General features: G+C 42.1%; 2 protein-coding genes across 4 annotated transcripts in view; one reads left to right on the forward strand and one right to left on the reverse strand.

Annotated features, from left to right (window-relative positions):
- Positions 1–22,704: 22,704 nt before the first annotated feature.
- Positions 22,705–54,037, forward strand: notch3 (notch receptor 3; the record flags this gene model as incomplete). Its single annotated transcript, XM_083897011.1, has 33 exons — positions 22,705–22,765; positions 23,653–23,725; positions 34,878–35,020; positions 35,116–35,451; positions 36,017–36,139; positions 36,241–36,474; positions 36,557–36,712; positions 37,400–37,585; positions 39,599–39,712; positions 40,717–40,830; positions 42,348–42,581; positions 43,122–43,232; positions 43,331–43,523; positions 43,650–43,795; positions 44,440–44,673; positions 44,769–44,921; positions 45,321–45,549; positions 45,687–45,888; positions 45,982–46,138; positions 46,252–46,436; positions 46,558–46,690; positions 46,810–47,067; positions 47,168–47,280; positions 47,511–48,055; positions 48,143–48,469; positions 48,552–48,700; positions 48,787–49,006; positions 49,130–49,220; positions 49,570–49,738; positions 50,219–50,523; positions 50,624–50,771; positions 50,862–50,959; positions 51,912–54,037. 33 exons carry the CDS (start codon positions 22,705–22,707, stop codon positions 53,352–53,354), a joined length of 7,383 nt encoding a protein of 2,460 aa, XP_083753137.1. The 3' UTR covers positions 53,355–54,037.
- A 13,518-nt stretch (positions 54,038–67,555) lies between these two features.
- The window catches only part of LOC310932820 (NACHT, LRR and PYD domains-containing protein 3-like), a 34,149-nt gene continuing 29,615 nt past the window's right edge, over positions 67,556–72,089 (reverse strand). For 2 of the 3 annotated variants that reach the window (XM_083896189.1, XM_083896187.1), the window contains exons 10-12: positions 71,901–72,074; positions 70,589–70,762; positions 68,513–68,719 (exon numbers count right to left, since the gene is read on the reverse strand). In XM_083896189.1, the coding sequence (XP_083752315.1) occupies positions 68,710–68,719; positions 70,589–70,762; positions 71,901–72,074 (358 nt within the window). In that variant the 3' untranslated portion in view covers positions 68,513–68,709. Of the gene's footprint in view, positions 67,674–68,512; positions 68,720–70,588; positions 70,763–71,900; positions 72,075–72,089 lie in introns of those variants that run through there. The other variant, XM_083896188.1, reaches the window with a different exon arrangement.

A 72,089-nucleotide genomic window follows, 5' to 3' on the forward strand; every position in this document is an offset into this window, starting at 1 on the left:
TCATAGTGCTTTACTGGCAGGACATACATTTGAAATTAAAACACAATCAATTAAAAAATCAAGTTAAGAAATTAAAACCATTTAAAACATCAAACAATTTAAAATCAAGCAGAAATTATTGTAATTTAAAATCATTTGAAATTTAAACACAATAAATTCAAAAATTATGAAATTAAAACAATTTGAAACATTAAACAATTTCAGATCAACAATGTAAAACATTAAACAACTTAAAATCATGCACAAAATGTAATGCAATTTAAAATAATTATTTTAAAATTATTAAAATCATCAAAAAGGATAGTTAAAGTGGTTAAAATGTGTAACATTAGAAAGCTGCAGTAAACAATAATGTTTTTAACACGAAAAACGGGGTACATACTTTTCCGTACGTTTTCATACTTTATGAGAATATGTTGGTTTATGTACACATTGACCCAAATATATGGCACTTTGTCAGGTTTTGAAAAGCTCAGGATAGTGTGGTGATAACAGAATGTATGCATTTTTAAATGAAACCTTAGCAATAATAGTGTGGATCTATAGCCTTAGCTCATCATGCTGGAGGTTACATTCTTGCTATGGGCTGCTGCATTTCTCTCATCCTCTAATCGAGCCTGCATCCTACCAAGCTACAGGTGTTCAGTTGAGAGTCAGTGCCACTCCCCTGAAGAGTGAGCAATAGTGGGGCATTGGTCGGCTGCTCCAGCCTCTGCCTCCTCATCCAGCATTGGTAGTTGAGGTTGGGTTTGTGTGGCCTAACAGCTGCTCCTAAATTAGAGAGTAGGAGAGGACACAACAGAACCCAGGAATGTGTGGAGTGTCTGGATTGCCTTTCCCTTCCGCACAATCCTGGGAAGATAGCTGAAGCTGGGTTGGATTTTTTTTTTTTGTGAGGACGCTGTGTAATCCAGGACATCATATCTGTGCATAACGCATTCCTGACCTCATATTCCAAACATTCCAGCCGGATTAGATGCATGGGGGGGGGGACACATATGCCAGGAATGGGTATTGGAAGATTAATATAAGCAAACAGCAGGGATAGAGAAATTCAATGCGTTCAGGCTCACAGGTTCTGCCGTCAACAACACCAAAAGGTGCAACCTCTGGTGCTCTGCATTACCACACTCCCTTCATTAGTTGCTGGGGAGATGGTGACCAGGTCACGGGGGTCAGAGCTTTCAGAGGCACGGTTGTAAAATTGCCTAGACAATAAAGTCAGGCTCAGTAATGTTGTAGTGGCCTTTCAGGAGAGATTAGCAGGACACAGCACTGGGATCCACCCAGGAACACAACCTTTACCTAAAGCTGCAGGACACAGGGGGAACACTGGACAAAACAGGCAGGGAGGGAGGAGCAATGCAGAGTTTCCAGACAGCAAAACCAGTGTGGTCATGCAGCAGCGAGGAGCTTACATGAGGTAGATGTAGATACTGCAGATAGAGAGGCATGAGAGAGGAAGCAGAGGAGGCGAGGAAAAGGAGAGGAAAAGATTAAACATCTATGGCGGCTTATAGGTTCAAGCTTCCAGACCAGGAGAAGGAGTATCCACCCCCACCCCCTGTCCCCCGCCCCCGCCATACACCAGCATGACGTTTTTTTCCTTCAATATGTTTTAATAAATGTGGAATTACTGCAAGGCCTCCTCTCTCCTCTGCCCCTGGGTGATGTGGTGTGGAATGTCTGCTGCTGGCCACCTCCACCCTATCCACACAATAATCAAGCTTTTCACAAAAGCTTCACACTGAGATCTCTTTTGTTGTTTCTTTTTATGTTAAAATGCTAAAATAGTGACCATTAATTTCCACCCAAGAGACTTGTACTGTATGTGCAGCTGCTTAAGAGAACTGCTAATACAAAGGCCCTCTCTTGCTCTGAACTGCCCTGTGATTGGTTAAAGTCTCCAGACAGGGCTGGAAACAGAGGCTTCATCCACACTACTCCATTTTCATTTTTAAAATGCACATATTCTGCTATGTATAAACCTGTGTTAGTCTGGATGTGGAAAAATGGAAAACTTTGAGACAGTGACGCCGTTATCCAGTCTCACTTCCAGGACTTGACAAATCGATGTGAACGAAAAGCTCTGTAAACAACAAGTTTTAGTTTCTCCTCATCAGTCTGATAACAGAAATCTCTGCACTGACTAAGCAAACACAGGCAGAATAGAGAATCAGCTTCCTGCTTACACCAGTAAAACCAGATTTGGGGTGAATTCCAATTCCTTGCTTAACCCTTAATCTCAAAAATGAGCGCTCCCTCTAGTGCAAGTGCTGTCCCGATTCTCAGAAAAATTCAGTTGAGGGTTGTATCGCCCTCAATATTGAGATTTTCCAAGACCACACTTGGGAGCAAGGGCTACCCAGAATTCATTGCGTGTTTTGACATAACAAAGATGGCGCCGAAAGCAGCGAAACAAGTACGCTACAAATTAAGTATTTTCTTTGTTAATAGAGATATAAAAATGATGAAAACCATTGTATTATCTTAGTTTAGGCCCATATTATGGATTACTGACGTCATTGTTGCGTAACATTTATTTTACGATCTTTTGTCAATAGCCGACCAGTGCGGACAAGCGATCGTTTGCTATGGTTTACTTTTCAATAAGCCGTGGTGTGTGGTAACTGTCAGCTGAATATGTCCGTGGTTGTGGTATTTGTATGAGTATCATCTTATAACTAACTGACAACCTAATAACTTGACTGACAAACGGATCATAATAAATAATCGTGACCTAAATGTGTTCTTCTTCTTCTTTTTTGGAGTTGACAGACTGGACGCAGCTTTCACGTTATTCTGCCCCCTACAGTCTGAAGACGTATCTGCATTTAAGGGGTGTCCCATTTCTAAGTGACAAAATAACCCTCAACACTTGGCTTTGAGGCCAGTTAAGATAAGGGTTGAGCTTGAGGGTTAAGATAGGAATTGGAATTGGCCCTTAGTCTAGAGCGGGTGCAGAAGTCAAACTCAGTTTATTATGAAATTATTGATCAATAATGTCACAAAAGTATGATGCACATGTGACCTACAGTATATCGAAGGAGCAAAATAACACACAAAAAGACCTCAACTTTCTATGACTCATAGTTCAGCTCAGTATATTGTGTGATTATTTGCACAAAAACAATAATTTTGTGATCTTTCCAAATGATAGAGACTATATAGACCCTGTCAAAGAAGATAACATGCCATGGTTTGTGCCCTGATTATTTTCCATTAACTTCAAAAGGAGTGGTCAATAATTGTTTTCAGAGTTTCCTTGAGGTTCGATAGCCCTCAGGTGCAGAGCACTTAACCTATCTCTGGACCAACTCTATCTCAGGCCAACTTTATCACTAAAGTGTGCCTCTGGGCCAGGCCACTGGCTTCAGGAAAGGAATGTGGTATGCACTTTCAATCTGTGTCTCCTAAAACCTGCCATTTCCTAAATTCAGTCCCGTTTCTTACTCTCAAGTTAATCCTTTCACTGACCACAGAACATCGTCCAACAGCTGCTGTAGTGTGTCTGCACTCGATAACATCTCTGACTGAATCTAGTGTAATGAAGAGGGGGAAAAATGGCAGGGGTAGTAACCACTCATGTAATCTCACACCGCTTCAGCTGGCTGGGACAAAAGAAGCTGCAGGATTCCATGATAGACTTTGGAGATCAGAGGCTTCTTTGGCCGACAAAACCAACACCACTGTTGATTTTGGCCAGGAATCAGTCTCACATTGGACAGCAGCCTTACCCTGGATTTTAACTGGCCGCGGAGCGGCAGAGGCGCGGTCGCCGTTGCAAATCGCTTCCATTCTAATCAATGACAGCATTTCCACCAGAGGCGCTGCGGAGCGTCTCAGCAGCGTCCCAGAAGCGGATCGCCGCGCCACAGTGCTTTCGATAGCTAGCAGTTGTATTTTTGCCGTTGCAGCTGCTGAACCTCGTAAATTCCAACAGAGCAGATCGCACCAGACAGGAAAAGCGACACAGAATCAAAGTAAAACATTTCCGCCCCCCTATCAAAATAAAACACTATACGCAGGTCATATAGCCTGTCACAACTTCACATCAACATTACGTTGTGACCGGTGCTGCCAGGTCAACAGTCAATTAATCAGAGCGTCTCAGAGAGTCATAATGTAGGACGAGAGACTGATTGTTGAAGTGGAGAAACATGAAATTATTATTGACACTATTGAGATCAACAGTTCTTCCACGTCGGAGAATGAAAAGAAGCTGTTGTTGTTGTTGTTTCCTTTATACACACAGTCTATCGCTGGATCTCGCGAACTCGCGTTCGTTCAAGATTAGCGCGCGATCTTCCGTGAATACCGCTGGCTCCCAAGGCTCCGCACCGCTGCCGTAACGCGCCCGGTGGGGATTGACGCCGGGCAGAGGACGAAGCAGAACCGCGCCACTGCCGTTCTGCGTCCAGTGTAAATCCAGTGTTATAAAGAGTCATGGCAGACACAGTACGTTTTCATGTACAGTTAATGGTTGTAGCTCGATTCAATTAAACAACTGTCTTTGTTCATGTATACAAGCACTAGTCAGGAATCTTAAGGAAGATAAGATGGTGGCGTGCGCAAACGCAGCTCCCCCCACTTGGCTACCCCACTGTCCCAATAGTTCGTCTAATGTGTCTTCAGTGTACAACCAAGAAGTTCTATTGAACATCAGTAGAATGACCACACACAACAGTTTGGAAGCCCCGGTCACACAGCAACTCTGCGACCTAGGACTACTCTGCCGGGAAATCCTAATCCAAACCCCGTTTGGAGAGGAGTCCCCAAAAAAGGTGTGATAAGAAGCAGAAGAGGGGTAAGCGTGGCGGTGTCTGGGCAAGGCTAGCCGCAAGCCCATACAGACCGGCCATCCCGACTATTCTGATGGCCAATGTCCGTTCCCTGGACAACAAGATGGACCACATACGCCTTTATTTATGAGTCAAATAACGCAGCTATGACCTTGAAATGAAAAAGCCTTTCTGCTAATGCATTTTAATTTTGTAATTTGACATTTCAAATTTAATTTTGGTAACTATTTACTGGGGCATCTTTTGAAAATGAAATCCTAAACGGAATTGTTCATTTTAGTCAAGTCAAGTTCTATTAGCATAGTTTTGTTGGATGGGACCTTCCTGGCCGGCTACATCCTGGATGGATGGGAAAAGTGGAGAGTCGTGCAGTGTTTGGCTGATGTCTTTGAGCACCTCGTCAGCTACAGGTTGAAGCTCAAACCCAAGAAATGTCTTTGCCTCAGGCACTTGGTCAGTGGAGAGGGAATAAGCCCAAACCCAACACTGGTCAAGGGTGTGAAGAAGACAGCAGAGTTCCAGTGGGGCGAACTACAGCAGAACACCTTCCTGCAGCTCAAAGAAAAACTGACTGCTGCCCCAGTTCTGGCTTATCCAGCACCCACTGGTAATTACATCCTTGACACCGATGCCTATAACCACAGTATTGGTGCAGTGCTTTCACAGTTCAAGTGGGGAGAGGAGAGAGTCATCTCCTATGCTAGCAGTCACCTCACCCCTGCACAGCAGAGATACTGTGTGACCAGGCGGGAGCTGTTGGCCATTGTGAGATTTAAAAGGCCGTTATGCCACCTTCCCCCTGGCAGGAAGTTCCTCCTCTGAACCGACCACAACAGCCATACTTGGCTATTTCGTTTTAAGCCCCCGGAACGCCAGTTAGCTTGCCGGCTCGAGGAGCTCAGCCAATATGACTTTGAGATTGAACATCATGCTGGGTGACAACACACTAATGCAGACACGCTGTCTAGGTGCAACGCAGAGTCCAACAGACTGTGACTGCTATCAAGTGGGCAAGGTGGCAGCAGAGCTTCCCTGCCAAGGATGTTCCCACTGCCAAAGACTGCATGAGCAGTGGGAAAGATTTGAAGAGGATGTGGATGGTATCGTGTGTCTGGAAAGCTGAAGCTGAAGCTGACCACCATACCTCCACAGTAAATTGGCTGCAACCTCTGACCTGCCAGCAATTGGCGTCTGCACAAAAGGATGATCCAGTGCTTTCTATCCTACACAGCAGGAAGGAATAGGGAGTTCTCCCAACCAGAGAACAGGTAACAATGGAAAGTCCAGCAGTGAGGATACTAGCTCACTACTGTATCCTCCCTCTACATTACCGCTGGGAGAATGCTGATAGAGATAATACATCCTTGCTGTTACTGGTCCCCATGTCATTGCAAACTGATGTCATGCTGACTCGTCATAACCCTCCACAGTCTGGACATCTAGGAGAGGAAAAGACTCTGCAACATCTCCTGCAAAGTTATTGTACGTATGGCATGGGTGGTGATCTAAGCAAGTTCATTCAAAGGTACTTTAGGTAATTTAAGGGGTGTCCCATTTCTAAGTGACAAAATAACCCTCAACACTTGTTTTGAGGACCAGTTAAAATTAAGGGTTGAGCTTGAGGGTTAAGATAGGAATTGGAATTGGCTCTAAACCTAACCCTTTTAAAGTTGACAGGAAATTTGAAATTAAGACTATTATGTGTTATTGCAAGACATTTATTAACAATACCTAAACATCAAATATAGATTCTTACAAAAAGACACACGCTTGAAATTAAAATAAATAATATATTATATAATTAAAAAAAATTCACTTATGTTAAATTCTTAACTATGTAATTGGCCAGTGAAGCTTAAAACAAGCCATGCAACGGACACATTTAAAAGTGAAATAAATCAACATAAATGAAAAAGTGGTAGTGCCCCCTCATCTGCCTCATCTGGTGCAGCCAAACAGCCCTTTTTTTTCATTCGCAACTTCCCTGCGCTGTTCTCCTCTCCCTCTCCTGTGCCGTTCGCTGCTCCTGCCCTCTGCGCCTCTCCGTCTCAAGCGGTCTTTCCGTATACAAAGCATTTCTTTACGTGTTTTATCCCCGCAAACAAATAATGATCTTTATGACGAGGATCGAATACAGTCGCGATGAAGTGCAGGTGATCCGAGCAGATGTTAGTAAAACGTGGTGACAGACTCTTAAGAGCACAGCGCACTTTTCACTGTTTTCGCTCCGTGATCTCAATCTTTGTGTAGAAGACAATTTAACTTAAGCGACAGCCCAAAAAAGAAAGGTTTCAGCCCCAAGCTACAACCCCCCTGGAAAGGCCTGTATATAGTCACACACATACACTTACATCCCGTTAGCTGAAGCTAACAGTATAAACGTGTATGTAGATAGACTTTTTTTCACTCTACCTCTTGTTTGTATTGTAATTTGCTTAATATGTTATCTATATATTTTATTTTATACTTATATATATATATATAATTTAATGTTAAATGTTACTTTAGTTCTTACATTTTCTAAATTCCTTTAGCTTATATGTATACACCTTAGGGGCAGAGAGAAACACTATTTCAATTCAATGTATGTCCTGTACATCGTCATAAAATAGCTGCGATGAGGTGTCGATATCACATGATATGCTCATTTGATCGAACACTGTAGCCATGGTAAGTCCGTTTTTTCACGTGTTTGTCTGTAACTCACTACGTAGCCAAGTCCTTTTAACCCTAACTCCAACCTCACTTCTTCTGAGGGCTCGAACCCTACTGTCACTAACACTTGTACCAGTGTCGTATCTCTCCTACCACTGGTGGTAAGTTAGGAAACCTATTGAGAACAGGTTTGAAGTATTACAAAAACACCCTCAGCTAGTAGCAGCTAGTTACATAAATGTAATTCGGAATTTTTGTAGCCTTTATTAATTCCATAATAATTCTTGAAGCTGAAAGGGCATTTCATTTGTGTTTTGTAATTGTGTAAACAAAATTTGATTTGATTTGATTTGGTTACCTCATCAGTCCAAAACATGCACTGGTCTGGATTTCACCATGTTTTTGTGCTGTTGTCTTCTTCTCTTCTTTGCTCAGGGCCAAGAACTGTGGAACTTGCAAGTATTTTGACTCCCAGCCTCATTATCTATGTGTGTTAGTGCGACTTTGAGAAATTTGATTTAGTACAATTTCAGCCTGACACAGTAGTATTGTTGTTTAACGTACTTTAACGCCAATAACAAATCTATCCTCATTCGGTTGCAGACTTGTGTTAACTCTAACATACTTGGATTGTCATTGTGGTTTGTCATTGTGGGAAAGCACACATGTGCGAGTGCATAAGTGTAAATAAAACAAGAGATTGATTGGGGGTATAGACAGGTACAGGCCAATTATCCCATTCTTGGTTGCTTTAGCTGTAATTACACGTTAGTGAAGCACTACCGTTGTTACTCGCTGGCTGTTGTTTTGATTGCGCACTAGTCGGGATTAGTGTTTTCTCCCTGTTCTTTTTCTTGGTGAACATCCCGGCTCTGGAGGGCCGTGCTGGGACATGCAGAGGCACAGGTGGGGCTGTGGGTGCAGCCTCTCTCACCTCAGTGTGTAAGTGTGGGAACCACTCAGCCGCAAGTAGTGCATGAGCAACAAGGACCCTGCGGGAGTGTGTGGTGTAATCTCCTCTAACGCTCACACACACACACACACACACACACACACACACACACACACACACACACACACACACACACGTATGCATCCACTCAGAGTCCACTCTTGCTCGTTTCCAAACAGCAATCTTTCAAATGAAAGCCCAAACTGAAATCACATAGACACAGGCATGTTTGTGTTGTAAATACAGATAAGTAATAGTCTGCACTGATTCCACTGTTGGAGCAAAATCACTGAACGTCAATGAAGAAGTTTGCGACACAAATCACAGTGGGATTAAAGAAATCATTTGGACAAATATGTCACATGTGGTTTAGCTTTCGTGAAGTTATGGTTATCATCTCTGGAAAAAGCTTCAGACAAAACCTGTTCAACCTCGATGAATGCCTGAAATAAAAAAATGCAGAGTTTAATTACTCATGTTGAAATAAAGTAAATAAGCAACTGCCTGGGCCAATGGCTGCGTCAATAGTAAACATTTATGAAAACAAAGTTAAATTTGATGATTTGCTACTGTTGAGCTGATCTCAGAATGCATCTCAAAGAACTACACTTCCCAGAGTTCACCAGCAGCAGTAAAATGGCTACCGGTCACCTGTCAATGGCCGTTTCTCAATATCCATACTTGAGTACTTGTGTACTCCCGTACTTGTGAAAACGTCATCAGCCTCAGTCCAAGTTCGGTTCCATTTCTCAAGAACGCGAGCATCGAGTACGGTTCTCATACCCGGAAGAGTTGTCGCTCCGCCCATTTTACCAAGTATGCATCGGGTGGTGACAGTGTGAACTTTTGTATAATATTAATGTTTGATTTATTGTAAAGTTGAATGACAGTGCGAGTTTAATATAAATCTAAAATGTATTATTATAGTATTACATATTACATATACATATTACATATTATTATAGTATTATATGTAAATACATATTATGTATTTACATATAATGGACACTATTTTATAGTGTATAAAATATTTAAAATGTGAAAATAACAACAATATATGTTTTTATTAAAAATATTTTATATGTTAATTCATCAACACTGTAGGTGGCGGTAATGAGGCTTAAGTGCTTCGCGCCACCCGCCATTCAAACAGTAGAACAAGGAAGTAACCGCTGTTCCAATTGAAGAATCGTGCTCGTGTAGTCCCGTACTTGGCAAGTATGTACTTTCCAAGTAAGCAAGTACATACTGGCATACTTGGGTATTGAGAAACGGCCAGAGTCTCTGATTTGGAGCTCCAGTGAAGACATGGAGGAACTAAGTCATTCAGACAAGCAAACTTCAGAGAGAAGACACTCCAAGTTCACTCATAGGTTCAGTCCAAAGACGCCAATGGTCGGTGAAATGTTTTATTTACTTTCATGGTGTTTGAAATGCTGCTTAATAGGATCAAGTTTATGTTTAACTGCTGTGTAGATGGGTTAAAGGAACACATTGCAGCATTGACTTCATTGATTTTGTGTTAAATGTGTTTGTGCTAAACAATTGTTTGAGAAATAAAAAAATAAAAAAAAAGGAACATTTTAAATCCATTAAAAGTGTTTACATAGAATGTTTAAATTCATTTATAATGTTTTTTGATTTGCGTTTGTGATTTGCACCTCAGGGCCACCGTAAAAATGGCAAAGAAAGTGCAGCCAAAGTTACTCTACAGACAATGACATCCACTCATTTGGGGGCGGCGCTTTAGTAAGAGGGCCGACTGGAGTGGGGGTGGGATATACCAGTCGCATTTTTTTGTGCAAGTGTAGCCTGTCATTACTAGTTTTTAACAGTTACACACTGGGACAAAAAGCAATGTGTATAAACTAAACTATAAAAATAAACTAAATATGTGAAAATATGTCCAATTTGTGCCACATATCTGTGTCTTACTAGATTTAACAAGGATTTCTCTGTTTCCCTATGTGAGAAAGTATGATAGCAATAAAGATTATTGTAATTTATACTAACAACCAGGTCATTATGCCTTGTTTTCATCAGCACACTATCATCTTCAGCTCTGGGAAGAGCATGGCATCAAAACAACTTAACCACCCACTGAGAAAAAAATGACATAATTGCTAGTCATGTGCAGGCAAAAGTGGAAGACATTTACCCCAAATGAGTAACATTTGCAAACCCACAACCCCGCAGAAAACTACATACAGGGATTTCTACACAAATCCACCACTGAGAGAGATGGAATCGTGATGTTCAATGGTGCCGATCTTTGTGAAGGAATGCAGAGGGATGACAACAATTTGCAGCTCTAATACAGATTTTATAGAGCTGTGGTGGTGGTGGGGCAGTCGGGGGCAGTGGGCTGGCAGCTGTTGCTGCTGCTGTGCAGGGGCCCTCAGGTCTCGGCCTACTCCTAATGGGCAGACCAGCTGTCGGAGTTCTGTCTGTAGGGGCGCGGGGCTTCAGGAGGCGGGGAGGGCATGAGAACTTCCACCCCCCTGTCCTGGGGGGCGGGTCCCTGCCTTGTCTGCCCTCCTCTGAAAGCGGGTGATTGATGGCGCAGGGTTGACACCGTGCTTCTCCAACAATTGACTCAGGAGGGACAGAGGATGAACAGAGAGCCCGGGACCCCTCCACGTCTTTCTCCTCGTGTTTTTCAGAGGCAAATGTGGGATCAGTCGTAGTTATAATTCAGTCATTTTTCTCAATATGTCTTTTATTTGACATTTTTAGTGCAGCATATGCCACTCCAAACACTTTTCAAGGCTGTCGCTGCAATAATTCCGCAGGAAGGTGATGAGTTATCCTCTCGCTTTATTGGTCAGATTACATGGATCCGAACACATTTTCGTCAAAAAGCTTCAATGACCTCCTGCCTTTCACTAAGATAAGCTGTCCTGTTGCAGAAAGACTCTCGTGCCCTCTTCTTTACACCTCATCAATTAATTCTGCCAGCACAGTGAAGATCCACGGTGCTTCCTGTTTGGACAGCACCCTACCTTTGAGTGTTTGTGTCAGTCATGAGTGGGTATCAGGCCAGAGTCTCGGCACCGCGGCCTGCTAACACAGACCTGACCTTTAGCTCTAAACCCCCAGGATCTTTCCTGGATCCCTTTCAGCAAGTCGCCAGCACCTCCGTTCTCCTTCAAGATTTACAGCCCCATGGAGGCTAAGAGGAGGTGGAAGTGGGTGGGTGGCTGATGGTGGTGGTGGTGATAGTGGTATTGTGGGGGGGACACTGTCCGGCAGCTGTTCATAGTGGTCTTAAGTAGCTATTTCACACGGAAACAGTGTCATAGCTCTCTCAATTCCTCCAGCTGGCCAGTCTCCAGCTCTGTCTGAATTGCATTCCTGCACAGAGATGCACTCGCTGCCCTCCATTCTCACTGCCCTGTGAATGCAGATCGTCCAGGACCCTCCACCGAGTCTCTAGGTTCACAAGTCTGTACATTTATTTCTGAAAGGGAAGGGAGGGGACATAGAATGCTCCCATCGTTATAAGTGACACAAGATACTTAGAAAGAAGGATATTGCACCTAAGATGTAAGGATTTGCTTACTTTAGTTTGAATAAACTTAATTTAGTTAGAAGTTGAGGTTATATGTTTCAACTTTTTTAATTTAACCCTGCCCATTAAATAATTGACTGAAAATTCAAATTCTTTGAAACTGGAGCCTTTATTGGTCCTTCTCAACAAAAATAAAAAAATTCAAATATCAATTTCCATATAGGAGTTTTAATTTGTATCATATTTGATACAGCGGGTCACAATGCTCAATTTTTTTTTTTCTTGAACAAAAAATACACAAACAAATCCAACAAAAATAATGCAGCAATGGAACTGACAGGGTGGAAGTGTGGAGGACATAACATTTCAGTTATTTTTACAATTTTTTTTGCGACACAACCTTTTTATTTTGAGTGATGGTAGGCTTGAAAACAGTTGCTCTGTATTTCTCACAGTACACATGGGCAAAGTGGCCTCTGCAGTGCGTGCATCTCTGTCGGGCTTTCCATAATTTTATACATCAGATTTTTCAGGGAAAAACATTTCGCACTGCTCATGTGGAGGGATCTAAAACTCATGTATCACATATGATACGTTTGCCCTTATAGGGTTAATTACTGTCATGCTACTTATTTATTTTCTTGTTCATTTATTAGTATTTTTAGTCTGTGGTTTGCTCGCTTCCTCATTTCTATTTCTTTGCCACATTGTTTTATATTTTTAGTTTACGTGTTTGGGTGTAAAACAAGCCTTGATTGATCGAATGATATTTGTGGCGTTAGGAGGAGACACAGGACAGATAAGAAGAGGTATAGGAGGGGGTAAATTTCAGTTTCACACAACGCCTCCACTCTGTCCTTGTCCTCTGCAGAAACAGGACTCACACAGAATTTAATCACCGTTTAGAGAGCCTGTGTGAAAATCAAACACTTTTTCCCACAATCCAAAGAAAGATCCATCATTCAGATGTGTTTACTTTAGGCAAAAGCTCCAGTCTGCAAGCCATGCCATGCGTGTGTGTGTGCGTGCGTGCGTGCGTGCGTGCGTGCGTGCGTGCGTGCGTGCGTGCGTGCGTGTGTGTGTCAAAGTGGGTGGAAGGAGAAGAAGAAACTGTTCCTAATGAAAGAGGATATAGGGAGTGTGAGGGAGTGTGTACACACAACTACTGCAGATTCATCTGTTTTATGTGTGAACTATGATAAATGAAGGGGTTTTATTTTAAGATATAGAGAAGTGGTTAATTAAACATGTATTTTTAAATGTTTTGACTTTCTTGATGATACATTGACAAATAGGTTAAAGAAACATCAACATCACAGGAGTGCAGTTCCACAGTAATTTCTCACAGGAATGTCACCAAATGCTTTCTTGGTACGTTCAAGTATTTTCCAACTGGAAACTCAGATTTGTGTTGCCTTGTAAATCGCTGCACTACCACACCAAAGCCCATTGAGAAAATCAGTGGTTTTACATTGAGGCAAACAGGAGTTGTTCATCCACTGCTGCCTCCGTCAGTTAAGTTCAAATGAGTCCTTTTGTAACTTAAGTGTTTGAAATCATTTGTTTGAATTTACAAAATGTTCCACAAACTTAATAAGGTTTGCAGATGTTAACCAGCAGCTCCTGTGTCTCTGTGAGCTAAAAGCACTGATTTTGTCTATGGACTTTGGTGCAGAGGAGTGTGGAATTTTAAAAAGTAACACAAACTTTTCCACTCATAAAAGGCTGTCATACTTAAGATATTAATAGACCATTTATTATTTGTCAGGGTTGTCCCTGCAATCACTTACAACACACTTATTTAATGTCAGTATCTGACATTGACACTTCAGTAAAGCTGAAGTATTCCCTTTAAAGTGCAGAAAGATATAATATGTAATGGATATTACATGTTCACAGACTTTCTTGAAACACTAACAGTTTGGAAACTTTGCATCAAAAAAAGAAGCTGAATAAACAAAGGTGGAGTATCTCGGGAAGAGCTGGACATTCCAGAACAAAGCAAAAACAAAGATAAGTTATTTTATCAAGTTAACTTATCACTAATTTGTGTGTGTGTGCTGCCTTTGTCACTCTCTGAGACGACATCACACAGGAGTGTGCCCATACTTTCTCTTCAATGCTCTGAGGCCCACTTCACTTGAAGTGCTTCCACAAAAAACCCTGAATGAAAATCCAAAAAGATGATATAGTTTTTTTGAAGCAGCCAAATCATCATTGCTGCTCTGTAATTGGTCCCAATGCCTGTCTGTCCACAGGGGGTCTCTGCCACTGATTGGCCGTGACCAGTTTTGTAGAGGGGCTTCTAATCCTCTCAACACTCTCTGTGGGTGCTCATGGGCTTTTCCCACATAAATCAGTCTGGCCTGGGTGGTAAAGTCATCACGTCCACTGTGTCCACACATACTGCCTGTTAGCACCCGTATCACATGGAGCGTGCTTGCTCTGAAAGGCCAGCGAACATGAAAGGAGGGAGCTGGCTGACCACACTGCACTGTAGATATACTGGCAGATCCAGTTACTGGACCTATAACAGAAACAACACAATGCAAGATGTGACAAGACTCAATCAAAATAAGGATGCGTGATGAATAACTTTAAACTGTGATCAAGTGTTTTTTTGTTGTTGTTTGTTTTTTTAAAGTTGACGACTTGCTGCTGCTGCTCACAGTATCTTTTAATCCTAACTTTTAATCCTAACCCTATCTACACCCAACAAAAATATAAACGCACAAAGAAAAACTTGTAGTTGTTATGTGACAAAACAGAGTAACTATCCAAAAATAACAGTACAAGCATTAGGTGCGCGCATTAGGATCAATTTTAAAACAAAAGTCCTGGAGTAATGGCAGGAAGAACACAATGGGGGTCGATGATCCAAGTTCACAAACTTCAATAACGTGTGTGTCCACCATTAGCCTCACGCAGAGCGGTACACCGGCGACGCATGGACATCACCAGGTTGTCGATCGTGGCCTGGACTGATCGTGGAATGATGCACATTCAGTTGTGTTGCCACAGCTGTAAAGGCCACATTATACTTCTCCGACTGCGTATGCGTTATCCGACTGCGTCACCACGGAGACGCCTCGAGCCTTTATACTTCTGCGTCGTGGAGACAGACACGCGCTGCAATTTCCCGCCCGATCAGTAGAGGTCGCTGCGCAAGGTTGTTGTGCTTCAGGCTACAGTGAGCAATGGCGTCCGAGAAAGAAAGAGAGAGAAAGACTGTTGTTGTTGAAACAGTTGCCGTTTCTCACTTTTCTGTGTGACGGAACGCAGTTTTAAGACAATTTGAGGCGAGAAATTGGCCATTTAGAGTCTAAACATGTGCTGTGTGTGTTAAGATATGACGTATTTATAGTTTGGCAGCGGCGTTATCGGCGGGGATGAGCTCCGCGTCTGTGGACGCTCGGTGCGCACTGTGAGCCGGCACAGAGCAGCTTCACTCGGCCTGTCCTGAGGACCAATCGCAGCTCTTGCCGTCTCCGTTGTCCCTTGACGGACACTTAAAAAATATTTTGTGCAGTCAGAGATAACGCAGAGGCTCTTCGACAGGCTCTGCGTCGACGCAGAGTCTCTGCGTAACCTACGCAGAGCACTTTACGCAGAAGTATAAATTGGACTTTACGCTTAACCCAGCACTCAGCATGCCAATGGCAGGCTCCCTCATGATTTGTGACATCTGTGGCATATTGACAAGCGACAAAAGTCCACATTTTGGTGTGCCCTTTTATTGACCAGTATATAAGGAGTGTCTGTGTACTGGTCACGCATATTTACCACCACTCTGCCATGCTCCATGACTCTCGTGATTTGAAATACTCAATCTGAGATTGTAGTCAATTCCTCCTTAGTACCATGGGGAGCCGAACCTTCAGCCTCTCTGCTCCAAAATTCTGGAACTCTCTCCCACATGACACCCACAACATCACCAATCTCCCTCAGTTCAAAACATCACTTAAAGATGAAGTAAGTAGTTTATAGTGCCATCTAGAGGAGAGGCTGAAATTTGCAACAAAGAACTGCTCCTCTGCTCACCCCCTCCCTTCCCTGAGCGCTACGGTATCCTCAGCCGGTCAAATGTCGTCCTCATCGTCTTTCTCCGTGTCAGCAGATGAGGTTCGTGAGGTGAGGGAGAGGGCGAGCTACCGCGGCCGTAGCAGACGAAGCAGAGAGAGTGGAGGCGGGACTTCTGCTACAAGTAAAGAGACGCTTGATTTGCTCTCTCGCATTTCTCCTTACAGGCTCCGGTAGAAACATGGCGTCGTGGCAATGCAACCGCGGCCCGCAACCATGTTATTTTACATGATTTTTTGAAACACTACGAAAATGAAACAAAGAATACTATACAGCGACTAGACAATGCAGGAGCACATCATATGTATAAAAAAGTGGATTTTGGGTTATATAAACCCATAAATACTACACAGTGTCCCTTTAAAACCCACTGTTTTGGGTTTTAGTTTGTAATTGTACTGTCTATTTTTATAACTGAATATATCTTTTTAAAGCCATACTTACCTTTCTTGCATGTCTCACAGCACTATGACCATCAAAATGTGAATATGAACACCTCCGCCTCACTCAAAGTCCCACCCACGATTCATTAGCAGCCTGGAAAAAGAGTTGTGAGGTTCTCCTCTCTGCTCTGACTGTAGGCTGGGACTGCGGAGGTTACTGTGCTTTGGGAGGTGATCCCGGCAACACACGTTGCTTGTTGAGCACAGTAACTGCAGGGTGATGCGTGCTTCCACGTGAGAGTCTCCAAACACCACAAAAAGTGGGCAGATTTAGTCACAAAGTCGCCACGTTGTTAACACTGCTCTGTCAGAGATGTCCGCGACTCGCAAGCTGTGACAGTAAATTATTTTATTCAGTCCGAATATTTTATTTGGTCATACTTTAATCATAATAATATGAGAATTAAATAACGATGTGTTTCAAAACCTGGTGGTTTATCTTACGTTTTAGAGTGCCATATGCTTATTAAGAGCAATTTAAGATTACAAAAGAAAAGTGTAAAAATGCAAGAAAGTGTCCGTCTTAACTGCACTGACTGTGTCTGTTTTAACTCTATAAGTGTGTGTCTGTTTTTAACCATGTGTAATTTTACTGTAAAGTGACCTTGAGTGACAGAAATACAGAAAATAAAATGTATAATTATTATTATAAGAAATTTGTGATTACTGTGATTAAGAACTTCAGACTGTGATTGAGAACTTGTTAAAGGCCCAGTGTGTCACATTTGGAACTTGCACAAAAGCCACTGGAGACAAAGTGGACATCAAAGTGTAGCCTGCTATGGCTATCGTTTCCACACGTACTGACCTGAACTTTAGAGAAATGTTATATATATATCATATTGACCTGTGTGACCCCTGCCGTACATAAACACACGTGTGAGTGCAAAGTAAGCCTGGTTTACGAATGATAGAGAAAACATGATTGTACCATTTTTAGCTCTCATAAGCTCTAAGATGTTGTTGATATTGTTTTTACCCACAACAACTATGTTACTAAACTGACAGCAGTTCAAAGTGGAGTTGCAGTCACTTCCCGACAGAGAGCAGAGCTATAAATCCCCAACTGTCACATCTTTGTTTGTGTCATTGGAGATTCCCCCTGAGTCCTGTGTGAGAATTTTGTCGCCAGGGCTTCTACTCTCACACTTTCGCTCTAATACAAACAAAACCTATTTGTCCTGTGTGTGTGTGTGTGTGTGTGTGTGTGTGTGTGTGTGTGTGTGTGTGTGTGTGTGTGTGTGTGTGTGTGTGTGTGTGTGTGTGTGTGTGTGTGTGTGTGTGTGTGTGTGTGTGTGTGTGTGTGTGCTGCGGGACAAAAAAAATGGTCCTAAAAAGAAACCAGAGGCTTTCCCACTGCTGTCTGGACATACATTGGATTGCGCTGGCTGCTATCTTTTATTTCAGGAACAATCACAGCCAGGTCGTATTTCCACCAGGAAATGTCAGTGCAGCTACTTCCCCTAATGACATCAGACAAAACGAAGACAAGCCGTAATTTTCTTATTGGCTCTTTATTTTCTGGAGTCAAGCGGCAGAGATTGTAATCCTCTTAGACAAAGCATTTAGCTCAAGGTACAAAATGGAAGTCTTTTGGTCCAATGAGCAGCTCTTTTCTCACATTCTGATCACACAGTGGGCTTGGGGGTTCCTTTAAGGCAAGGCAAGTTTATTTGTATAGCATATTTCAACAACAAGGTCATTCAAAGTGCTTTACATAAAACATTTAAAAGCATAGAAAATTATAAAATAACATTCAGATAAAACAAGAGCCATCTGAGTGCTGTGGTGATGTCTAAATCCTGACTGGAAGACATCAAAACAGCTGTTTTGGGTATAGGTCCGGGTTTTGCTTAGGTGTGGTGGTAAAATATACCGATACAGTCAAGAGCTTGGTATAAGACAGACCCACCTACAAAAGAACAATGGCTGGGAGTAGTAGAAGAAGTGTTTAACATGGAAAGACTCACACACATATTGAGGCTCCAGGAGGGGAAATTTGAGTCAAGGTGGGAAAAGTGGGTTGAGTATAGAGGAAAAGTTAACGACACGACAAATTAGGAAGGCCAAAATCCGGCCATGATGTTGCATGATAATGAAAGAAGGAAACTCACATGTCAACTTGTTGATACTTATAAGTTGTTATTATTGTTTTATTTTTTACTGCTTTTTTAAGTTTTTTTCTTTATATATAATATGTAACATAAATGTTCTTTAATTCAATATGGACATAAATGCTGTAATTTGTATGACACATGTTTACAACATTTTCAATAAAATTTAAGTGATAAAAAAAATACATATATACCGATACAGTCACCTGTGGGAAACAGCATGGACAGGAAAACCCAATTTTAGCTACTTCACAATAAAATCAATGCATGCTTGTCTAAAATATATCTTAAACGCATGTTTGCCACTTTATATTGCAGTTAGATGGTCTTTCTGGACTGGAAAATGTCGTTTGTTTTCTGCTGTAACCCATTAACTCCCCACACCAAAGTCCATAGAGAAAATCAGCAATCATACATTTAGGCACACAGTAGATGTTGAACCATTGTTTCCGCCATAAGTAAGTTGAAATTGTTTGTTTTGTAACTTGGGTATTTTCAATAATGTGTTAGGATTCACATTAGTGACTCGATTAGAGACTTCAATGAGACCAGCAATAAACCAGCAACCTAAAAACACAGATTTTCTCAATGGAGTTTGGTGCGAGAGTGTGAGTGTTTAGAAACAACAGACCACGTCTTCAGTGAGTGTGACCCTCCATGTCTTAGGCTTATTCCTGAAAAACATGAACTATAAATTAAAAGAATTAAAGATGAATTTTTAAATTGATAACAGCTTGTACTCTAATATATTCCTGTTTAAATACTGTCAGACATGAAAATGTCTTTAACATACATGCACCAAACACTATCTTTTTTTTAGAGGAATGAGGTACGTTAGGCATTTGGAGATTTCGAGTGCTTGGATAGCAACACTCTGTAAATACAACCGTCTGTCCCTGAGCACACTCATGAGAAATCTCTCCCTGGGACGTCCTCCAACTGGAAGCAAGTCAAAATACTGCCAGCACCTGCCAGAGTGAGCTGGGAGTGCCTCTACTCCCCAGAGGGTGAAAGACGTGTCTCATGGATGGATGAAAGCCCCCAAGAAATATCTGATTATTACACCCATTTGTAACATAGATACTCTTGATTACACCTTCCTCTCTGTCTCTAAGTTATAAAGAGGATTTTAATCACTTAAATTAACACCGATAAAGAAAACAGGAGTAGCCTAAACATGTCCCGGAGCACAAACAAACTAAATCTGCCCCGACTTTCATCACATACTGGGTGCCAAATCAAGCAGGTGTCTGTGAGGCCTTTAGAGGCTCTTTTCACTGACCCCTATAGATGACGTCACACACACTAACGAACTTCACTCCAGAGCGGCCTGCTGCATTCATGGTCCTGCTGCATTCATGGTCCTGCCCCTTCAGAGCCATGAAGACAGGGAGAGAGACGGCGCAGTGTGCTAGAGTATTTGTGCACAGCTCCCTCCCCTGCGGAGAGAAACTGTGTCATAATGCCCGACTCCTTTTATAATTCAAATGAAGGCTATTGTCTCTGTAAGCAGGCAGCTCCGCTCTGTGCCGCAGAACAACTGAGGCACTATACAGAAAACGAGTCCACTGCCACTGTCGTACAGGCCGAAGAGATGCAGGAACTGCAGCTCAGTGCATGGGATAATGGAAATGCTGTCTGTCACACACTTCACTCTCTTATCTGCAATTCATCCACTGTAAACACAAATAAACAACATTGTCTGTGATTTTGCCGCACATCTGCACAGATTTCTGATACCACAGTCATTGTATTAGTGTTAAAGCAAACATCTCTTTAAGAGTTGTACTCGTTACTCAGCACATTTACTTCAATACATTTCCCCCTAACTATCTTTGTTACTCGTTACTTCAGCATCACAGAAGAATGAGAGCAAATTCCCTTTGAACACCAACTTCTTCTGAAAATGAACGGACACTTTTACAATTTCAGCTCATAAGTTAACCTCTTGTCATGTTTGTCTCCATGTAACAAGACACGGTCGACATCACTACGAGAAGGAGCTAGTGTAAATTGAATTAGGTTTTTAATGTTGAATAAGCTAAAGTATTCTTTCTCTTGTGACTGGATATTATGCTTCTACTGCAAATAAGCCACAATAAAGTTCATTATTTTATTCGAATTCAAACTCATTTTTTTAATACATTCACTGTTTTCTTTTAAAGAAAACTTCTACCAAAGTCATTTTCTGGTTAGATATGTGTACTTTTACTCCCTTTCAGGTACTTTATAGAACACTGGTGTCTAGTGACAAGACAGTCTTTGTCATTTTCTTTGATGAGACACAGGAATTTTAATTTCCCAGGCATCACAGAGTCATTTGCTGTCTCTTGATTAATGTTATCTGCTCATTGTTCTGCATGGAATCCTTTGTCCTGCGTAGGCCTAGTCTACGTACATCAAGCAATGCAGGACATGAAACAGCAGGTGATGTCGTAACAAACAAGGGAAACGTTTGCCTAAATATCAACTTTGCTTCTTTCTTGCACCAAATTCAAGTACTTTTCAATGACCCATATTGTGGCGACAGCTATAAGTAAATCAATGAATGGGCATTGATTGGTGTACAAATACAACAGAGGGTTAGGGGACTTCAGCTGAGGAGGTGGGCTCTAACGCGACATGAGGACAGATTGCACAGGGATGTTGACACGCGTGTCATCGAACCACGTCTGGATACTTTTTTTTAATCGGATCTGAGCACAAACTCAAGGAAGGACTGATTAGAACATGGTCACCTTCACAGATGTCATTGATCATGTTTGTCCTTGTTTAATGTACGTATGTTTATGTGTATGTGTATGTGTATGTGTATGTGTATGTGTATGTGTATGTGTATGTGTATGTGTATGTTTATGTGTATGTGTATGTGTATGTGTATGTTTATGTGGACGGAGCCTTTTGTCTTCTTCTGTTGTCATCTGTAGACCCTTGCCTACAATTTATTTATTTATACAACATTTTTTGTATATATATACACAAATTAAAGTGATCAAACACTTAAACAAACATACATATGGGTCGTAGTTTTGATTCCTGCCATTAAATGTCGCCTAAATGTTACACAGTGCAGTGTTTTTCAACCAGTGTGCCGTGGCACACTAGTGTGCCGTGAGAGATCGTCAGGTGTGCCGTGGGAAATTATACAATTTCACCTAATTGGTCTAAAAACATTTTTTGAAAACAAATAATTAATTATCTGCAAATAATATGGATATAAATATTCAAGACACTTTGATAAGGATGACTAAATTGTTAATATAGGCTATAGAGCAGGGGTCACCAACGTGGTGCCCGCGGGCACCTGGTAGCCCACAGGCAGCCAATACGGTGCCCGCGGGCTCACTTCACTTCACCTCACTTGCATGTATCCGTATGATCGCTCAGTAAAATATCTTTGATATTGTTTATAAAAACTGGTAATCGTTAGGAGTAAGCACGGGAATGAATGTGTATGCAGTTGAATGCATAATATTAATAATTTAAATGGTAAACAAACAAAAAAATATTATATGGTAGCCCGCCATATTATTTTTACCCTTAAGGTAGCTCTCTGTCTCAAAAAGGTTGGTGACCCCTGCTATAGAGTATCATTTTTGTGCCTCGTGATTTTTCCAATGTTGAAAAACACTGACATAGTGGACATTTAACTAGTCTTATCATGACACAGCAAAGTGTCAATTTGTGCTGGAGACTTGGAAAGGTGTCTAACTGTTCTATTTCCCTGTCTGCATTGTTTTAAAAGTCTAAGAAGTGTGATGCATCAAACTGTGTGTGTGTGGGGGGGGGTGTGGTGGAGGAGAGGGGTGAGAAATCTCTGCGCTGGGACTGTCCACAGTGGAGGGGGGAGTCAGAGGAGGCGGGGTCATGAGAGACTGCTGGGACACTCGGAGAAAGAGAAAAAGTTATTCAGAAGTTTTCTGGAGGCTCAGCGAGAATCACAGGCAGCAGCAGCAGCAGCAGCAACCGTGGCCGAGCTGCGGAGGATTAAAAACGGGACTGGGACCTAAACAGCTGCGCTCCTCCGTCTCCCTTCATGACAAGTTCCCCATCGACTCTGGAGCCTTAAACGTTTTTTGTGAACTTAACAAAAGGATGTATTTCTACTGAAAGAGCGACTTGAAACGCTGGAAACTTTTCCACCGAAATGGAAGGGAATATTCCATGGATTATTCTGCCATTTTTACTTTTTATGCACATATGTGAAGGTGAGTTTTTTTGAACTTTAAAGTGTCGCAGCGCACAAGTTGCCTGTTGAGGGGACATGTCCGGACAGCCCGTGAATTGGGGACATCTTTGATTGTCCATCAGCGCTGACATCGTTATTGTGCCAAAAATTGATGTTCTTATTGATTTATTGTTTGCTTTGTTGTGTACTAGTATTATATGATGTAATTACAGTTTTCCCAAACAAATTAAACAAAAACATACGTCTCCCAAAGCCATTCATATCATTTAAAACTTCAAATAGTAACAGATTGCTAAGACGTTTACGCACAACATGTGCCAAACGTTTACGCACACAGACTTGAGTGTGAGTGTATTTAAATTCCATGCTTATTCATGGAGTAAAACGAAACCACAGCAGATTTTTGTGCAGTGTTTGGTTTTATGAGAAATACTCAGTGCTGCACATGTTTATCTGGAGGATAAACCCTAGGAGGATTTAACCCTAACACTTTTAAAGAAAAGTATTTATTGTGGACCTAAAAATTGTAGTTGGAGGAGGGTGAGGTGACAATTGTTTTTTCTTTAAGCAGTGGGTGATGATGAGCTGCAGTTTCCCGGTTTCTTCTGAACAAAGGCCCCTTTAAAGCAGCTGAACGCTGTGTCAGAAATGTTAACAGGCAGAAACAATCCCAGCATGCAGCTGCAAACATCCCAGCATCCCCATCAGGATAAAGACAAATGTTTAATTTACCCCCCCCCCCCCCCCCCCATGATGTTTTACAAAAAGTAAAGGTCTCTATGCTTTAAATGATCCAATAGGATGTTATTTATAGTTTCCCCGTAAACAATGTGCTCCTTAAATTGTTTACGTGGAAATATTTCCTCAAGTATGTGGTTCCCTAACTGATTTCTCCAATCTCCTCAGGGTTCCGATGCGTGGATAAATACAGACCTTGTGAAAATGCAGGGACGTGCATAGATTCGCCCCCTCGATGCATGTAAGTGGATACCAGGATGACACCAGTGTTTGACCAAGTGTCAGTTCTGTGTGTTTATTCTCTTTTCACCTATTGTTTGTGTTGAAAAAGTTTTGATAATCTGTTTGAAAAAAAAAAAAAATCTGCTGGCTGTTAATTTACTTCATTCACGCTGAAGTGGTGACAGACAGATATAAATTGATTAGATCTTCAGCGAGATTCAACATGTTTCCCTGCCACAGTCATCTCCTGCACCTGTTGGGGAGCTTTGTCAGATGAGTAAAGCTTTCCTTCCTTTGCGTCTTAGTTTTATTTTTTTTGCCGTATGAGTTAATTTCAATGGTTTAAGCAACTTTTTTTTTCTGTTGTCTTTATTTCCCGCTTGCTTTTGGGCATTTTGTAGCTCTCACATCTTTTGGCTCTGACGGCTTTTGTTTTCCAAATTTGTCTGGGGGTTTGTGTGGGAACCCATCACAATGGTCAAGTCAAATAGCCTACAGTGTCTTGCCTGAGGGGGTCATTTACCCTTTAGTTTAGGAAACAGCCCTCAGTGTTTCACATGAGGTGATACAGTCATTTCTGGAACAAAACAAAAAATCCCTGGGTGCCAGCTGCTTCCCTCCAAAACTGCCAATTTATTATTTTATTGGAGTGGGATTGCAGGTTTACCCTCCTGCTGGGGTCAAAGTTGAGCCTGTGCCGTGAATTCACTTCTCACAAGCAAATAATAAGACATGCAAAGGCATTTAAGCCAATGTGTAACTTGTTTCTTCAATCATTAGCTGGAGGAAAGAGGGACAAGTGGCAAGAAGTAAATGCATAAGTCCTGAGGGTTTATCAGCAAAAATGAACACAATAATATCACTGTTTGTCCAAGTGTTGACATTACTCTCCAGATTTAAGATGCCATCATATCACAGCACAGGGAGTGTTCTTATTCATTTCTTGGCAGAGGCTGGTTGTTCATTCATCACTGTCTTGGTTCAGTGCCAAGGGGAAAAAAAGCACTTAAAGTGCAAAGGGGAAAGTTTTCCTAATGGAAGGGGACAAATGTCGCACCACAAACCGTAGAGAGAGTCCCATAGAGCAGCAGAGCGGAGCGTGGCCACATTAGAAGGGTCTGAGCAGTCTCGGCACTGAGGTTAACGGTGGAGGCAGCCCCACCTCTTCCACTGGGATCTGAACAGGAGATCCATAGCAGCAGAAAAGATCCTTTCTTTCACCAGATACCTGTCTGTAACCCGGCACCATCAGAACAGGGCGTACAGAGCGAGAGAATAAAGGCGGCAGCGAAATGAGGCCAGAGTGGAAGAGAAAGACAGAAATAAATGCAGCTATAGATGCATGCTTTGGCATTTGGATGGAATTTACAGAAGGAGTAGGAAATTATTTTTTTTTTAAAGTTCCGAAAACACACAACACACATTGCGCTGTGTCACAGACCTTCTTCAGCTTCTGCTTCTTATTTTTTTAGAAATAAGAATCAGAGAATCAGAAAGCAGATTCTCAAGTGACAGTAATGCTATGATGAGCGGCGCCATTGTTACTGTCCCAGATAATGAAGTATCTTCTGGCTTGTTGGCAAACACATCTAAAGAGAATCCAGACAATGTGAGAAATCTCAGTTTTCTCTCACTCGTCTTCATCACCAGTGAATCTGTGGTCAGTGCTCACTTCATCACTTCCTCCTCCGAGGCGCTCGGTTAAAGTTACAGAGCAGAGTTTCTAACAGAGGATTATAGTAGTAATCCTCTGGAAACTGTTCAACTTTCTGATAAGCATTTCATCTTTCTCAGTGACCCGGTAAAACCTGGTTAATGCGTTTTAATCTGAAAGGGTTGAGTAATCTGGCCTGTAGGTCCCAGTGCTGGTAGTAGACGTTGCTTGTCAGCTTTTGAGTCCTTTCTTTATCTTTGCAAGTGAACGGGTTAGAGGTTGCATTCACTCATCAGATTGAACGATCTGATGCTCCGGGAAGACAATCAACTGATTAGTTTCTTAATTTATGACTTCACAGTTCTGCGTTTTTGGCAAAAAAAAAAGACATTTTGAACATTTTATAGCCCAAGCAATAATTGGCTAATTGGAGAAAATACTCTACACATCAGTCGATAATGAAAACTCTCATTAGGGTTTCTGCAGAGATAATTGCATCTTTATAATCATCAACACCAATCGGCAATGATGTAACAGACTGTAGCAAGAACACATTTGTGTGCATTAGTGTTAGCCGACATGCCGGTTGTGTTGAAGTGCAACGTCCGGGTGAGATTTTGATGTTCTGTGAATCTTCAGCAATTCTTCAGTAACACCAGCTTTAAAAACCAGGGCTTTACACTTAATGCCAATGTTAAGTCGGTGGAAATACTAGTTTTTTGTCATGTGAGATCTTCAAAGTATTCTTTCGCTGGTCTCTCCTGAAGAGTTTTGAACTTGACAGTGAAGGACTAATAGTGTCACAAAGAGTGCGGCCTTGTAGGTGAAGCAGTCTGGAAGTCCTGGTGACGTGTCATTGCGGCGCCTCTGCTCTGCAGAAAGTGCAGTGTGTGGAGAGAGGGAGCGAGGATGATGGCGGCTGGGCCAGAGGAGAGATAATTAGGCAGATTGAGAGGGTGTCATTCAGAGAGGATCCAGCTGGAGGGGTCTGACTTCATGGGGGTAGGGAATGGGTAGAAGGGAGGAAGCAGGGGGGTGGTTGAGGGTGGAGGGGGGCTCTCTGTAGAGGACAGCTGGTGGATGTTGTGATGGTAATCCAGTGAAGTCAGTACTTGACAAAGGGGAAGCAGAGGGCCAGGTGCTGCCATTGAGCAGTCAGCTGCCACCATACTGTGAGAGACAAGCTTGTGGAGGAATGAAGCTGGTCACTCGCAGCGCCTCTAACACATGTTGCTTCTCTCACAGAGGGGTGGTGAACACGTTTAAACGCACTCAACGGGCTGTACCAGCTCTGGCGGCTCATCCTCGGTTTGGCAGATTAAGAGCACATCCTTTCCTCTCGCATCCTCTCAACTAAAAAGAGATAAATGTGAGGCTTCTCTATTTTGTGAGGCCTGTGGATGAAGCCACTACTACCATTTACAAGTGTGTTACCCTTTGCCTTGATCAGCAGATTTAGTTACTACTCTGCCATGACTCTGTCTCTTAGAGCATTATTAAAGGAGAACATGTTTTCCTTTGATTGGAAGCAGACTGTTCAGTCAAGTGTTTCACCCCAACCATTTTATAGCTATGAGCTGCTCAGTGTTGATACAATACAAATGCTCTGTATCTGTATCAATCTGATACTGGCCAAACTCACTGGATTGGGTATCAGAATAAAGAGATATCTGATACGATTTGTAAACCCCAAATATAAACTCAAGTCAGTTATTATCGTAGGCAACATGCTGTAATTAGAAGTAAAGCAAATTCATCAACACAAAGGTCTTACACTCAAGCCAAATTGTTGTGCTGTATTAGATTGATACTGGTATCAGTAGTAATTCAAGGTGGTGACATCAGTACTGGTATACAACACTTAAGAAAGTTATATTGAGCCATCCATATTCTTGTAATTCTACCAAACTTAGCGTAGATTCCAACCTTTCCAAACGAGATGTGCAGCATCAATGTGTCTGTTTGTTTTCTGGCTGTAAAATGCTTTTCTGAGAAACACAGCTCTCACTTAAAAAGTGGAAATACACACACACACATGTCGGAGCACTAAAACCCACATTACATTGTTAGCTTAGTGCACAGAACCTCAGGGCTGGTGTTTTCTTTGGCATCTTTATGGTGGATTAGAGAGGAATGCTCGGTAAGATTCCTCCTGTCCCTCTGGTGCTTTCAGGTTATTGTCTGTACCTCTCATCCATTCACCCCAGTAGCCCCTTCAGGAATGCCTCGTAACAATACTGTCAGCCTGCTCTTATTGGGGAAATGGCATGTTTAGAATGACTTGTTTGATTTGCAATTAGGTACTCATTTTTGGGGGGGTAGGCACCACATCAGGCATTATCCCTCATGCAAGAACTGACAGATGGAGCCATTGTCCTGACATTATTGAGGCAAAAGTAGACGAGGAAGAAGAAGTTTCAAGTGACTCCATTGGAGGAACGGTGGTCATATCATGTCAATGTTGAGATGACCCAGAGGTTTTAGCATCATTAGAAGGAAGATTTGGATTTGTTGTGCCTTCTTCTTTCTCCCTGGGTCATGACTGGGAGCTGTGGTTCCCAGGCTCCATCACAGGAAATGTGCCTTGTGACCTTGCTGCTACGCACATCTTGTCTTATCAAAAGCTTATGCAGCTTTCTCTATGAACCCGGGGTCTCCGGGCTCCTCAATTTTCTCATGTATTGCTTCATCCAGCTTCTCACTACATGGTCACAGTGTGCTGAAATTGCTTCATTCTTTATTAACATATACCCAAGTGTGCGGAAATGAAACTGGGACATCAGGAAACTCACTGTGTGTGACAAGTTTATGTCGGCAGAGGAACCTCCCGATGGGATTTGTGCATTATTATTCTTTCTGGAGTCAAATTTATGTCTGAACCAGTTTCTTTTGTCGGGATAATTTGGCCTTTGAAGTCTTATCCCCTGGCTGTTCATCCAGGAGATGGTGATTTATAAGATTGTGAAGCCCAACTGGAATAACTGAGGTCTGTCAGCAAAATTTCCCCAAGTCTCTCCCTCCCCTTTTAGAAGAGGAAGGGATGGGTCGATGATTAAATGATTCAGGAAACAGCTTTTACTTTTCCACTGAGCACACTTTCCACAGACATTATGATTTTAACCAGGCATACTTTTTTCTGTTTACCACATGAAAATAAAACAGAAATGCCACATGTTTGATTTGTCTTAAAAGTTGTATAGATAGGACCAGCCCACGCCTTTGTTTAACATCTCTAGTGCTTCCTTGACTGACAGGAGTTCAGATAATGAACATTCTCTGGTTATTTTCCTGGTGTTCTCTTCAGGCTTATCATGCAGAACCTTTGCCAATGCCCCATAAAGAAATCCCATTCTTTCTTAGCCTGTGAGCTTGTGAGAGTCTGCACTACTCTCAGTCAGTGGGCAGACTGTTTCTGTCAACATTATTAAACTGAAGTGTGCTTTATCATACTTTGCTGTAGTTGGATTAAACCTCATTCTGCAGCAAATGTTTGCTGTGACATGAATAGCGATAGCGGGCCATTAGAGATATTTCTGTCACATTGAAGGCGACTTGAGGAAAAACAGTGGGCATGGGGAATTCTATCCAATCTTTCATGCTTTGTTTGGGATGGGGTCTTTGAAAAAAATCAAAGTTTTGAAGAAATCTGGTTTAGTTTAGATGGCTGGGTGGGGTTTTATGTGGTTGAGTTCAGTGGAGAATGGATAGACCTCTACCCTGAGACTCATGCAATGTGGTTATGGGCAAATGCGTTACTGTTTGAAAAATGCCAGGGAGTATTCATCCAAAAAACAAATGTACTCAGATAGTTAATGAACTACAAGAGTTTGGAACAACAATGGCAATGCTTTTGTCCAGCTTTTTTTTGTTAAATCGGAACACTTGGCAGCATGTTTTCTTCTCTTCCGACTGGTGCAGTGCCCACTGCCAAGGAAATGCTCCACATTTCCATTGCTAATTTATACCCTTAAACCTGAGCATTGAGGGACTATCAGAGGTGAGAAGGATGCACTGACACCCCTCCTCTGCCTTTCAGTCTCAGATTCATGACCACTTTCTCTCGAGAGAAAGTTAAATGTCCTTGCATTCACATGTTTAATATTCATGCTCCGGGGGTGCTCTAGAAACCTCCCCACTGGAGATTTCAATACCTCCATTGTGCACCTTAAGCACAATTGTTGAAACAAACTTTTGCACTTTTCAACTGAGAAACACACACATCGTCACAGACATGATCATACTTAATTATCAGACTAAATTGGCCGTGCTCTTTGCCTGGTGCTACCTGCATATGCAGGGGATCAGGCCTTGAAAGTGTTCCATCTGTCCTCATGAAACCCTCTCTCTCATCAGCCCCTTTTCTCCCACTCTTGCTGTCCCTCACCATGGGTTACTGTTGCCAGGCTACAGCCCAGGCCTGTTGGTCCGTGTAAGAGCAGGACTGAAAGACTAGCTGTTTGGGTCACTGCCCCCCCTCCCTCCCCCCTCCCAACACTTTCATACAAAGGAGTTCTGACTACTTTAGCTCTTTTATTCGGGCCACACAAAAAAAACACTCCCCCAACCCCCAATCATGCTCTTTGCTGAGAAAGGGGAGAGCCAAGCCGAGGAGAGGAGAGCTGAGGAGGCTGGTGGTGGAGGAGGGAGTGAGGGTGTTGGGAGTATGGCGTCAGTATGGACTCTCATATAAAGCAGATTCCTGCTTATTTGCTTGTATACCATATTTCCACCAAAAAAACTGTTTATAACAACTTAAGCTCTGAGTGATTATTGGTAGGAACATTCATGTTTGGACAGTGATGCCAAAGTGATGCGTGTTAAGGTGTTAAGACACCCATTCATTTTCAGGGCATAAGCAGAGCCGTTAGCCATGGGTGTCTTTGTCAAATCGTACTTTTTACAACTTCAATATTTGTTATTTCATCGATAATTTAAATGACACTGGGTTGGTCATCCAGTAGCAATGGATATCACCAGGATTAAAAATCCCAGGTATAGTTGCTACTTGTGGTGTAAAGAGGCTTAATTGTGGAGGAGAAGGTTGATAAAAGAGCAAATACTTATTTACCTTTCAAGCAACTTTGATTAATCTTGTAAAACATTTTCTAAAACAAGAGTTGTGGAATAGATGGCGGCTCTTGTTGATCCTCCTCTCTTGTTTGTCTCAGGAAATGACCTCTGAGATCAGAAGACTCCTTTATAACTTTGTGCTTTGTGGAGCATGACTGTGTGTATGAACCATGTCAAAGATTACAGCCTCTTTGTTCACAGGTGAGTCACCCCTCTGACCTCAGGCAGAGTAGTGGCTATTGTTCGGGAGAGGATGAGCTCAGGTTACTGCTCTTCTTCGGTGAGTCGGTGACCCAGAAAGCAGGAAATCTAGTGTTCTGTTACACCAGTGCAGGTTTACAGACCCCACATCCATAAATCAAACAGGTTTCTGGTGAGAAGATCCTCAGCACACTGCTGGAATGTGATTTTTTAACATGATAAAGTACAGCAGGAGGAAGAGCCATGTCATAAAAACTTAAATGAAGATGATATTTTGATCTGGTCTTCCTCAGGTCATGTTATTTCAGGCAGACGTTGCCCTTGAGACTTGAGATCTACGCTGGATTATATTATTGTCCTCAATTACATTTTTGTGATGTGGAGTACGTGTGCAGGCTCCTCTTGCTTTTGCACCTTGAAAAAAAAGAGGTGAAGTGTGTATAATACGTATTTTGAATGATTAAAAATGTGTATTTAAAAGTTTATTAAGTCTTTTATGTTTAATTTCCTGAGTTGATCCTCTGCTTTATGACTTCACAGTATCCTCCTCCCTCAGACGCTGAGGCTGGTTGTAAGTTATTTCCTTTGTGTGCGTGTGCGTGTGCACTGATTGTTGCATGTGTTTGCTTTGTTGCAGTGCTGCCTTTTTTGCGTAACAGCCTTTAAAAGGAGCTGCTAATGCATGTGTTTGTGAAGAATGACCACATCTCTTGAGTGGTGTGAAATGGCCCTTGTGTGAGAGCGTTATCTGTTGCCAGTCGCTGCTGTATCGGTCCCACGGGTTAAAAACTACTGCCCAGTTGTTTCAGCTTCGTTTCTGGCAAGAGTGAGGTAAATACCCGACACCCAGAGGTGCAGTGACTGACAGATATGGACAGATGTGTGGTGCCGGCTGGGGCGGCAGCTGGCAGAAACCCTTGTGTGTGTTGATCCGCTGCTGCACCCTCCTCCTCCTCCTCCTCATCTGCTGCACTCTCTTCCTTAAAGGTCAGAAGTCAACACTCACTGAATATGACTCAGGGGCCCGTTGCACAACAGCAGCAGTCTGCACCTGCTTTGTACATCCGCCACATCTAAGACCAGGGCCGTGGCAATGGCACAGCTCCTGCCCTGCCGTTCCCAAGAGAGAGCAGAATCTACAAGGTTGTAAAGAGCCTGATAAGGAGAGTCTCATGTGCACCGGCACAAACTTGAGCGTCTCCCAGTCTCTGCTCGCTGATAGTGCTCTTGATTTGTGTGTTATGGGAGTAACATATTGGCAGTGAGTCAGGTCTAGACAAAAGAATGTGTGTTCTGGCTTCCCGGTTCACTGTGAATTTGTAAGGGTGGAAAAATGATTATGAACTACTCTTGTCCATCATACACGCCCACCCATGCACACACACAAATATTTACATGATACTCATAGTTGAGCTCACATTTATTCCAAATACCTATATTCTCTTGTGGGGCATCAGTGTGCACATGGACGCATGATACTCCCAGGAATTAGTTCTTAGGTATTCTTGGTCAGAGGAAATTCACAATGGGCTTCAGAAAACAACAGCCCCACTGTAGAAAAATGGCAGCTCCCTCCATAGCTTTCATCCTCAGTCAACTGCCCACAGTACAGAGCGGCTCCAGAGGTATTTTGCTGTCACTCTATGTTGTATTTTGTCTTCCTCGGTCCTTTCAAAGTCTCCCTTTGTGCCACGTTTGTGTTTCATTTTTTTAGTGATACCCTAGACATTCCAGACATAGTTAATTTGCCTCTAAATAAACCCAGCCAAGCCATGACAAATAGCCATGGAGACCAAAGGTAGGTGGTTGAGGGTTTTTGGAAGGGGGGGGGGGTGATTGGGTGTTGGGGCTTGCTTGTCCGTCTGTGGGGTTGTCCAGGCAACGAGGGATTGTGCATTTCGGAGCGAGCGCTGTGTTTTCAGAACACGGGACGAGGGATTACAGGAAATATGACATGACATTCCTGCTGGACCAGACCAGACCCCCCCCCCCTTCCCCCCAGTGCAGCAGCCCCACCCTACTCCCGTGACATTATCATCACAATCAGACGGGGACCTCTGACATTTGACCTCTCAGCGTGTGAGAGAGGGGGTTGTTGGGGAGGGGGGGGGGGGTACAAGCTGGTGTTCAGGGGGGTTTTAGAGGATGGACGAGTCACTGTAGTAACTGCAAACTCTCCCAACATGCCAGCATCCAAAACCAAGCCAAAGCCTCAGCACTTTAGTGCTGCCATGGGAAAATCTTCTTTCCCCATGTTGTTATGTTTGATTAATTTTTTTATCTACCGACAAACTGCCACTTTGGAGAGAACATTTTATTTCTTTGCACTGTTTCTGTCTATATGTGCACATTCTTGTGGATATGCCTTGTGTGCCCAGCTCCTTCATGCTTAGCCTTGTGGCTCCTTACTGTCTTTGTAAAGCTGGGGGGGGGACAAAAGCCAAACAAAACAGGGTAGAGTCTCCAGTTTTTCAGAACCGGAGCAGACTAGTATTCAGAAAGAACACAGGACTATTTCTGTGAAAAGCTTGATCTGGATCACTTCAGCCGACCTGAAGCGGCCTTGGGACGAGAACCAGGAAAGTGTCGTAGCCTTTGTTTTAGTATTTTCTGTTGTTGGTCGGGCATATCAAAAAAGTACAGATGAACTGACACCAGTGTAGTGGTAATGGTCCTGTAAAAGAGAACACATGCCCCGGGGTTCCTCTTTAAAAAAAGAGAGAGAAGACGGAGTCCGGGGCGGGTCCAAATCCAGCCGTCACTGCCCTGTCATCAGCATCAAACAGCCGGTTTAAAGAAAGGGCCCGTCCCCAGCCAGAGGCTCCACTGTGAGTGTAGGGTTACCAGCTCATTCTGACCTCCATTGCAAGTATAAACTCCCACGAGACCTCGGAAGAGAGTGATAGGAAGTCCTGTTTATATATTTATCTATACTTCTCAGTGGGGCAGGTTTAGGTCAGGTTTGCCTAAATGTAGCAAAAGCAGCATGTTGGTAAGGCAACTGCAGAAACTCCACTTCTCCACCTGTGTACACAGGACGCTTTCAGGGACATTACTGAGTGTAAATCAACCTGTTTAAGGCTAATTGACAACCAGTGTTATGATATGGAAGAAAATTTACTTAAAGTGTTAAACTAGACATTGAATCTAGTTATACTTCAAGAGAAACAAAGCAAGGTTTAGCATCTGGGTCACACATGCAGGAAGCGGGACACATGCTAGCTGTGAATTATCCGTTTGTTGTCACATGGACTCATTCAGACATTATCCCAAGAAACTACTGTAGCCACTGGAAAAATGACTGCCAGATGCCTTGTCACTGAGCAAACACTTATCATAAGTGATACCTGTCAGTACATATATATATATGTTGTGTATAAATGTACACTGTATCTTTAAGTATTTCACTGACTGTAGCTTTAATGTGATGTCCTATAGCAGTTGTCTATTTATGGGGGGTTGCCAAATATATTTGCAGGCTTTTACTTAAGGTTTATGTTTTTTTGTGGAGTTGTGATTGATTTGTCAAGCTTATCGCTTAGTAATGGCTGGTTTACTAATTCAAAATAATATAAGAAACTGAAATGGCAGTCTGAAGCATTATATTTGCACACATTTGATCATTTCACAATTTACAGTATATTGTGAAATTGGTTGGATCAAGTTTAACCCCCATATAAACCTTTTTGCCATGTTTTGTCTATATAGAGACGCTGTCTCTAGTTCAGTCTATGCACACACTCTGTATAGTCCTCATTTTTCTCATGTCCACGTTTGTTGGCAATTGTTATGTTTCCAGACTGCTGTTTCTGGGTGTGTTCTTATAAGAACAGAAACAAGAGCTGAGGTGCGGAAAATCAGTAATACCCATGGAATGTAAGTCCTAGACATGGTGAAAACCGAGGGCTTCCAGCTGGAAAATGTTAAAATACGACACAGAAAGATGGCCTCCCTCCATTCTTCTGTTTGTTTGTGAGAGTATTGTATGTGTGTCTCATGCATTGCATGGTTAGGGCTTATTTGGAAACCTTTGTTTAAACAAATTCATCCCAGGGCCCAGAGGCATCACTCATGCCAAGGCATGAGTCAGGTCACTGTTCTTGCCATGGTGACATTGGGCCTTGATTGCCAAACCTAGAAAATAATGGGAACTGGGTCACATTGTGTCATGGCTCTCTGTTTTAATACTTGTGTTTGTCATTTTGTGATCCATGGACTCAATAATTAAATGTGTGCATTTGTCCAGATGTCGACCAGGCTTCATTGGTCCCCTCTGTCAGCACCTGGATCCTTGTCATCGATCACCATGTCTGAATGGAGCCGCCTGCAAGAGCCAGGTGGTCAATGGCCTCCCACTATTCACCTGTGTGTGCCAGAGAGGGTTCAGAGGTACAGTGCGCCCATCAGAATTTGTTTTAATCATAAAGATCTGATCATGGAAGTTAATTATGAGAACTAAACATGACTCACTATTCAATCTCCAGGCCAAGACTGTGGTAACATCGATGCCTGTGCCACAAGCCCATGTGCCAATGGGGCCCGTTGTGCCAACTGGAATAACCACTACAACTGTTCCTGCCCACCTGGCTTCCAGGGAAAGAACTGCCGCAACGACATTGATGAGTGCCGCAAGCCAGGCGTGTGCCTCCATGGCGGCATCTGCCTCAACACCCTAGGGTCCTTCCGCTGTCAGTGCCAACCGGGATACAGCGGGCGCACTTGTGAGGTGTCCACTCTGCCCTGCGCACCATCCCAGTGCCTTAACGGCGGAACCTGTCGACAGACCAGCGACCATTCCTATGAGTGTGCTTGCTTACCAGGTAGAATATGACAAAAACACGCCCACACACAAAATAAAAGCCAGAGGGCCGTGAGCCCACTGTTTTCCCAGGCCCTCTACTCACTGTTAAAGGATTTTCTCAGCCTGATGACGTAGCTGTTAGTACAATTTATGCTTCTGCCCCACGTCAGTTTCCTGTCTGCTATTAATAGCCACTGATGGGAGTTTGTGATGGTGGGAGAGTTGAAGAGGCAGCCTGCCCACACTCCTCTCTACTTCATAACAGACGGAATTTACTTTATGGGCCTTCTGGTTTCCCACTGGGGAACTGGCAGGAAGTGTCTCTTGACAGAGAGGAAGTCATTGAAACTGAGAGATTATAAAACAAGCAAACACTGTGGGGAGTGTAGAGGTCCGAGGCTGGTGGGAGGCGCGGCTAGTGTGGTCATTGTATGGGAACCGTCATGTGAAGATGTAAACAATCAGACACCCTCTGAACCTTTTACTGCCCTAACATTCACGTTGTGTGGGAAACATCACTCAAGGTTATGAGTAGCGGTGTTTCACGTCTGGAGCACTGATTTTTAAACTCCTCTCTGTTTCAGGGTTTGAGGGACACAACTGTGAGAAAAATGTGGACGACTGTCCAGGTCACAAATGTATGAATGGAGGAATTTGTGTGGATGGAGTCAATACTTACAATTGCCAGTGTCCACCAGAATGGACAGGTACAGATCACTTTTTTTTTATCATATATTGCATTTAATATGTATTACGGACAGTTTGTGTGACTTGTCATGCTTCTTTTTTTTTTACATAACTACGCTAGGGCAATACTGTGCTGAGGACGTGAATGAGTGTCTCATGCAGCCAAATGCTTGTCATAATGGTGGTACTTGCTTCAACACCATCGGTGGCCACACCTGTGTCTGCGTCAACGGCTGGACTGGAGACGACTGTAGCGAGAACATTGACGACTGTGCCATTGCCGTTTGCTTCAATGGTGCCACTTGCCACGACCGCGTAGCGTCCTTCTTCTGCGAGTGCCCCGTTGGAACGACTGGCAAGTTTGTTTTTGGCAAATTTACCCTCTTTGCTCTGTCTGATGAACGTTTCCATAACTGACATGTCTGCTCCCTCAACAGGTTTGCTGTGTCATCTTGATGACGCGTGTGTGAGTAACCCATGCAATGAGGGAGCAGTGTGTGACACCAACCCGCTCAACGGTCGTGCCATTTGCACCTGTCCTGCTGGTTTTGTAGGAGGCGCTTGCAATCAGGACATGGATGAATGTTCCATTGGTAAGTCAATGCTGGGATTATATGCTAATTAGGGCCCAAGTATCGAGTGGTGTGCTTTCTTTAGGGCTTGAACATTAAATGTTATAGTCATTTACCATGGGCTTTGCAAACTGGTTCAAGAGCACCCATTAAATCAGTTCCTGAAACACGTTTGTCCTTGTTGGGAAGTTCTGTAGGGTTATGTATCAGGTTCATGCAACCAAAAAGCCATATTCTGAATCCAACAGGACGTCAGCCATTTTGATTTTGGTTGTCATTTTTGGCGATTATGATGCCAGAAATTCACTCTTCCAAAAGGACAACATTTTTGTGCACACTGTGTCTAGATGACACTGTGGTAGATGAAATTCCCTATCCAAGTAACCACAGTATCCCAGATCTGATGCAGACAAGGAGCAAATTATACCTTCCAATTAAAGTTATTTTGTCGATAATGGTCAAAATCACTGGATCTAATATTGGAAAAAGTCAGATGCTAAATGTAAATGCTAAATATCATGGAGATGCTTCATGACGGGAGGCTGTAAGGAGCTGCTTCCACCATCATATGACCAGGACCTGGCACGTAATAAAAGCAAAACAACTATTTTGTTCAGGAAACGTTTTGAAGGTTGTGGTATTGGACATAAAAAGTGGTAGTGAACCATCCCGAGTTTCACAAACTGATCACCAGTCTTCTCACCGCAGGTGCCAACCCGTGTGAGCACTTTGGGAAATGTGTGAACACCGAGGGCTCCTTCCAGTGTCAGTGTGGTCGGGGATACACTGGTCCACGCTGCGAGATCGACATCAATGAGTGCTTGTCCATGCCCTGTCAGAATGACGCCACTTGCTTGGACCGCATCGGAGAGTTCACCTGTATCTGCATGCCAGGTAAACAGAACTGTTCTGTTCTATTAAGCAGGGCCTCGGTTTCGGCCTAATGTCAAACACATGATGGGACAGAGTAACAGTAAAACAACTGTAAGGACACAGGCTACATCAGTGCTTCTAAACCATCTTTGAAAATGGCCTTTCAGGCATGAAAGCATTGAGGTAGTGAAAACAGCACACCTGAAGCAGAAATAATCCTTTTTTAAACAAAAGCAGAGTCATGCAGATGTAGCAACAGGTCTTTTTCATGCACCAGATTTGTTTTGTGTCATAGTCACAATAAGCACATAATACACTCACTACTTTTCTGCAGAAAACTACATCCTGGTGTAAAAGAGAATAACATAGTGAAAACATTTCTGTGGGACCAATATAATAGAATATGTTGTTAGACTGCGACTGTGTATTCTGTTTAAACACAATAATCAAGAGTTTAAACCTGACCTTGTAAAGGAGCTTTATCTGCAATGCTTTTTGTAGTGACTGCCAGTGTAGACTGTTATGTAATACATTCTCATCAACATTTGGGCTATGGAGGCTCTTCTCACTCAATTCACTGTACGTCCAGACAGACAGACGGGGTATTAGCATGGACTAAGTGATGGTTTGGACACTGGATAACAAAAACAGAGTGAAACTCTCACGCACAGTCCTACATGCATCCTGGGGTTTTGGGAACTATACAAATTAGAGCTGGGAGTTTGGGTCTATAGGACTGGATGTGAGAGAGGGCGAGCAGTTAGGGGGAGGAGTGTGCTGTGAATACTAATGAGCAGTAGAGTGGTGGGAATGGAGCAGAACAATAGGGCCCCTCTGTGCTCCACTTTGCACCCCTCATACACACAGAGAGGGAAAGAGGCCTTTTCCCAGAGCTTCTCCCTCTCCCCTCCCTCCCCCACCCCCCTTCATTTCCAGAGACAGACCCTTCCTCCTCACCCTCCTCATCCTCAGCCAGCCCGGCAAAATCTCACACGAAGTGGCTGATTATTTCTGAGTCCACGCTAGCCTCTCCCCAGGGGCAGCACTCTGATCCACACTCTACTTAACCTCAATGACGAAGCCCTCCATAGTTTGCTAACAAAGAATGTTTAACATGAATCTGGTGAATGGGAAACTGACCGAGGGAGGAGTGATGCTCTGTGGACAGTAGAGTGTGGTGACTTCTGGTCAGTGGAGTGGGGACACAGATTGAGGATGCTCTAAGCATCTTATCCATCTCATAATGTGTATTTACATTAGCGCACACACACCTTTCTGGTTTGATGGTATGAGATATTGTCAGGTATCCTGATTAAAAACAGTGAACTGAGATAATTGTTTCCTGAGAGGAACTTGTCTATCTCACTAACATACAATCCTAGTGATTTATTTTGATGTGACACACGTAGGGATGAGCCAATATGATACTTGTATATACAATACTAGTATAAGTACTGGTCAAAATCACTGGATTGGATTAGAAGTAGAACGATGAATTGGTTAATCTGGCATATGTTTGCAATTTTTTCATAATTGGCCAATTATTTTTTATTAATGGGCCATTTATTACAAATTGTTTTTGTTTGCGGAAACTTGACATTGTTGATGACCTGTTTCATATATTTAATATTTAGATTTAGATTATTTCTATTGAAAATGCTGTATATAATTACACTTTATATATATGCCAAACAATCTGCACCACTTATCAGCTCTCGGCACTGACCCTTATGGAAAAACCCTTGTATCGGTCCACCTCTGGATTGGATATCGGAAAAAGAAAAAACATAATATTGTTAAATCAGTTGCTTCACAGTTTAAAAGATGATAAACAAGTAAAAATACATACATATGCATATATACATAAACATATACAGTATATCTTGTGTAATGCAAGGTAAAGTTATTTAATTTAGATTTTGCTGTCGTAATATTGTGAACCACAAATATTTTGGAATTTATTTCATGAATTTAATTTCTTTAAGCTTTAATTTGACACAATACAAGTTACAAAATATAACTTCTGTCCTTCAGGCTACATGGGGACTTACTGTGAGATCGACATTGATGACTGCGAGAGCAACCCCTGTGTGAACGACGGCGTATGTCGGGACATGGTCAACGGCTTCACTTGCACCTGCCAGCCAGGTAAAACCTTTCTCATATTTACTGTATATCTGCAGCCCAAGTTTAAATGTCCCCAGAAAGAACTAGAGGAGGGCTGGTCACCCTTGCTACTTTTGCCGTCTGGTGTGGTAGAGCCCAAAAAAAAGAAGGCAGGCCTATCGTCTTTCCTGAACAAAGAAACTATTGTGACTCCCCCTCCCCTCCTCTGTGGAATGTGGAAGGGACAGCAGACTCCCTCATCCTTCCCTGGATCTGCTGGTGCTGGTGGAGGTGGAGGTGGTGGTGGGGGAACAGCAGTCCTGCTAATGAGATTCTTTTCCAGGTCCGCAATTTACATCTGGGACAGACGTCCTCCCCCCTCCACCCCCCATCTAGCTATTGAGCCAGTGGAGCTGATGCAGGAAGAAGGGAGGAGGGAGGAGAAGGTGGAGGGGGGGTTCCCCAAAAGAGAAAACAATCCCACTGTCTCCTCTAAACTCACCCCTCACCCTCTTTATACCCCAAGCACCAACACACACAGACGGTCCTGACACTGTTAATCAACTGAGCGGTGTGTGCGACCAAAGCACCGATTCAGTCGTGTCTGGGCACCATGCCCACCGATTCCCAACCAGTTTCTTAAGCTTTCTAAACTGGTGCATTTGACACAATAATAATAATTATTATTGCTGATGATGATTAAACAGAGAATGCAATCCTCCGCCCAGGCCACTACCAACATTCACTCAAGAATCTTCACTTTTCTGACATTTATTGCAATAATTATCAGTATTGACTCAATTTGAACAATTTTTTTGGCGTTGGAGTTGGGCGGGTGCTGTGGTCATCTCAGTTCTGGTCCAAGTGCACAGATGACACTTCCTTAACCAGTCCAGACGCCCGGCCCCAGCCTTAGCCAGACGTCACTAACCGAGCCAAAGACCTCTGCCCTTGTAAAACGAGGTAGAGCTGCCCTCTGACCTGAGCACGGACCCTTCCTCTGGACCGTCTATCTGACCCTTCACCTATGTGTTTGCATGTCCCAGGCTTTACTGGCACCATGTGTCAGATCGACATCGACGAGTGCGCCAGCACACCCTGCCAGAACGGAGCCAAATGCTACGACCGGCCCAATGGATTCGAGTGCCGCTGCGCTGAAGGTAAGCACCGCTGGACCTGATGGCCTAATGTTAGAGACAGTACATTGCTCAGCATGTCTTCACAGGCAGACGGGCCGATGCACCTTAACCACTTGTTGAGCTGTGTTTCGTCTTTGTTAAGTGTTGTGGGATGGAGGGGGGGGGGGGGGGGGTTGGTCTCTGGACGTCTGTTGGTGATGCAGACTGACTTGAGGCCCCTAATCCCCCACTTTCCATCAGAGGCTGTCAGGATCATGGGGTCACTGAGGACTAGCAATTGCCAAGAAAGGATCCTTGGTCATCACTTCGACATCTGTTCATAAGTTAAATCCCCTCGCAACACCTCATGCACCATCATAACTCCCATTCCTTTACATCCTCATTTGAAAACAAGCCCGGATCCACAGATTTTGTTGGAGCAGAGTTTGACAGAGAGTGGACGCCATGTTCTCACATGTAATATTTAACATGTTTGTTTGGACCTGTGCCTACGGAGGAGGCTGCTTCATTGTTTCAGTGGCCAGCTGCTTGGTATTCGCTGTGTTTGCGGGCCCCTTGTGTTGAGTGAAGTGGCCCTGTTTGACGTGGCGCAGTCCATTGTTGCCTCCAGCACAGAGAACAAAAGCAGGACTGGGAGCCCTGTGTGTAGGGCCCTTCTTTACTGCTTTGCCCAGCTCAGCATCGGACACACACACACACAAACACACCAGCACTCACTCACTCACTTGTCTGACGCACAGACACAGTCGACATGGAAACCAAAGTGATCAGACCCCCACACTGTGGAGGCTTTATTGAGAAAAAAACCTCAAACATGAAGTTAAGAAAAAGACAAAGAATCTTTATCATCACATGTTGTTTCTTTACTGGATTCACTTGAATACATTCTAAGACATGTATATTTACATTTTAAGATAAATGTCTATGATATAACATAATAACACAGTCTAAAGTTTACTTTCTGACCACAAACTGACCACAAACTTTTTGTCCAATTTTTCTCTTCATTGGTACTGGTTTTATTTTAACACGTAAAAAATAATTGTACTTTTAAAAAAGAAAATCACTTTCATTATTGATTAATATGTCAATTAATTTCCATCAACCAATTAGTTGATCCATAAATTGTCAGAAAAGGCTAAAAATGTTGGTTGTTGTTGTTAGAAGATTGTTTGTTGCTTGTATTTGTTTTGTTAGTTGCTGTTTTGGGGCATTATTGTCTTAAATATCGGTATCTTGTCAGAAAAATTTTGATTCATTTAAAAAAGGCTTTCCACGCCCATGATTTGAGTGCTTGGGAAGCTTTTTCCATCTCTGTATTCACGGTATACCAGCGAACTGGTATTCATAAAGAAGGCAATTGCGCCCTCTGCAGTACAAAGTATGGAACATGCAGGGAAATTGTGTTGATGTCTCGCTGGATGGTTATTTATGATCTGTTTTCCAGTGCAAAAACAACAAGACTACAAACACACCTTACATTTTCCCCATCAACGTCACCAACACCATTCTCCATCTGTGCTTGATTTCCCTCTCAGGTTATGAAGGAACTCTCTGCGAGAGCAACATCAATAACTGTCAGCCTGACCCGTGTCACCATGGCACGTGCGTCGACGGCATCGCCAGCTACACCTGTAACTGCGATGCTGGCTACACGGGTTACCGCTGTGAGAACCAGCTCAACGAGTGCCACAGCAACCCTTGTCAGAACGGTGGCAAGTGTGTTGACCTGGTCAACAAGTACATCTGCCAGTGCCAGCACGGAACCTCAGGTAACACCACCAACAGTGCTCATGTCATGTTGAGCGCTACATCATGGAAACACCAGATCAGTATCAACCCTGGTCTTATCTGCCTCCTTGTCTGAAACCTTTTTAGCCTAAGAACAAGCTTTGTTCGGAGGTAAATCCTGACAGTCACTTTTTGCTGGAACAACTTTCTGCCGCTTTTGCGTGGCTCATTATTTTGCTGTGCTCAAGTGGATTTTGGGAACTTGTAAGAACTTGCACGCCTGACATCATAAATGTGATGAAGGAGTGTGCTCACATGTGCTTGTCACATTGACACAGTAAACAACCCCCTTTGAACACAGCCCATGTCCTCAAATGCAACTTATTGGGCCTGCTGCCAAAACAGAGGCCCGAAAAACTGAAACAAAACACTAGCCCTCTATTATACTGCGTATTGTATGTTCATTGTTAAGATTTTTTTCCTGGCATTTTTTGATCAAAAAATGGGAAATATAATTTGATATGTTCCCATTCTCTGTGTTAAGTGCATTTCTAAAGTTGAAATTCCTCAATCTAACACAGGCCCAAACTGCGAGACAAACTTCGATGACTGCGGCAGTAACCCGTGTGACTATGGCATCTGCAAGGACGGCATCAACCGCTACGACTGCGTGTGCAAACCGGGCTTCACCGGTAAGGTCGTGTGGAAACGGAAAAGCACAAAAGAAAAAGAGAAAATTGTGGCATTGATGGGCACATTTTTAATAACATTTACCATCTTCCTCTGCCAGGTCCTAAGTGCAATGTGGAGATAGATGAGTGTGCGTCCAGTCCCTGTAGGAATGGAGGCACGTGTGTGGATGAAGAGAATGGATTTCACTGCATGTGTCCTGAGGGCTTTAAGCCGCCGTACTGTTACTCCCAGGTGGACGAGTGTGGCAGCAGCCCGTGTGTCCATGGTGCGTGCAGGGATGACATCAACGGGTAAGAAAAAGTATTTGTCTGCCTCTTTCTATTCCTGCGTGTTTCAGCTTGTACCTCGCTTAATTGTTATTGCACTGTTGGACTGTGTCATCTCATTTGGCTCATCGGCTTTTCCGGTGTTTCCAGTTACCGCTGTGACTGTGAGCCGGGATGGGTGGGAAAGAACTGTGACCTGGACAGAAACGACTGTTTGCCGAGCCCCTGCCAGAACGCTGGCACCTGCATCGACCAGCTCAACGGATTCACCTGCAAGTGTCGCCAGGGCTTCAGAGGTGAGATGAGTGAGATAAACACTGTTAGAAGCCGTCAGTAGAGTACATAAACAGAGTGGGTTTGGGAGAAACATATGGTAAACCAATCAGAAAATAACTTTCCATTCCCTTTAGAATACAGGTGTGTTGGAAATGGTGGTTTGGTGAGCCAACTTGGTTCTTAAAAAGATAAAGGGATGTTGTACCCATGTTGGCTCCATCCTGTTTAGTGTCACTCAATGTTTTTTTTGTGTTACATGGGTTAAGGTTGACTGACAATGGTCAAGGTTGGGTTTGAACAAAAAAAACTGTGCCGGTTGGGTTCAATATGGGTTTTTTTTTTTACTTTGTAACTGATCCCAGTTCTACATTACTATTATTGAGTTTCTGGTTATCATTAGACTACATGCTTCTCATGGTGTTACTACCTGTTCACCACATGAGCATGGAGCAAGGACAAAGGTTTCCTGCATGGAAAGGTAAAAACAAGTGTTATGGTTGCAACTGTTGTTGTTTTGTTGTTGACAACTAAAGCTGGACAAACCCCCCCCAGAAACTTCTCTTTTCTGAAACTAGCAAAGAGCCAATTTATATCAGATACAAGTCAGATCTATCATGTCTTGTACACGTCTTCATGTCTTCTTTCGTCTCATTTCTCCCAACAGGTAATCTGTGCCAGGTGAACATTAACGAATGTACCTCCAGTCCCTGTCTGAACAAGGGCACGTGTGTGGACGGAGTGGCGAGTTTCACTTGTCTGTGTGAGCTCCCTTATAGTGGACCCACCTGTGCTGAGGTCCTCATGCCATGCTCCCCTAACCCGTGTGCCAACCACGCTGTCTGCACCCACACACCAGACTACATGGGATACCAGTGTAACTGCCAGCCAGGGTGGCAAGGTTAGCAAAAAAATAATAATTTTGCTGCATGTTCGTCTGTTGTGAGGAAGTCTGTTTGGAGACTTATAAGCTAAACATTTCTTTTGCATTTGCAGGTCAGCTGTGTAACGTAGATGTGAATGAGTGCATCTCCAACCCGTGCAAGAACCGTGGGACCTGCACGAACACAGTCGGCGGCTTTGTGTGCTCCTGCAGAGCTGGATATACTGGGCTCACCTGTGAAACAGACATCAATGATTGTGCTCCGAGTGAGTGGACACAAGTTTCTGTAAAGTCTGATTCATACGCTGATAGAAATGACAATTTTTGCACGGATAAAAGTGTTGTAGAATTTCCGTAGAATTTTCGTGTTGGACCGTAAATTATTCTTCCAGTTTCAGTTTAAGTAAGCTTGAAATTTCCTCCTCTAGATCTAACTCAGCAATTTCCTCATATCTATCCATCCAACAATCCAAATGGAGAAGCTGTCATTAGGTAGTCAGGATGATATAATGTTAGTAAAAGAAATGGATGGATGTGTGAGGACTGGACCTTTAGCCAAAGCATAACTTGAAAGTGCGACTTTTGAAACTGTCAACTGTCACATAAAACTCCAAGTCCCTGCGTGTTTACTGTGCTTGACCTCTTTTTTGACTCTATTCCAACAGATCCATGCCTAAATGGAGGTTCCTGCACCGATGGTATGAACACCTTCCACTGTAGTTGTCTGTCTGGCTTCACTGGACAGCGCTGTGCTCGGGAGATCAACGAGTGCCAGAGTAATCCTTGCAAAAATGGAGGCGCATGCACAGACTATGTGAACTCCTACACCTGCACGTGTAGGCCGGGCTTTACTGGCATTTACTGCGAAACCAACATCCCTGATTGTACTGAGAGGTAAATGTGTGCTCGACATACCTCTTGCATTTCTTATCCAAACAACGTCAAAGTTATCCCATAAGAAGACAGACAGAAGCTACAAGTGAATATGATGAGATTCAAATGTATTTCAAATTTGTGCCTTGTCTTTACAGCTCTTGCTTCAATGGAGGAACATGCACAGATAAAATCAACGGCTACTCCTGTAGTTGCCGCTCAGGCTTCACTGGATCACACTGTCAGTATGAGGTCAATGAGTGCGACTCCCAGCCCTGCCTCAACGGAGGCATCTGTCAGGATGCCCTGGAGTCCTTCCGCTGCTCCTGTCCTAAGGGCTACACCGGCAACCGCTGCCAGGTATGCACAGACTCAATGGCAGTTGAATGTTCTTAAGGCCATGACTTTGTTTTTAGATCAGTTAATAATGATCATTTCTTTTTGTCTACTCAGACACCAGTCGACTGGTGCAAACGCTCTTCTCCTTGCCAAAATGGAGGACGCTGTCGACAAAAGGACTTTTCCTTCCTCTGTGAATGCAGTAATGGCTGGTCTGGACGTTACTGTGACATCCCAAGGGTTTCCTGTGAGACAGCTGCTCGCCAGAGAGGTATTTTACATGTTCTGTGTCCTTACACCCACACATGTTCCACACATAATCATATTCCTTCTGAGCTGTTTGTGTTTTGTAAAGTCAATCCCCCCCTGAATCTGTCTCATCAGGACTCCAGACTGATGATCTGTGCCACCACGCTGGTCACTGTGTCAACACTGGGAACAGCCACTATTGTAAATGCCCCGCGGATTACACTGGGAGCTACTGCGAAAGCCAAGTGGACCACTGTGAGGATAAACCCTGCCGCAATGGCGCCACCTGCAGGGGTTATGTTGGAGGATACCAGTGTGATGTAAGTCCACAGCTTTGTCCGTGTTTTGACGTGTCAGTGTTCGTCAGCTTCCAGCAGATTCATTACTCACACAAGGCTTTGTCGCAGTTGTGGAGGTGACACTGTTGTCTTGTCGTTGCAGTGTATGCCAGGATATACAGGACAGAACTGCGAGATTGAGATAAATGAATGTCAGTCTCATCCGTGTCAGAATGGTGGCACCTGCATTGACCTGGTGGGGCACTACATTTGCTCTTGCCCTCCTGGCACACTGGGTACGCATACCATTTCTTTCTATGTTCTGCGAATGTAAACTGCAATTTTTACTGAACTGAAAACAGCTTGAGTGATAAAGTATTTATAATGGTGCATATAAATCCTCCTTTTTTTAAAGGTGTCCTCTGTGAGATCAACGAAGACGACTGCGCTCCAACTCTGAGGCTGCGCAGTGCTCCTCCTAAGTGCCTGAACAACGGCACCTGTGTGGACAGAGTGGGTGGATATCGCTGCAATTGTCCCCCAGGATTCACCGGCGAAAGATGCGAGGGAGACATAAACGAGTGTCTGTCTAACCCCTGCAGTCCATCTAACAGTCTTGACTGCATCCAGCTGCCCAATGACTACCAGTGTGTCTGCAAACCTGGCTTCACAGGTAAGAGGACCTCTCTATCTGCCATCTCTTTATGTAAAACACTCTGTCTTCTGGCTGTAGCACTCAGACACCAACGATGTGTTCCCTTTTCTTTTTGTAGGTCGCAGGTGTCAGAACAGGTTCAGTGCATGTGAGTCTCACCCATGCCAGAATGGAGGAGCCTGTTCTTTATCTAGCAGTTCTGCACTGGGATACACCTGCACATGTCAGCTTGTGAGTATACATCCACTTTAAAGCTGCAGTGGTGATTTTTGTTGTTGATGTTATTATTCTGCCTCTGTTGTGACTTATTAACCAAAAGCAGTGTTATTTGTATGACAACAGGCTCTGACGTAGGGAGCGTTTGTTTGTATACAGTGGCAGTGCAGGGGACTCTTTCATTTGTTTATTTTATTGTATGTGACTTGAAAGCTTACACTGCAATACATTGTCTCTACCTTTAGGGTTACACTGGGCCCAACTGTGAAAGGAGCATGTCGTGTCGGGAGCTGTCCTGCTACAATGGAGGAAGCTGTGCACTTACCACCAGGGGGGCTCGCTGCTCCTGCCCTCCAGGTTATGGCGGACCCCAGTGTCAGCACCGCACCAAGGACGGCTGCTCCGCGCAGCCCTGTCGGAATGGAGGGTTGTGCACCGAAGAGACCAGCTTCCCCTATTTCCACTGTCAGTGTCCGAGTGGCTGGATGGGTAAACGATGCGAGCGCGAGCAGGTCCTCAGATCTCCTGAACTCACGGCGGTCTCGTGTCCACGAGCAGACTGTCACGAAAAAGCCAACGATGGTGTTTGTGACCAGGAGTGCAACCTTTTCCCCTGTCGTTGGGACGGAGGAGACTGCTCTCTTGCGGCAAACCCCTGGGCGAACTGTGAAGACCCTCGCTGCTGGCGTGCCTTCAATAACAGCCAGTGTGATGAATCCTGCAACAATGCAGAGTGTCTGTTTGACAACTTTGAGTGCAGGATCAAGGACAAGGGCGAGAAAGTCTGCAAGTAAGTTTACTGCTAACATGATTCCACGGGTGTTTTCTGCACTGTTGAGAGGAAAAACTTGAGCTGATCTTTCTGTTTGTCCTGCAGTCCCATATATGAAACCTACTGTATCGACCACTATGCCAATGGACGATGTGACCAGGGCTGTAACTCTGAGGAATGTGGCTGGGATGGCTTGGACTGTGCAGAGAGTCTTCCCGAGGATCTTGCTGAGGGTGTTTTGGTTTTGGTGGTCCTACTGCCTCCAGAGGAACTGCTCCGCACCGGCAGAGCATTTTTGCAGAAATTAAGTGTCATCCTACGCACATCACTGCGCTTTAGGCTGGACGAGAACGGGGAAGCCATGATACGCCCCTTCACACGCAAAGAAGCACGCCTAAAGAGGGAGCTACAGCCTCAACATGAAATCATCGGGTCAGTCAAAAAACATTATAACCCAACTCTTTCTCTTGAATTTGCATTTCACTAAACATATGCCTCACTGCTTTCCCTGTAGCTCTAAAGTGTATTTGGAAATGGACAACCGTCTGTGCTCTCGGGACTCTGGGAAGTGTTTCCGTAAGGCGGAGGGTGCTGCAGAGTACCTGGGTGCGCTGTCAGCCGTGGATATGCTCCGCTTCCCTTATCCCCTGAAACAAGCTTATGGTGAGAACTGAAGCTAAAACGCAACACATGGCGTGTGCCATGAATGAGACACTTATATGTGATCACATGTTTTCTTTTCACTATAGTTGAGAAACCACATGATCCTAAAGGCATACCTCTGTGGATGATGCTGGTGGGACTCGCGTCCCTTTTCCTTTTAGTCATCCTTGTCATCGGCATGTTGATTGCCCGTAGAAAGAGGGAGCATAGCACCCTTTGGTTCCCCGAGGGCTTCTTCCCCAAAAAGGAATCCAGCAGCAACAAGAACCGCAGAGAACCTGTTGGCCAGGATGCTTTGGGAATGAAGTGAGTTACTATGTGGTCACTACTCATTACAGATCATTTGGATTTAAATTGCTTTAGTAGTGCAAGGTTGCATGGAATTGAATTTGTATTTCCCTTGGGCTAACTTCATTCATCTGCAAACAGACACATGCCAAAAACTGTGGAGGAATCTCTCCTCGGAGATCACAGTGACCAGTGGATGGACTCGGACTGCCCAGAAGCAAAGAGGCTTAAGGTCAGTATCACAGTACAGTAGACAAGATCTTTATGGCATTATTGATCAATAAGTTAATTAAGTCAGCTGAGAGAAGGAATGAAACCTCAAGTTTCCGTTTATAGCCTTTGCAAAATCTTTTGACCAATTACAGTGCAGTTCTGAGAGAGAATTACTCTATTACTATCAGTTGTTCTAATACTACTGCTCTGCATAGATTTCCCATTGTTGCCTGTTTATTTCCAGCATTGGAAGAAAAAAAACACATTAAATCCATCAACTGTACATATGCAAGCACAATAATGTTCATGTGAATTTTACAATAACATACAGTAATGAAAGGGACTTTATTTTTTGTTTGTCCATGCAGGTTGAGGAGCCGAGTATGCTCTCAGACAGTGAGGACGCAGTGGACAGCAGACAGTGGACACAGCATCACCTTGCTGCTGCAGATATCCGTGTGCCTCCCACCATGGCCCTCACTCCACCTCAGGGAGAGTTTGAAAGCGGCTGTATGGACGTTAACGTCAGAGGCCCAGGTTGGTAACGTGATCGCGGTTTTATATTGACTGAACCTGACCCGATCATGAGAGACATTGTTTTTTGTTGGAGCCTGACACAGTTGTTTTTATGTCCAGGTGGAAGCAACTAGTCACACAACTTAGGAGTTATCACTTGCACTGAAGGAGTTCAATACAATTTCTCCATTAACGACCACCAGTTCCTCTTAATTTACTCTCATTGAACTGTAACCACTGAGAACATAAACCAACCATAACATTCCACCTTGGATGGCTTCAGTATCCTGTGTTGCATTCAATTCCCTGTCTTAAACAGTAAACCCCAGTTCTAAACAGAAACACTAGCTCAATTATTGATCAGATTCTGTTTATTATAACTCATTTTGCACAAAATAGTCTACGTCCCTATTTTAGTCTGTTTATATAAAAAAAACTTGAACTTACCATGTCAACCATGACCATGCTCTGACCCACGTCTGTTTTGCCGTCTCCTTCCAGATGGTTTCACGCCCCTGATGCTGGCGTCTTTCTGCGGCGGTGGATTAGAGGCTGAGATAGCAGAAGAGGAGGAGAGCGAGGAGTGCTCAGCCAACATAATTTCTGACCTGATCTACCAGGGCGCATCCCTCGCTGCCCAAACAGACCGCACTGGGGAGACGGCGCTCCACCTGGCTGCCCGTTATGCTCGCGCAGACGCCGCCAAGAGGTTGCTGGATGCCGGGGCGGACGCCAACGCTCAGGACAACACAGGACGTACCCCGCTCCATGCTGCAGTGGCTGCAGATGCTCAGGGTGTCTTCCAGGTAAATAAACCAACCATTTTGTTTAATCGTCACATCAGATAGATGGATTATATAACTTTAATTCGCAATGTTGACGCTGATTTTAAACCTTCCTCCTCAGATACTTATACGGAACCGAGCCACGGATCTCGACTCCCGTATGTACGACGGCTCCTCCGCACTGATCCTGGCTGCACGGCTGGCAGTAGAGGGCATGGTCGAGGAACTCATCACTTGTCATGCTGATGTCAACGCAGTTGATGAATTGGGTAAGTGTGAACCGAAGCAAATGTTCTGATGCAGGTTTTTCCTGCACGGTGAAAAGATTTGTTTACCCATTGTTGTGTTACCTGCTGTAGGTAAATCTGCTTTACATTGGGCTGCGGCGGTGAACAATGTGGATGCCACTGTTGCCCTGCTGAAGAATGGTGCAAACAAAGATATGCAAGATCTCAAGGTATGACGCCCACACACTGAAACCACACTTTAAGCTTTGCCTTAAAGACATAATATGTAATATTTTTGTATTAAAGTATCTAAAGACAACGAGAGTAATGTTCAATATTGTGAGTTGTGTGCTCACCACCCAACACTTACTGTTTCTATTCAAGGTTTTGGATTTATTTGCTTTTTATTAATGACGTCATCTGCTATAACGGGTCAAACTTATTATGAAATGTGGCCAAGCTCCTGCTGTAAAACACAAGTGAACCAAACTGAGTGGCACAATTGACCCCTAGTGGCAGAAATACAGAAAATATTTTCACTGAGGAGGCTGGATTGGATACAACATTTTCGCGACAGTTGCGCTCATTTGAATATTAAGCTAGAAGTTGATGAAGGATGCCAAGCAATAGGCAAAGTTTTTATAGCGAGACCTGAAACTTGTATTCAGTTCCTGTCGTGACAAAATGTTGGCAGAATTATTGCAAAAATCTACCAAAACCATGCTCTGATTTTGTGATTGGTCTGTCCTCAGCAGGATCTGACTAGAAAACACTCAATTAAAAGTCAGAAAATAAAAGGAGAGAATCTGCACGTTTGGTATGATGCGTTAACATAGATTGAAGTTGTATGTCTCAAGACCGGTCTTACGTGGTCTTAGTATTGTCTTGGTCTCGGTTTAGGAAGTCTAACTTCAAGGCAATAGTCACAGGAAGAGTTGATAATTTAAAAATACTTAACTATCCTAAAAACGTGGGATAATCTCCAACAATTACCATTGCAAAAATCTAAAATCTCAATATTTAACAAAGGAGTCTGGTGTATTTAGCGACAGCACTGTTGATCGCAAACGGCAACCCGCATCACAAACCCTGTGTCAGTTTCGCTAAAAATGCAGATTTAAGTTGAACATTTAGTCATTTGGACGTAGCCTAACACGTGGCCTCTGTTCTTCTTCTCCTCAGGAGGAGACCCCTCTGTTCCTCGCAGCTCGAGAAGGCAGCTGTGAGGCGGTGAAAGTTCTGCTCGTTCACTTTGCCAACCGCGAGATCACAGACCACATGGACAGGTTGCCGAGAGACATTGCTCAGGAGCGCATGCACCACGACATTGTGCAGCTTCTTGACGAGTACAACACAGTAAGGAGTCCCCAGAGCCACGGACACCATCTCACTGGAGGACACACCCTGTCTCCTTTGATGTGTCCTCCTAGTGCCTTCCTGCCCAGTCTGAAGAACACCCCACAGGGCAAGAAGAATCGTCGGCCTGGTGCCAAAAGTTCAGCCATGGGTGGTCAACATGCTGCCAGTCTGAAGGAGTCAGTCAAGGCCCGCAACAAAAAGCTGACCCTAGACATGCAGAGCGCCTTACTAGAGAGCTCAGTCACCCTGTCCCCAGTTGACTCACTGGACTCTCCCCACGGGGGAACTAGCAACGCTGGCTACATCACCAACCCCACTTCTCCTGTGGCCATGCAGTCGCCGGGGCTATACCACTCATCCATGTCTGTTCCAACCACCCCGATGGTCCACAGCAGCATGATGGAGGGAGGCAGACCATTCGCTGTGTCTCTGGCTCAGCTGAGCGACCTGGGAGCTGGAGGCATGTCCCTGCAGGGACGCGTCTCCATGGCATCTGACGTCAACCACGGCTATGTGTTGAGCTCAGGCCAGATGGGGCTGAACATGGGCTTGGTCAGTCCTGTCAGTGTCCCCTTCGACTGGCACAGCCGCTCCCAGTGTGGTCAGCAGGTGGTGAATCTGGTGCACAGTAGCCAGGCAGGCATGCACCCGCAGAGCCCGGCTATGCAGCAGCAGAACATGCTGATGCACCAACAGATCTTCCGTAATCAGATGCTGCAGCCGACGCCCGTTACCTCCACGCCCACCATCAGCCCGGTCAAGCTGCCCTCCATCGCTGAGCAGCAGCTCATCAACCATGCCATCACCAGCCAGCAGAGCATGAGCGCCTCCACTCCGCCGACGCCACAGACCTCACAACCTCCTCCATCTTTCTTCCAGCAGCAGCAGCAGCAAATGCCTCCTTCTCAGCCGCAGCCTCCTGCTCAGCCGCCACAGGCAGCCACACCAGCCACCCAGCATGCTCAGGCTCTGCCCCCGCAGGCCAGCAGCAGCACTGCAGGAACCGAGGATTACCCGACCCCTCCCTCTCAGCACAGCTACTCCTCATCCACGCTAGACGCCACGCCCAAGCGTTACCTCCGTTTGCCCAGCGAGCACCCCTATCTGACGCCCTCCCCAGAGTCTCCAGAGCCCTGGTCAAGCCCATCTCCTCACTGCGTCTCCGACTGGTCAGATTCTACTCCCAGCCCGGCAGTTGCTGGCCCTGCCCAGACCCAAATTACTCAAATCCCGGAGTCCAATGGAAAGATGCAGGTGTTTGCATGAAGGCCTCTGCTTGAAAAGGGACCTGAGGTGAAAAATTTAAGAAAAAAAATAGCGGACTGGCTCTCGGGCCTGTCTGTGTTTATATGCGTCAGCCTGTTTCCAAGATTTTCATTGGATTTGGACTGACTGTGTTCACTCTGAGGACTGTCTGCTTGTGATTTTTGCAGAGGAAAACGTAACAGTAAAGGGAAAATGTGTGTTGTCTGAGGAAAACAGCAGACAATTTAATGAAGTAATTCTGTCACAGATGGACTTGTTTTTTATTATTAAAAAAAAAAAAAGTATATGAAGAAAACCAAGTCTTTCATTTCAAAGACTTAGGGATGCTCTCCTGAAAACTAACATTTTTAAAAAAGTAGATAAGAGAAAAAAAAAGTAAAATGTTGAAGGGAATTCATTTATTTTTTTATTTATTGTTTTTATCTTTCTAAACAGATTTTCCTTTTTTTTTTTAGTTCTTTTTTTTGTCACCCTCTTTATGTCCCAGCTTCTCAAAAACCATCTTACATTTGTAAGGTTCATAATTTAGAGCAAAAAACGAACACTCACCTCTCGACTTATATTTATTCAGGCCTACAACAGCTGGTAAACTGGTTCTAGCAAACATATATTGAGAGTTGCTCAGCAGTAGTGATGTGTTTCAATAAATTGTGGTGTTTGATTATTTTTCCGTATGAGTATTATATGAGTAAGAATGTAGATGAGTGTCTCTGAAGCACTTCCAGTCAACAGCTTCGTAGGGCGAGTGTCAGTAAAACTCCAACTACAGAGGATATTTATAACAAATGGGCAGCTTTTGTTTTGGGTTTTTTTGTGATTTGACTTCATGGCCTTTGAAAATAGGTGAGCAGAGTTAAACATATTCTGGGTTAATGCTTCTGTTTTCATCTGTAGTGTCTCACAGACTCTTACCTCTCGTTTTACCACCACCTCTTCAGTTTTTAAGCTTCTCTTTATTCACTTTAAACAAACAGTTTGCCTAAAAATACAAATCAGCCTCTTGCTGCCCTTCTTTGCTAATGTATTATTGTTTTTTTTTTTGTTTTATACTTTGTATATTTGTAGAAATCTGTTTTGTTTTGTTGGTTGTTTTTTTTATTATTATTGTGTACATCACCTCAGATGTACTGAGCTATGCTTATCAGCTGCTATTTTATACCACTGTTCCCTTGCAAACATTCCTAGATTTTGCCCGTCCTGTTGAGTTTGGATGCTCCGCATTTACAGAAGATGCACAGGCGGAAGTTTATGGGATAATTCAGGCTATTTTTTTCAAAGTCTGGTTGTGTGAGATACTGAGAAAGCAGCCTGAGACACAGACATTCGCTCTCACAAAAAGAAAATGCAAAAACACATTTTAGCCACATAAAAAAATCCTCACCTTATCTAATCTATGCCTACTTGATAATTTAAGAACATGTTGCTAATTTAATTCACATTTAGGCAGCCTTTTCTCACTAGTAACTGAAGATTGCTCACTTTGAAAATTGCTTCTGCACCAAACTCCATAGAAGTGTGATTTTGTGGCTTTAGTGTTCAAATGCCTTCATTTGCATTCACCAAATAGAAACAAACTTGACAAACAAGGCAGCAGTAGACCAGCAGCTTCTGTAATTCAGTGAGAAAAGTGACACTTTTCTCTATGGGTTTGGTGCAGTGGAGCGAGAAGTTTGCAAACCTCGGTTTTTAGTTGGTAATGACTGTTTAATAGTGAAATACAGCTGCAAACATATTCTCAAGATATCATAGACTGAGGCAGGTGTAGGTTTTATGAGGTGAAACTTTAGTGTTTTTCCTTGTTTCATGTTTTCAAGGCGGGTGACCATGCCTGCTCATGCTGGTTCTTGTGTTAGTGGGGCCAGCAGGGGGCAGCAGCGGCTACAGTTACTATGTGACGGTACCTCATACAACCACACAAAGACAAAACTTCTGAATTATCACTTTAAATTAGCTGAGGTCACATCATGTCCCTCGCTGGACTAAATGAAAACATTCCGGGACTAAGGAGCCAATGTTCTCAGCCTCGTCTTGTGGTGGAGAGGTGGTCAGGTGGTCAGGTGATAGGCGTGGGGTGTGTGGCCACTGGGCTGTGACTGCTTGTGCCCTGTCACTCCTCAGGGAGGCGTTTTATGGCATGCAGTGGGAATCTCAATGTTCCCGCTGCATCTACAGTAGCTTCCAGTCCAGAGGTCGTGTGGAGTTGCATCTTAAGATGATTGTTAGATGAGACGCTACTATGTAGTGCAGCAACCTTTAACTTTCTTCTTTTTTTTAAATGACAAAATTCTGAGATGAAACTCCCATTTGTCCAACTAACACTGTGTGTGTTTTCTGACCAACTCTTTATCCCGACAACCTGAGTGAGTGTGTAGGATTTCCTTTACATGGTACCGACATTTGAGGATAAAGTCAGTTTTATAATAGTAGAATTTCAAGCACATAACCTTTTAATACATTTTTTTTTACTCAAACAACCACTTTTAGTTACTCCTTTTGTGGTGCTCTAATCTTTTATTTTATTCTTCATCCTGACCATAGACGCTGCCACTGTTCTGTCAGAACTGAGGAACTTGTCATTCACAGTCCACTTCCAGAAAAATGATTTTATATACACAGTATATATGTATAAATATACATATATGTATGTATATATATATATATATATATATATATATAAATATATATATATATATATATATAAATATATATATATATATATATATATATATATATATATATATATATATATATATACATAAGGTCTTTTTTTTTTCAGGTCGCACTAATGGTGTATTTCCTCCGGTTCTACTCGCTTCGCCTCGGCACGGCACGGTTAAGATGCCTTTCCACTAGCATAGTACCTGTTACCAGGTACTTTTCTTTAGTAAGTATCAACATAAAGAGTGCTGAGCCGTGCCATGCCGAGGCGAGCCGGGACTACTCATGGAAATGTGCCATAAGTGTCTTTGAGCATTTCAACTTCCCAACGTCTATTTGTACATTTGCTGTGGGTAGATCTTTGCTTGAGAAGTCTTAAGATTTGTTGTGTACTAAAAGGGGCAAAAATAAAAAATGTACTTCATTTAGCATTATTTGAAGCGGAGGCTGTGACTGATGTTTTATTGGTCTTGTTTTTATTAGAACAGTCATAGATTTTATTTTCTATCATTATTAATTTCAATACTTGTTTAAAAGTAGTTTTAAAGAAAATAAATCATTGTACATAAAACTTTTGTTTTCCACAGTTTTTTTTTTCTTTCTACAGTCAAAAGTTGTAAAATAAATTACTTATAATAAAAACTGTAGGGAACTACAATCTGTGTCCTCTTTACTGAACTGTACCGATCCAGAAGGAAGTTGTTGTGCCGGGTATTGCACACTCACTCACATACTTGCAGGAGGTGCAATGTTTGTTAAAGCCAGAATGTTTGTCAAAATCATCATCATTTAACTTTTTTATTATTATTGTTGTCTTGATCGATACCATGATGTCTTATTCTACAGACCTAAGCCTAACTCTAACCCTAGCCCCTTTGCCGTAACCTTAACCATCACAACTAACCCTTACTGTAAACCAGGGGTTCTCAAAGTTTTGATACCGGAGGGCCAATTTAGGAACCCAACATTGGACTGAGGGCCACCAAAGGTAATTACCCAGTATTTTGGCCATTGTTCTTACCTTCTAATTATAGGTTAATACCAAGTAACACATTTCTGTTACCATATATTTACTGGGTAAATAGCTAGTAATTGGGGGCTGTAGCTACCTGCTTATTACCAGCTTATAACACAATAATACACTAAAATTCACCATATAGAAACCAGGTAAATACCCAGTATTTTTGTTTACACTTATTGGTCTGTATCCAGTAATGTCCAATAAACATTTAACAAGCTTAGTACCTTTTGGATTAAAACTATCAACTGTAATTCATTGCGGGCCGTCAGAAATGTTTCTGCAGGCCGCCATTGACCCCCGGGCCGCACTTTGAGAACCAATGCTGTAAACCCTCACCTAAACCCAATTCCAACCCTAACCCTTAACTCTTACTGTAAGGAACAGGAACCTGCAGGACTACTTGTTGAAGGCCAAACTTAGGCCACTGTGTAACCTAAAGTCCTTATAGGATGAAGGGGATTTTTTCAGCACCGTCTCTGCATGTGAAATAAATATAACCACAATCTTTATAAAACACAAATTGGAGCAGGTTTCAGGTCCAGAAACTGTGTTTTGCAATTTAATTTGTGTGAAGCAGTATGTAGGTGAGACTAAATTACAAACTAGATTCAACCTATACAGATTTAACATTATGCAAACAACACAGTACAATACACACATCCCAGTTATTCAGCACTGCATATGCTATGGATGGACAGCACTGAAGGCCACGGTCCTGGAAGGAACCCACGTTGGTCCATGACACAACGGAGGAGAGAAGAAGTGGATTCACCTTCTGGACACTCTCTTGCCAAAAGAGTATGAACAATAAGTGTATGGTCATGCCATTAAATACCACTGTTTTATTTCTAATTCCAATTATACCTTACCTAACCTTAACCTGATAGATGTCCTGACCTAAACCTGAATTTGGAATGTACCTTACCCTTATCTTAACCTGAACCTTAACCTAATTGATGTCCTGACCTAAAAATAATCAGTACTTACTGTGTACTTGTATGAGTTTGGAGGACTTGGCCCTGGGGAGGGTCTTCCGTTCAATTTCTTTACCCCTACCCTTACCTCATAGTTGAGTATGTAAGCATGGTATCAATGGAAATACTAACATGTAGATGTTAAGTAGGTGTAATGTTTAAGGACACCGTCTTAATGTAGTGTATTAGTATGCTAGTGTTGATGATAAGAGCACCCAAAGAACCAGTTATAAATGTTGCCCGTGGGAATTAGTTATACACACACAGGACACAATAACTGGGGTTTTATAGCTTTACTCAGGCTTGCAATAGGTCAGTCATCCTAAATCAATAACCCAAAAATGTGAGGGCTGTTCTCAGTTTTAATCCTTGATAAGAAATAATAAAATAAAATACAAAAAACCCCAAAATACGGCAGTGGCCGAGGAAATCACCAAACGTCTCTCCACGTGTTTGAGTTTTTCTCACAATTAGCATAGAAGTTAGCAGGTAACCGTGGTTGACGCCGAACGTGTTTACATCCTTTTAATCAACCACGGAGTGTCTGTGCACACGTTTCAACTCTCAATCTCACATTCAGTAGAAGGAAAATCAACAACCCAGAATGCACTTCGCGGCAAAACCTAACATGGCTCAGTGCTGCCACCCTGTGACCAAAAAGTGTCTGTGTACATTTCTGTGTCTGTGACAAAAACATTACATAGAAAACGAGAACAAAACAAGCAAAGAACACATTACAATTTTGCATTTGCAGTTTTTACCACCCATTTACATAAAGTTTAAGTAGGTGTAACACAAACACACCAAATTGACTGTGCTTGATTGACACTTATTGATTGACTTATAAAAGGTTTTAATTGTATTATATTTTTATTGTTCTATCTATACATTATAAAAGTGCATGTTTAAAGTCACTCCTGTCCATACGCATCCCAATTATGGGCTCATCTATCCTTTTTTTTTACTGTGTGACTTTTGGATTTGACTACCTCTAATGTAAGGAAAGCATTTGCTGAAAACAAAGAAGTTGTCCACGAAATTTGAGAAGCAAATTCTACTGCTCAAAAAACCCAGTCATTCAGCAGTTAACTGCTTCTATGTTGGAGATGATCATAGTTTGCTTTATTTAGTCTGAGGACACGAGTTACAGAAGATACTGAGGAAACATCACACCACACAAACTAACAATATTATTCTCTGTTATCGTCTTCTATTACCTTAACTACTCGGTAAACAACACAGCAAAATCATTGGGAAGCAGTTAAATATTTCCTTGACTGCTGAGGAGATGGAATAAAGATGGTCCACTCAGGTCTCTTTGGTTTGGTTTGAGGATAGATTCTTCCACTGAAGCTTGAAGTCTGTCCATCCCAGGTTTGTCAGCCTGTCACGGATCTAAGGAGAAATTAAGAATTGTGAAAGCTTGTTGTCACTAGTGAAAGGTCTAATATGCAACACATGAGCACCACTAGTTGAGGAGAAGGACGAGATGCAGAGAGGCCAGAACAATATAATCCAATATTGTTATCAAATAAATAAAGAGCAAGATTTCTTTCGAAGGAAATCCAGAGCGTGGCCCTGAGGTGTTGGTGCTAGTGATAACTCATAAGCTCTGTGTGTGTTCATGGAGCTAGTCGATGCTTCCTCCTAACTCCTAACTTTGGTCAATTGCTGTCATCATAAATAAAGGCTAACAATGCATCAGCTGACTCTGACTGTGTCTGGCTGTGACATCAAATACAGAACGCTAACGGGTTTGGGTCAACCACGGGCAATATTCTTCTGGGAAAGTAATGTGTGTGTGTGTCACACTCAAGTTGAAATGTGCTTGTGTCGTGAACATGGTTAACAACGAGTAGCTTTTGATACAACATGGCGGACATGAGATTGAGATGCAGTCTGAGGTAAACTAGGCTAGAAAACTATGAGGGATGGACTATGAGTTACCTCCTGGAGAAAGTGTTCAATAACAGCTGGATCTGTCATATCTGCATCAGTCTTAATCTGCATCCTCACCGTGGTCTTCAATGTTGTTACTGAAAAGTACAAAAAAAAAACATGCACGTCACTCATCTACTGTAAAATTGAAATGAATCAAAAATAATCACTTATTGAACTATCACCTTGATGACAAATGAAAGGCAGTGACAGGGAACAGTCTGCATTAGACCAGTCATGATGATTCAACCATTCGAACACACAGTGATTCAAGTTGACGTTATCTGGTTCATTGACAAACCAGTTCTTGAAGGAACTGTGAGACCCGTCAGACCACGACCATGGCACTCGGTACAGACCGATCCATCTCAGACCACCAGGTTTTGAAGAGACCAAATTGTTTTCTTCAGCGTTCTCAATCATAGCAAGGTCTGTGTAGTGTTGTCTGCAGTATTGCTGAGCAGAATTCCATGATTTCACAGTCGGGATGAAATGATAGACTTTCTCGCTTTGGTTTGTGACTGCAATGAACAGAAATGAAGTCAGTGTCTTTGTTTTTTATCTTTTCTGTGCAAAAAGGTAAACAATTATTACAATTTATTTGACAGAAAAAAATGTTCTGGAACACGTCTAATATTGTGAAAATCTAGGTTATTTATAAACAGAATCTGAGTCATGGTCAGTCTTTTCAATATAATCTGTGAGAATCAGTGTAAAATATGATGATGAGTCATGTCCTATGAACATGGAAAAGGGTGAGGCATAAATAAAAAGTGATCATTTTTATCAGACTTACCACAGTGACACAAACTTAGTAACAAGGCAGCAGCAGACCAGCAGCTCCTATGTCTCTTTTTAACTACTTCTAAACTTCACTTTCTTGTTGGAAGAACACAAAAGGTAATTTTCAGTCTATATGATACTTAGTGTAAAGAACATTTTGTGAAATGAGCCTTTTGTTAAGTGGCTAAGATCCATTTTTTTCCTTGTGTCCCCACTGGCAGTCATGTTTTCACTGAGAGCAATTTCTCCAAAATAAATAAACATAAACAGAGCTGATGTCACCTCAAATGTCTTCTTACCTGTGTAACAAACGAAATCGTATTCATTGGTACAGATGGTGTCAGCCCAAGTTCCATTAGCATTCATGACTACACAGGCTTCATTTCCAGTCGAAAGCGTGGGCTCTCCACTAGCCCAAGCCTTATAAGTAGTTTTGCCTGTTTCACCAGACACTGACCATCTCCAGGAGTTGTGGTCTTTTCCAAGGTTTTCCTTCCAGGATTTTGGGTCATCATTCAGTCCGATCCATGCCCACTGACCGGAAATCGTAGGTTCTAGCATGCTTATGTCATCATGGCTCTCAAAGGTTGCCAGGTCTGTGTAATGCTCTCTGCAGTGATTCTGAGCCTGGAACCAGGTCATGGGCTGGTTTATGTAGTAGTACGTACGTGGGGGAACATTACAGGAGCTGAGGCTCCATCCTGAGATTTGATGATAGAAGGTATCTTTAGTGTTTCATGATTTAATAGTTACACAAATAACTAGTTTAAAAAAAGGTGAAGTGTGTAAGAATGACTGACATCTAATGGTAAGACTGCAGAAATATTCAGGAAAAACGTCCACAACATCTTCCACATATCTGTGTCCTCTGTACTTCTGTTTCTTTCATTTTGATTAAATTCGTTTAAACATTGTTATACATTACAGTGCATGTAACACTTGAACTCACCAAAAAAGAGCAGCATCAACGTTACATAACAACCCATCTCTGATTTGACTGCAAGCAAGAGGAAAATATTTAAATAATAGCATATTTTAACACGTGTGGATCATTGTTCTAATATTCAGGCTCATCTGTGTAATAATCTGATTTGTCTCACCTGCAGGTGGATGGATTATTGCAGTAAAGGTGTCGTTCTCACTAATACATTAAATTAGCCTTTTCTCTACAACATAGAAAATCTTACTTTGTTTAATTCAATTAGTAGAAAACTGGAGAATTCAAAAGTGTTCGTAATTTTGTTGATTGTATAATAATACGACAAACACAGCTCAATCTGTAACAAGAACCAAAAGAAGTTTGACATTTTTGGCAAAAAAAATGTCTTCATCACTTCTGAAAGGAAAATGCTTCTGTAAAAACCCTCACCTTCAATGATGTGACTTAGTAAATATTTAGCAAACAACAATTTTGTAGCTGTAAGAAAATATAAACTGAATTATTTTTAATCCATTTTCAACATGAGTTTGAGTTCATACATTCCTTTGCTTTCTATTCCCCATGTAGTTCTTTAATGTTTCAAGTGCAATGCTATTCCAACTGTCTCATTAACTCTTTAACAAAGACTCACAATACTCACACGTTTGAAATCCAGCTGTGGAAGGATGTAAAAATGTTGAAATCTGAATTCCAACCAGCTGGCTCTAAACTGACTGTTATAAATCCATGAACAATTTACATATGCAAAGTGTGCAGTCTGTTTTATTAATGCACAACATGGAGAAAAAAAAGAGGCTCCTATTTTTGGACTACCAACTAACCAGGAACACGCAGGTAAACAGGATTCAGCTGTCTGATTACATCTATAGACACATATATCAGTGTGTGTGTGTGTTTTCCTCAAGGCCTGGCAGCAAGACTACTCATGTTTTACATATGAAAAAATATGTAAAAAATAGTCCACTACCAACACTTTGTTTATCCAGGATGTATGCTACAAAAAGCATCTTTCCAGGCTATATACAATTCATCTAGGTTACTGGAACGCCATTTTCTTTCTAATCTACGTAAAGACTGTTTAAGAGCGTGCGTTTTGGAATCAAACCATGGTCCTCGTCTCATCTGATTCATCAGTTTTTTTTATTCAGGGATCAATAGAATCTAATGTACACAGTGAGGCCGCTGTACTATCAACAAGGTTATCTATGAGGGAGCGAGTAAAATTTAAATAGGCACCTATATATATATATATATGTATATATATATATATATATATATATATATATATAAGGCATGCAACGGTACAGTTTCTCCACAGTTCGGTGTGTATCGCGGTTTTGGAGCCACAGTATCAGTGCGGTTTCAATATCTTAATATAAAACTGCTCAGACTAGCAAAGGCTATATTACATTGTAAAAATAATTTAAAGCACAGATATAATCACACCACAAACTTTATTTTAACAATAGTGCAGATCAATCAGATCAAATGAAACAGCAAACTAAAATAACTAAATAAAGTTTAGTGCTATCCAACAAAAATAAACAACTTTCAAAAATAAACAACATGTCTCAGCTCCTGAGTGGATCTAATCACGCAGCATTGTGTATTTTAATACATTTTGAATGCACTGAAACGCACCGGAATACCGTCGTTTGCAGTAGCGCATTGAACCGAACAGGGTGTACCGAACGGTTCGGTAAAATACTGAATGGTATATATTAGGGATGCACCGATTAATCGGCCAGTGATCGGAATCGGCCGATTTTCACGTGATCGGCCGAAATCGGTGACCGGCCGATCAGTCAGAATATTCCGAATTTTAATAAGCCGATCAAAATGCACCCGCATCGCGCAGCATCAGCAACACACGTGCACGCGGCTACACGCACATGTAGTAGAGTGTAGAGCTGGGCGGTATACTGGTTCACACTGAATACGTTTTTTTTCCGTTATGATATGATTTTTAATATACGGCCGTACCGGTGTATTTGATTACACAACATCCGCGCACCCGCAGCGCTGTGGCGGTGTTGCGCCGCTGTTGTCTGCTTAGCGAGTGAGCGCTCTGCATGTAAACGTTTCATTAATGTTTATATATTTGTTTCAATCACTGAACGAAGCCTGTCATATTTAAGACAAGAGTCAGGATCTTAAATCACTTGCACAAAACTTTTGATCAGCATTTGTTTGTTTGTCATTTAAACCTGTGCGCGCAAAGAGCGCGAGGCATTGTTGGCACGGGGCGGGAGAGAGAGAGAGACACACAGACAGAGAGAGAGAGAGAGAGAGAGAGAGAGAGAGAGAGAGAGAGAGGTAATTTACTTATTTGTGTGTAGTACTATGTTGTGAAATATGTTTAAACTTAAATAAACTACACATACAGGTAGTGATTCGTTTTTGTATTTTTAGTTGGATATTGGATGTGAACAACATTGTTCCATAACACTGCACTTTTAAGATGTGTGTGAATATTCCACAGCATTATTTAGTTCTATTTTATAGTGGTAATCTGTTCAAAAAGTCTCACTTTAAGTTATTATGTTCCATGGTAACATGTTCAAATGTATCATGACAATTGTTTTTATATTTTTATATATACTTCTATTTTATAGTGATTCGTTTTTGTATTTTTAGTTGGATATTGGATGTGAACTGATTGTATTTCTATGTTAAAATGTTCTATTAAAGAGAAAAGATGCAAAAATATATATATTTCAGTATGCTGAAAAGTGGTTTAAAAAATTGAAATCGGAATCGGCTAAAATCGATATCGGCAGGTCAAACTTCTTGAAAAATCGGTAATCAGTATATATGGTTTGGAAAGTTGGAAAGATTTAAAAATATATATATATATATTTTTTTAAGGAAGGACAATAAATATGCTCTTTAAAGTAGTTGTGGTTGTCACCCACCATAAATCGAAAGAAAGCCCCTTACCAACTCTCGAACAGAGGAATTATCACCAGCTAATATAATATTGCGTCATTTATTTTCATGCAACAGACAACACCTGTCTCAGTTTCAGCAAGGCAGTTTATTCATGGATTTTTGTTCGCTAGAATTTTGCATAAAGGAGGAATTTGAATTTAATTCAAAATTCAAATTTAAGTCTCATTTACGTATATCGGACTCAGTGAGAGGCTTTGTTCTGCAGAGCTTAACCACAGAGAGTCATTATAGGCAAGTGCAAATGCTTATATTAACCCTTAGAACTCAGAGGATTTAGGATGCGTTTTTCCTTTACTATATTAAAAATATATATACAGAGGCTATAATAATGTGCAATATAAAGTGTCTTATGTACTTTTTTTCCAGCACAACCTAAGCAATCTGATGATTTTTTTCATTTCGACCAACTATATCTATATATATATATCGGTAACACTTTACAATAAGAGTCCCTTAATTAACATTAGTTAGTACATTATTAAGCATTAATTAACTGTTATAATTATATATTAACAATATAACAATCATTATTATGTATTACTTAGCATTAGTTAACATATTAGTTAATGCATTAATAAGAACTTAATGTTTGAGTTAAAACATTTTTAAGCAAGTTTAATATTGTAATAAGTTATCATTATGTATGTATTAACATTAATTAACACATTAGTTAATATATTAGTAGTAATCCTTTACTAATGGTGTTTATTTGGAGCGTAAGATGGTACAAAAGTAGTGTTACTCCCATGATGCCTACCTGCTATAAAACCACTTACTGTCACCTATCACAGCAATGAGTTAAACCAGGTGACTTCCTTTACTTTTCTAACTGGGAAAATAACACATACAATAGCATTAAGTAGTCTAAACATAACTGTTCTGTGTAATAAATATCTTCTGATTTTAGATTTGTTATACATATTAGCTACATGGCTCTACAGTGTCATGATGAAGGATAACCAGAGCTTCTCACGTCTTGACTATTGCAGTCAAGAGTAGCTGGAGAGAGCAGAACAATGAAAAGGAGAGGAAAAAGTGGGGATATTGAAAGGGTTTTTAGTAAGAAAAGTGCACAGCAGAAAGAGAAGCTCTTTTCGAGCAGTCATCAATTAAAAACCCCATCGAGACTGTAATAAGTAAACAAATCAATAAGAAACAGAAGAGAAGTTAGACATTCGAATTTAATAAAAATCAGTACCGACAATAAAACAGAGTCCAGAATATCACTTTCAAATGTGGACTTAAATATAAGATCACTCTACTCAAAATCTGTTTTAATTAATGATCTCATTAATGAAAATCGTACTGATTTATTCTGTGTAACTGAAACTTGGTTACATAAAGAAGATTACGTTAGTTTAAATGAGTCGACTCCACCCACTCATGCTAACACCTATATTCCTAGAAGCTCAGGCAGAGGAGGAGGACACTAGATTATTAATCAACCCCAAACCCAAATGTGATATTTGTCTTCTGAATGCCTTATTCTCAGTCTTGGAAAACATAAAAAAAAAAAAAAACATTCTGATAGACACAGTTTACCGTCCACCTGCACCTTATTCAGAGTTCCTGTCAGCGTTCTCTGAATTCTTATCTGAGTTAGAACTAAAGACAGATACAATTATAATTGTGGTGGATTTCAACATCCATGTAGATGTTGACCGTGATAGTCTTAGCTGTGCATTTAATTCACTGTTAGAATCAATTGGTTTCATTTAACATGTGAATAAACCGACTGCCTTAGTCACACCCTCAATCTTGTTTTAACTTATGGTGTTGATATTGATAACTTAAACATTTTCTCCCAAACCCCTCTCCTAACTGATCATTATTTACTCACATTTAACTGTACAATAATGAATTACAATAACATAAAGAATAAATACCGCTACAGCCAGTGCCTGTCTGATAATAATATTATCACATTCAAAGAGACAGTACATCTGAAGGTACCTCCCTCTCTCATAGTTAACCTTGTTGATAGTACAGCGGCCTCACTGTGCACATTAGATTCTATTGACCCCCTGAAAAAGAAACTGGTGAATCAGATGAGACGAGCACCATTGTTTAATTCCGATACGCTCTTAAACAGGCTTTAAGTAGATTAGAAAGAAAATGCCGTCCCAGTAACCTAGATGAATGTTTAGCCTGGAAAGATGGTTTTGTAGCATACAAAAACGCCCTACGTAAAGCTAGAGCTGCTTATTATTATTCTTTAATTGAAGAAAATAAGAATAATCACAGGTTTCTTCTCAGCACTGTAGCCAGGCTTATTTTATTTGTGAATAAAATGACATCAATGAGAGAAAAAAGTGATCATCTCCTCCCTCACAGTGGCACTGACTCATCTTTTAGCACAAGAGCTTAAGAAGCACCAGGTGTAGTTAGAGAGTTAGACAGTTTCTCCCTGAGTTGACATCATTAGTTTCATCATCTAAACCATCAACCAGTCAGTTAGATCCCATCCCCACTAAACTGTTTAAAGATGTTACATTTAATTGACAGCTCTATGTTAACTCAAATGAATCTATCCTTATTAACTGGATAAAGGCAGTTGCCAATCAATATTTGCACATTAATGGCCTGTTTGAAGATTCTTCTCTTGGCCTCAGATAATGGTCTAGTTTACTTGTCCTGTTAGATCTGAGAGCTGCATTTGACACCACTGATAATGACATTCTATTGCAGAGACTTGAGCAGACCCTTGGGTTCACATGTAACCTTAACCCCAGATATTTGGACATTTCCTCTTTCTAAATACTTTTTAAATAGTAGCTTCATTGCGTACTACATTAGATTCTATTGCCCCCCCTGTAAAAGAAACAGATGAGATGAGTAAAGAGACTTATTTCTGAACAGCCTCAATATTCCACAATTGTTCAAACATAAAAAAAAATCAACTGTAACAAAACTATATTAAATAACTATGTTTGTGCCACCTCTTTCATTTCTGTATTATGATAAATGTTTGGTGATTAGAGGAACCAGTTTTCTGTTGTGTTCTGAGACTCTGCCATGTCGTCGTCTTCTGCCACACGACCGCATCTTCTGGACTTCATTCAGAGAGAGAGAGAGAGAGAGAGAGAGAGAGAGAGAGAGAGAGAGAGAGAGAGAGAGAGAGAGAGAGAGAGAGAGAGAGAGAGAGAGACTTAACAGTAAGGAAGGCCATGTAAATAAATAAATAGATTTTATTAAATAAAATGTATAAATAAATAAATAGATTTTATAAAATAAAATGTATAAATAAATGTGATAGGACGCCAGCGTGACTTCTGTGAATGTCCTGTTTCAAACATTGACTTCAAAACATGAGTTCTTTATTTATTGCAAATGGGAGACAGCATCCTATTTTATTTATAGTCTATGAATAATTGGACAATTAAACAGACACTTTATTTGTTCGTTGTCTTCATAATCATAGCATTATTTCTCTCTGTTCCTCCATGTCATGTTTTGATGGATGGTTGATTCATTGACAGACTGTCATTATTCCTTGAATTCAATTTGTTTCCTTCACAGGAACTACTGATGTTGTTGCAGAGCAGCATTCTTAAGACTTGATTTTAAATATGTCATGAGTGAAGTGACCATGTTGCGAATACAATGAGAAACATGTTCATGTCTTTATCTCAGTGTTAGAGAGACTTTTCCAACAGGGAACTGAAGTTTGTGAACCACTCACTCTCCCACACCAAAGTCCATAGAGAAAATCAGTGATTTTAACACCACAGCACACAGGAGTTATCAATCACTAAGTTCATATCAGGGCTGATACCGATGCCAATTATTAGTCAAAGAGGCCGATTAACAATATTTGGAGCCAATATTCATTTGCAGTGAAAGTGAAATTATTGGCATCAAAATTTTGAATAATGCAAACACCAAGACTTAATGTCATTTAAATGCCTTTAAGCATATATTTATTAAACAGCTTTTTAGATTTGCAACATGTTAAAGGTTTTTTTCTTTTTATCTTAAACAATAGACATCTTTGTTTTCAAATTAAAAAATAAAAAAAACTTGCAGGAAGCGCGCACACACACACACACACACACACACACACTGTCCTCTTCACCTTCATCAAGATCCTCACTTCCAACTGTTGAGAGAAGACAAGAGAGGAGAAGAGTCAGAGTCACAACAGTGAGTCAGTGATGCAGCATGGTCATGTTGTCAGCAGCAGGAACAGTGCGTCCTTCTCTGTTGTTTTACGTAATGTCAGTGAGCATTTTTGTTAGTAAATGTGTTTTAGGGACATTATTGATGTTTATTTTATATTTTGTGTCAGTTTTAGGTTGTTGTTTTTTTATAATTGAATTGTCTTTGACACTGTTGTGTGTGCTTCATGGTCACATGGTCAAAGGCTATAAGAATCATCACCAACTCCACTTACATTGAAGTCACTTCTTATTCCTGACAGTACAGACATTAAGATGTTATGACCTGTGCACTTTAACATTCATGGACAAAATAAAATCTCATCTCCTGCCAAATACAAAACAGAGTCTTTTCACAACTGGAGAGTCACAATTAGAAATGTTTAAACAAAGAAAACAAAACAAAAACAGTATTTTGAACAAACATCTTATCAGTCAAGGGTGTGGATCTGTGTCTCAAGACCACATAAAAGAGACCACTTTTACATGGTCTTGGTCTTGCCTTAGGTGGTCTTGACTACAAGTCACAGGAAGAGACGTCCGACACAAAAATGAAGCAGTTAAAAATACTAAACAATCCTATAAATCTGGGATAATCTCCAATAATTAACAGGGAAATGTATAAAATCCTAATATTTAACAGAGGAGTCTGGTGTATTTAGGGACAGCACTGCTGATTGCGACTGGCGAGCGGCGAGCGGCAATCACAACTCTGTCGCTGTATTTCGGTCCAGTAACTGTGTCAGACGGAGTCTGTGCTCCGGTCATGGAGGAAGTACTGAATAGATATTTTTAATGAACTGATTCTAGTGATTCAGTTACACTGAAAACAGCTGCTTTACAAGTTACTAGTCACTAGTTTGTGTGTTTGTGTGTGAAACGGAAGACAGCGCAGTTTCATGCAGCCGTGCAGTGGTGACTCCGCCCATGTTGAGTATGTACTTTATTTGAAGTGGAAATGCAACCTAAACCGCGCCGTGCCGTGCTGAGGCGAGGCGAGTCGGGACCATAGTGGAAAAGGGCCAGGAATAGGCTGTGTGTTGTAATCACATGCTACTGCAGACATCATTCTAAGCACTTGTCCTTATTCTTATTAATATTTCAGGGAAGTTGACAATTACAATGGGACATGGGACAATTTCAAGTTTATAATTGTTTATCTTCAATTTGATTAGAATTTCATCTACAAATTAAGTATAGATTTGAATGATTTACATATTTCCCATTCTTTAGACAGCAGTTGGAGGTGAAAGATGGTGTTGGAGGTGTTGGCTGTTTTGTCAGATGTCTTTGGGACCAGTCAGTACCAGTCATGTCAGTCCTCAACAGAGTCTCAATCCTCTAATAGTGCAGTAACAGCCGTCATAGTTTATCTCAGTCAGTCTGTGAAAACATTTACAGTGAGTGAGCTCAAATGTCTCTGTATTGTTCTGCCTGTAAACCTGTGTTGACTGTAAACTGCGGCTAAACCCCAGAATGCTGCTGTTCTTCAATTCATGCTTCATGTTAAGGTGTAACTTCAACACTAGTCTGTTTTTTTTTCCTGGTCTTGGTATTCTTGGTCTCGGTTTAGACGGTCTTGACTACGGGCGGCTGATGGACACTCATCATGTGAGGCCGTCAGCTCTAGTCTGTGATCACATGATCTCCAGCAGCTCGTGGTTCATCTGATTGGTCTCTCTGTATGTTTGTGTTTAATCGTGAAGTCTGTCTCTATTCTGATCTCACAGCTTCCCTGAGGAAACACTGGATCTTTGCTCTGACTGTGATTAGTACAGCACTGATCAAAGTGACTCTAACATTCTACTCACCCCAGATCGTCCAGTGTGAAGTCTGGGCTCTTCTTAAGATCAGACAGCAGCTTCACTCCTGAATCCTGCAGCTTGTTGTTGTACAGGTTCAGTTCTCTCAGGTGGGAGGGGTTGGACTTCAGAGCTGAGGCCAGAGAAGAACAGCTGATCTTTGACAAACTGCAGTTATTCAACCTGAATAGAGAATAAAACATGAGACTTTAGCAGAGCCGGACAGTAACGGAGTACATTCACTTGAGTACAGTACTTAAGTACAATTTTGAGTATCATTTTTGGGGAGTGCTCATGACTTTACTCATTTGAGAGGCAAATATTGTACTCTTTACTCCAATACATTTCTATCCATAACCGTGAGTACCCGTTACTTCTCCTATAAAAAAAACAACAACAACAACAACTCCATGGTCAGATTTAGCTTAGAGACGAAACCATGGACGAAACAATGGATGAAGACGCAGTAGGTCCGGGAAAGTGCCAACACGTGGCCCCATCTCGCCAGACTATTTCAATTTTCTGAACAAGTTAATGATAGTGTTCGCTTCAAACTTCATCACCACCTACAAAAATTAAAGGTGCATTATGTAATAAATCTAAAGCAACTGGCCGTAAAATCCTCCTTATATGTCACAGAGACTCAGAGGAACAATATTCAAAATATATATTCGGCGAAAACGAAACCTAAAAGACCTCGGTATTTTAAATTTGAGTGTAGTAACCCTTTTTGGCCACATTCTTACATATGGTGCCTTTAATCTTCCAACTTGAGGAAGCATGTCATGGTGCGTACACTGAAATAAACTTCCTTACATTTCTAAGCGAGAGCGTTGCCATTTTCGTTTGCCTTGTGGGCAAGTGAGAAAATGTTAAATAAAGCAACATGGTAAAAAGATGAAAATGACTTATTTTACTTTCAATTCCTTTGACATTTTTCAAGGTATTTACATTGGTATTAACATTTCTCATAACTCTATGTAGGACGTTTCTATATGTAAATGTAAGAACTGTGGCAGTAGTAATGCAATATTTAGAAAATGTACTCTTGTACTCTTGATAGCCAAGTACTTTTAAAAATAAATACTTCAGTCCTTTTACTTAAGTAGACATCTGACTGTTGTACTTTTACTTGTACTTGAGTCAAATTTAGCAAGGGGTATCTGTACTTTTACTCAAGTAATGAAGCTGTGTACTCGTTAGACAACGACTGTGCGTGTGTGTGTAAGGAGTTTATTTTATTCATCAGTGAATAAAATTAGTTTAATTTAAATTAAATGAAAGCTTAAAAACCAACAGCAGCTTCAGTCACTGAACTCACCACAGAGTCTCCAGTCTACAGTGTGGACTCTCCAGTCCAGAACACAGCAGCTTCACTCCTGAATCCTGCAGCTTGTTCTCACTCAGGTTCAGGTCTCTCAGGTGGGAAGAGTTGGACTTCAGAGCTGAGGCCAGAGAAGAACAGCTGATCTCTGACAATCTGCAGCTCCTCAACCTGAATAAAGATTAA

Source organism: Microchirus variegatus (assembly GCF_963457635.1).
Source record: "Microchirus variegatus genome assembly, chromosome: 10".
NCBI classification, from domain to species: Eukaryota; Metazoa; Chordata; class Actinopteri; order Pleuronectiformes; family Soleidae; genus Microchirus; species Microchirus variegatus.